We start from the raw sequence: 72,089 nt of genomic DNA, 5'->3' as shown, positions 1-72,089 counted from the left end.
ATGGGCATCGTAAATAGTTTAAGTCCAGCCAGGCTGGCATTTAGTACCAACAGTCTGAATTTATAAAACAGAATTTAACCCATGAATCGCTGACCTGCATATCTGTTACACAGTTGTGAACGTGCTGACAGCTGGTTGCCCAGGCTATGGATTAAAGGTAATACTGTTGTAAGTAGTGTTCATTTTCTCCTAAATACCGATCATTTCGCTTCATTAGACCTCAATGTATCACCAGTAGCCACCGGTATTGATTTGGTCTTTTTTTTTTTCTGGACATCCACACAGCACCACAGTTTTATCAACTAGAGATCGACCGATAGTGTATTTTTCCAATACTGATAGCTAGTTTGGACCACACTGGCCGATACCGATTTTTAAACCAATCGTTTTTAAAATGAATACTGAACAAAATGGATACTGAATGAGAGCAGTGGTCTGCGGTCGCGCTGTGGGTTCCCGGGTTTGTGTCCATTCTCGGACCATTCCATGTATTTCAACTGTAGAAAAGGTTGTTCCGAGCCGAAACTGACTTCTTTCATATTTGTCGACCAATATACAGAAAACTACATCAGTATATCATCATAAACACAAACGTTTTTGTCTTACATGAATGTAAACAGATGAGAAAGAAAACACACACGTACAGTATTTTTGTTTAAAGAGACAACAGCCTAATAAACGCGCTGTCTGTCATTAATGTTAATCAAAGAACAAAAGAAACAAAAGAAAATCATTCACTGATCTCGACTGAATATATTTAATAACTTTAATTGATTAATCTTTATTTTATTTATAAAAAGAAAACTATGCAGTGTTTTTAAACTTTTAATTACAGTTTCTGTACCTGAAATTTTGTTTAGTTGTATTTATGGTATTGCTAATTGATTTGTTTGTTCATATCTTACTACTGACTGGTTACTTGTCTTTAACACTTTAATATTTTTATTAATTAATTGTTTTTGCTATGTTTTTTTTTTTTTAAGCACAGGCAAAATTCCTCTTTGCAGTGTTTTGTAAGCTGCTGATTTTTGCTCATGTTATTCAGCTGTAACAGAATGCTTTGTAAAAAGACAGAAACATGTTTGACATCTAAATGTTTGACTTAATTTTTTTATATTGGATTTTTTTTATCTTATTGGAATTGAAACTAGGAATCAATAAGCAGAATCGGAATTGGAATCGATAAAATTCAAACGATACCCAACCCTACACACCGAACGCATCACATTTTATTTGCTGCTATTTTAGAACAGTGCATGATTATCTTATCATGTGCAGCGTCTTTGAGAAGTCACAGTTATCACACACACCGGATGTGTCACATTCAATTCAAGCAGCGGTCTAAAACTCTTTATTTAATCACCAAACGGACATAAGTTTGCTTCAGGAATGAACTATGTGGCATATGTGTTTAAAGTTCAGTGTTAAAAAAAAAAGAGCAAACGGAAAGAAAATGCGCAATCTGTATTACAGCTTTCTATATGAAGCATACGGACTGTATTAGAGCCACAGAAAGACCAACGTTTTGCTGTAAAATGCACAATACATAATTTATAGCCTAGGGTGAAGTCATTATGTAAATTTACAATGATTTGAGATTAATATAATGTTATTTAATAGAGAAACTATGTGAACGGCTGCATTTAAACTCGCGTTTGAAGTTTCCCACTCTGTGCAGCGAACAGTGTCACATGGCAAAACAAACGCAACACGGAAAATTATCTCCATGGATTTTGCAGATAACCGATAGTTCTACAAATCAACTATCGGTGCCGATTAACCAGCAAAACCAATGAATCGGTCGACCTCTGTTATAACAATGTGCATGATACAATACTCATCAAATAATAAAGAACTCTTTTCATGTCCCTTGACTCAGATTAAAAAGTAATCACGGCCAACAAAATAACTTGTGCTTGGTGTTAACTGTTAGCCACTCATAGCACTCGTAGTTGCAATCTTTGAAATGGTGCATAAAAATGTTGCTGGCCTTCAGTTTAGGTGTAGGTCTTCCTTTCTCAGTTGTAGGTCTTCATTTCTCAGTTATTCTCTTTTTTTCTGCAAAATAGCACCTTAAAAAAGCATTTTAGTAGATTGGCAACCAGATCTGTAGGCTGTATTTTCCAGAGATGGGACCAAGTCACACATGTGCAAGTCTCAAGTAAGTCTCAAGTCTTAACCTTCAAGTCTCAAGTAAGTCCCAAGTATTTTTTTCTTGGGCAAGTCAAGTCAAGTCAAGTCACAAGCTATGTCAAGTCAAGTCCAAGTCAAGTCACCTTAATATTGTTATTTTACCTGCAGAATCTGATCTTAATAAAGTTAAAAGACAAGATGTAAGTAACTGTCAGTAAATTAAAATAATTTGGATTTGCATTGTAAATACTCATGTTCAGTAAAATACATCATGGAATCAAACTAAATTGTAACTTCCTAAAATTTATTTATTTTTCACTTCTGCCAACAGTGTTTGAAATGTTTTACATTTTCAACATTGAGTCCATAAAACAAATAACAGCTAAACATCCAACAGACTCCTCTCTGAACACCTCTCTCTCTCTCTCTCTCTCTCTCTCTCTCTCAAACACAGTTTACATACAACATTAAACTGTTACTTTTCTCCTCTCTCTTTCTCTCTCTCAGAGTATAGAATATAAATATGACGTATTTTCAGTTGTTTCATACTTTTTTTGTTATGTACAGTACAGAACAAAAGTTTGGACACACCTTCTCATTCAAAGAGTTTTCTTTATTTTCATGACTATGCAAATTGTAGATTCACACTGAAGGCATCAAAACTATGAATTAACACGTGTGGAATTATATATGGAATTATATACATAACAAAAAAGTGTGAAACAACCAAAAATATGTCATATTGTAGGTTCTTCAAAGTATCCACCTTTTGCTTTGATTACTGCTTTGCACACTCATGGCATTCTCTTGATGAGCTTCAAGAGGTCGTCAGCTGAAATGGTCTTCAACAGTCTTGAAGGAGTTCTCCGAGAGATGCTTAGCACTTGTTGGCCCTTTTGCCTTCTGTCTGCGGTCCAGCTCACCCCTAAACCATCTCGATTGGGTTCAGGTCCGGTGACTGTGGAGGACAGGTCATCTGGAGCAGCACCCTTTCACTCTCCTTCCTGGTCAAATAGCCCTTGATGCCTTCAGTGTGACTCTACAATTTACATAGTCATGAAAATAAAGAAAACTCTTTGAATGAGAAGGTGTGTCCAAACTTTTGGTCTGTACTGTATATAACAAAAAAGTATGAAACAACTTAAAATACGTCATATTTATTTTCTGTACTGTATATATATATATATATATATATATATATATATATGCCTATATATATATATATATATGCCTATATATATATATATATATATATGCCTATATATATATATATATATATATATATATATATATGCCTATATATATATATATATATATATATATATATATATATGCCTATATATATATATATATATGCCTATATATATATATGCCTATATATATATATATATATATGCCTATATATATATATATATATATATATATAGCCTATATATATGCACTTCTCATGATTGGGTAATCGCGGCAGCTACATTAGTTTTTCTGATTAATTGTTTTGCTCTATGAGAAAGACAAGGTAACAAAATATTCGGGGCTTATGCCCCCTTAGCCCTGGAATGCGTTTTTTTGATTGCCTGCTAGCGGATCATTAGGGGCCGTTCACATCACGTCTTTTGCGCGCGCAAGTTCGTTATTTCCAATGTAGGCGTGCGGTATGCGCGCTCATAATGGAAGCAACGCGCGCGCGTCGCACCGCATCGAGTTAAAAACATCTAAACTTTTCAGAATGCCGCAAGCGCACCGCAGGTCATGTGACAATAACTAACCAATCAGCCTCATCCTTTCCCGTATCAACGTTGAAAGCTCAGCTAAGATGAAGGAACAGCTGTTCATAGCTGTATATGGATTGCCATTTTGAAACGAATTTAGTAGCAGAGCTACTGCGAGCGATTTTTAGTGCTGCAAATCCATTTATCCTTTGCTGAAATTTCCGCGTCTTCAATGAGAGAGAGCGTGTCATGGATGCTTAGCAACGACAGACGCCCCAGGAGCGCTTTTGCCCGAGCGCTTTGGAAACAAGGAGAAAGCGGCGCGACTAGCGTTTTCCACGCGTTTTTTGAAGTTTTCTATTGAAGACAAAAGCGATGACCCTCGGTACCTCTCAGGCTGACATGTTGATGTGATGTGATATCTGATCTAAGTGGGCGTGGTGTGCGTAAGGTAGAGAGGACATGACTGATGATAGTGTCCTGATCCAGTCACGACGTTATTCTCAGCCTGCGCTCCAGCTGAGTAATCAACTTTATTTAAAAAAATAATTTATATATTTTATATTCAAACTGAAAACATGATGTGATTAACACTCAAGTCATTCAAGTCATCGTGTCTCAAGTCAAGTCAAGTCCCGAGTCTTTAACTTCCAAGTCCGAGTCAAGTCTCAAGTCCTAAAAATAGCGACTCGAGTCGACTCGAGTCCAAGTCACCAAGTCACAAGTCCCCATGTCTGGTATTTTCTTTTCATTTAATTTCACTTTCGTACTTTGGAAATCCCTGACTAAAAGGGCAGTCTAACGCTGGGGGTAGCACTGGGCACGTCTCTAGACCCAGAGGGTGTGCTGTCATTGAATGTCAAAATTTTGATTGGCTGATGATTCTGTCACTAATGCTTGTAACAAATCAGATGTGACTTCTTTCATCAAAAGGGTAGCACAATCTGTAGTGCTGGCCATAGACTTTTTGTAATGTAGGATATTCCAGGTCAACCTCAACTAAACTAATCACAAGCAATTTGTGAACATTACACAAATGTAAATGATAACTAAATAGTCTTTAAAAGCTTTTTTCACACAATTTTGTTTTTTATAGGGCCAGCAGAGCCCTGCTCACCCTGACGGCCCACCGCTGCTGTCAGACAACATCTCCAAGATGCTATAAACTGCAGGACCAGTAAGTACAATCTTGAACATACACAACTGTATCATAAGTTTGGGAAGGTATGGTTTTTTTGTGTTTTTGAAAGTCTTTTATGGCAACCACGGTTTAATATATGAAATGAAAACAGTTCACTACAATTTAAAATAATAGTTTTCTATTTGAATATATTTAGAGAAGTCATTTATTCCTGTGATGGTAAAGCTGTATTCAGCATCATTACTCCAGTCTTCAGTGTCACATGATCTTCAGAAATCATTCTTATATTCTGATTTGCTTCTGAAGAAACATTTCTGACTATTATCAGTGTTGAAAACCACTGTGTTCGTTCATTTTTTCAGGATTCTTTGATGAATAAAGTTTTAAAACAGTACAGTGTTTGAAACAGAAATGTCTGTTTTAACTTTTGATAATTGATAAGACGGTGATAATAATTGAAAATGTTTATTGAGCAGCAAATCAGAATGATTTCTGAAGGATCATGTGACACTGAAGACTGGAGTAATAAAAATTAGCTTAGATCACAGAAATAAATTACATTTCACAATATATTCACGTAGAAAACTGTTGTTAAATTGTAATATTTCACAATATTACAGTTTTTTTACTTGCTTTTGATCAGATAAAGGCAGCCTTGTTGAGCAGAAGAGACTTTTCTCAAAGACGTAAAAAGAAAATCGTACTGACCCCAAACTTTTAACGGTAGTATAAATTACAAATATAATGTTCCACCTACTGAAATGTATATTCCATTCTAAAGAGATGCCTGTTCCACAAATATTACATTTACAGGGATCACATGAAACACTTCATCAGTAAACTGATTTTTGAGAGCATTAGTGGCAGTGTGTCGATTTTTTTTTTTATTGATTGGTGAATTGGAAGTGGATGTGCGTTTATTAAACCTACTTGTGATTAAATCAGATATATATATATAGCAAAATAAGCTCAAATTGAGGCAGCAGTATCTATGGTCCATGGCCTGTAGTGAGGTCACTAAATTCTAACACCAAGAATTTATCAAAGTCCACTAAAGGAAGCAAAACCTATTGGTATTTTACTTTGAAATAGCCTTCCTAATAATATTTGGGGCTCGGACACACTTTTTTTTTGTTGTTTAAATTAAATTAAAATACATAGTTTAGTATTCACACAACACATCTAATAACCATGCACTCCAGTTATATGTGATTAAATAAATAATATTTTGTCTGAAATAATATGAACAGCAGCAGCTATTCTAAACTTTCTCCTTTTTATTTCCTGTTTCTATCTCAGGATGGCCATCCCAAGGTTTCTAGAGATTACAGCGGCTCCAGACTGAATCCAAACTCACTTTTGAAGACTTCAGATGACACCAACGCTCACAAAGACTACAGACGACAACTGTACATGAACACACAAAACATTAGACACACACAAAACAAATATTATCCTTATTTTGCCTATAAGGGTAAATTTGATGATTTTCAAACTGCTTTATTGTAACGTCTCTTATATCTGAAAATGAACAATATTTACTCTCTGAGTTATGTGGACCTACATGTCCCCTTTTATTTGTAAGCATCACTTTAAAAATGTTGAAAGATAATGTTAATGTTAACTGAATACTAAACTAGAGACTTGTTTAGTAAGATTTTATCAGAAAATATTTTTGAACTTTTATCATGCAATTTAAAACATTTTAATTGCTTAACTAGTATTGTTTGCCTGGTTTTATTTTGTGTTTATGTAACTCTTTTTAAAAAGTTCTTGGCATAAAGTTCGCATGCGATGCTGACAGCACTGAACACATGACTTTTTATTATGAACTAGATGGTCTTCCCAGTGTGTCTCAGTAATCTCTGGCTTTTTAAACTGTAACCTTGAAACATGCATTTCCTGTAAACCTACTTTGAAATAAGTATTGTCAAAAGGTGCTATACTCATACAACATTTAACCATGCAAGTACTGTAGTAATGGTTATTTTTGTTTTTACTATGGGTTTACTGCAAAAGCTGTAGTAAAATCATGGTGATTGTAGTAAAACTATGGTCGATTTTGTTTTTTCTATGGTTTTACTGCAAAAGCTTTTTGATCAAAGCATCTGGTAAATGTTATTGTATTTGTACATGTAATATGAAATAAATGAAAATATTAATAAAGTTGCATCTGTTCTTGAGAGTGGTGTGTATTGTTCTATTATAAACCAGCGGCGGTAGCCGCGGGTGGTCCGTAACGATGAGCAAAACGCCAGTGAACCGCGTCCACGCAGAGCGGCCGGGATGTATCGTCTCAGGACCGGCCGGAGAGCATTTCCGATCAGAGGCCGACGTCGCCGAGACATCTTGCCTATTAGCAAACGCTCCCTGAGCGATATCGTCCCGATGGAATTTTGTAGGTCGGCTCGACATCGGCACAACGTATGTGTGCTGTCTGGGTCGTGTTTTATTCTCCATGTTTCTGGTTCCTCGTGTTTTATTTCTGGTTCCTCGAGTTTTATTCTCCAGGTTTCTGGTTCCTCGTGTTTAATTGTGCTGGTGTCTGGTTCACTCGTGTTCTCTTCTCTCTCTTCTTTCACAAACTGCATCTTCACAGCAGCAGATCTCAGTTCAGATGATAAACTCCTCCAGATATTCTTGCTTGCTTCAAAACACAGTGACGATTGTTAGGATGAGAATATTACAGGTGTTTACTGAACTGATTCAAAAACTAACATTTTCTCTTAGAAACGTGTCTAACCGTTTGTGTTAAGGCAGTACACCGACATAACAACAACAGAGAGCGCGGTGAAACTGAACTTCTTCCTCTAAGCTTTAATGATGTTTGTCAAACAAACGAATGTGTTTAGCGCCTCCCGCTGGACTGGAGCGAAGCGACCAGGGGTGCGCTTCCCAAAACTATAGCTAAAAATTGCTAACCTGTTAGGAACTTTGTTGGTTGGCAATGGGAAATTGCATTGCAACCAACAACGTTGCTAACTTAGTTAGCAACTATGGTTTTGGGAAACGCACCCCAGACTAGTGATGTGTCGTTCTGAACGTTCGTGTGTCGTTCATTTGATAAAGCTAGCACTTCAATTAATTATATTGTTATTTTTTTTTATTTTGTTTGTGAAGTTTTTTTTATTCACAAGCAAAAATTCTTTAAATCGCAGCCTACTTTTCCAAAATTTTTAATTGAAATTCATGCATGTCTGAAACCTCTAAGGTTAATTAAAAACAAGAAAAGTGACAGATTCCTGAAATATTATGACAATATTTTTGGTATTACCACTGATGCATAATGTTTCCTCTATGTATCCCTTTTTTATTATTATTATTTTTTTATATATTTATATTTCATTAGATTTGGTTTATATATGTGAAGCTTTACATATACTTGATAACATTTGATTCCTGTAGATGTTCTATTTGTTCTGTTCTTTATATGTCCTTGTTGTCTAAAGCATATTCAATAAAAAAACAAAAAATATATATATATGTTTGGCCAGGTCTGGCATAGGCTACAATTTCGTTTGGTTTTAAATTAGCCTGTAGCCTACTCAATTTAAACGTGAATGTGTGCTAGGTATCCTAACTAAAAACATGACAATATAGGTTCCATCATCCCTTTATCTTATGTGAAAGACGATCATGACTTTCAACCATCAATGCAACCCACAGACATTTAACAGGATGCAGTTGTACTTTGAAAAGCCAATTCAAGTGCGTGATATCTGACGCTTTCAGGGACAGTAATGTACAGAAAATTAGCATTTGTTTTAATAACCTGTAGTATAGCCTACTTTATCAGCCTTTGGCTTTCAAACCTACTTTCCATTTCAACATCCACCCTTTGCATGTGTCAGAGATGCACCTGACCTTAAAGCAACTCCAGTGCAAACCTTTCTGCGTATTATAAGGCGCTCTGAGCAACAACAACGTGGTGTAATTGGCTTTTATTTCAATAATAATTATATATATATATTATATAATAAGGGTAAGTTTGCCTATTTAAAAACTTTCATCATAGAGCCCTGCACACTGACAACTAATTATGCTAATTTTCAGCATTGTAGCACACACTGTATATCAATGTGCTTATCAACATTCCTGGAGTTGCATTGCTGAGCCAACTGCAACAATGTGTTTGTTGTATTATTTCATTGATTATTGCTCACCTTCTAAAGTGGGCAATGTGTGTTGAAAATTACTTGCTTAGATAAATTACTTGCTACTTGATAAATTAGTAGCATTGTAGCTTACTGGGAGCACTGGCCATTAGCTACAGCTTCTCAAGTTCAGTATCACCGATTTTGGTTGTGTATTTCCTATCACACATCACTTGCTAATTGTATTTGAGTGATGGCAATTTCATGCATATACTGAGCAATATAATTCTAATTTAGAAACTGATCAAAGTGATGGTAGCCTTGGTGCAATACAGGCACGGATAGAGGAGCTGGCTGTCCTCGTCAAAGTACGCAGCCTAAACCTTTACAAGCAAACAGGTATTTCAGAATAACATATACCTATATTTAGGTTCTTATTAATTCTACTCAATTCTAAAGTTTCAGTTCCTAACCATACACACTGTGACCCTTTAGAAAATGTCCATTGTACCTATGCAGCTAATGGAGCCTTGTCCCGACAGTTTATGTATAGCAATATGCATGAAATCTGAATCAACTATAAGAAATTAATACTCTGTGACTTTTTTGTCAGATAGCAACAAGAGGCGACATAAGATACGAAGAGTCATTTAAATGACAAAAAACGCCTGGCAGCAGCTGTTGCCGAGTACAATCATCTGGCTGAACCTGGACACGTGGCCTTGCCAAAGTGAAAGTAAGTTTATTTTATTCTCTTTTTTTTAAAATAGAAAAACATTTACGTTCGGTCTCATTATGCAATATTGGTTTCCATCTCAAGTAAACCTCAGACCTATGTTGCAGAAATGTCAAAATCCAATCTTTATATTGTCTATCTAATATCAATCACATTGCACAGGGCTCCTTTGAAAAGTAGATGTAATATCTCAATGGGACTCTCCTGGAAAAATGAATGATGAATAAAACATGTTCTATACATAAAAACTCCCCTTTCACCTTTAGCAGACCTTCACACCAAAAGGAAGGTATTTGATAAGTTTATGGCTGTGCAACGCCTGAAGGAGGAAGAAGTAATCCTCTGTAAGGAAATGCTGCAACACTGGACATCACTAAAGACACAATACTTGACACTGGGAGCCCTTTCTTCAAACTGTAAGCACATCTATGTCTGTGTCACTGTTTATTTAGATAGAACTGTCTGCAATATTTTACTACACTTTCACCTTAAATACAGTTTTGCTGGAGTGAGTATGTGTCACGGAGTGACTGTGACGGGGCGGAACCAAAAATGAGGAAGATTAGTTCCGCCATATACCATATATCGCAAACACCGCCGCTTCCGGGAATTCCGGTGAACCCAAATCGGCGTGTTATTGGGAACAGGTGTCTTGTTAAGCGTGGCGATCACGGATTTGGCAATTCAGTGAAGAGGAGACACATAAATAGGGCATCAGAAACACAGGAAATGGTTGGTGATTCCGAGAGAATGGTGTACTGTGGAGCTTGGGCAAAGAGAGATACACACACAGGGCTGAGTATACGAATATCTTTATTGGAGCATTGTGTTCAGATGCATTGTGTGAGGTGAAGTTAACACACATTGAAGATCTGCTAGGATTGCAGGAAGGAGGAAAGTGGAAAGATCCAGTGTTAATGAAAGGGTGAGTACACTGAAATATTAGTCGTGTCAACGGTTACTTTGCAAGTGTGGAATATCCATATACCTCTTGTGAGTTGTGACCAATGTGAGCGGCCCCACCGTAATAGGATTAGTGGGTGTGCCGGGACCAGCGAAAAAAAGGAGTCTGGTGCCTTGTCGTGGCTGTGACATTTCCTCTGCCATCTGCTGCATCGGTGCCCCCAACGTCCAGGAACTAATCCCCGGTCCTATGTGGTTTTGACCCTAATTCACTGTGAGCTTTTGGAGTGCAGTGGGTGAGTCCTTTTCTTTGTTGTGTGTACACTTGAAGTCTGCAGTGTCGTGCTGTGTCATGTCGTCAGTAATCACCCTCTAGGCTGGGAGAGAAAACCCTGTGGGGAAGAACGTGCACCGGTGTTGTGAGACAACCGTCTTTTATATACATGCCCGCTCGTGGCTTTGGACCCCTACTCCACCGAGTGGTGACGTGTCAACAATAGCAAGTAAGGAACAGTGTGCATATTGTGGGGGACGATGACTGCGACGTGTTGGCTGCTATATGAACATCCAGCACTGTAGCCCTTGTGTATGAATACCTGTTTGTGGAGTGCTTTCCGAGGTTCGCCCCTGTCTAGATCTCTGGTCCGTTGTCTGGAAGAGAGGAGAGGGAAGCGTTCGAGTCATTCCTGAGGTACATACCCGGTGGCACAAACCTACCTGAAGTCACCCAGCGTGGTGGCACCAGCTGAGGCCGTGGAAGGCCCAACGTGCAGCAACTTCAATCTGTACTTCTATCCACTCTTGGTCAAATTCAAGAGGTGGTGAGTCTTTCTCCATATATTCACTGAAGCTAAGTAAATTTGTGAAGGAACTCTGTCTGTCTGTTACCAGTCCTACAGGTCTGAGCTTGAGGCTCTGAGCCATCATGGGAGTGTTTCCACGGTTGGAGGTGACCGGTTTGAGTGTTGGTCTGGGAAGTCTGCCCCAGTGAAGAAGACCACAGTTGTCGTGACATATACACATTCTCTAGACTCCCGAGCTGAAAAGGGCTTAAGCCTGACGTCCACCTCTTCGAGGGTCTGGGAGTTGTATCCATTCAGTATTGTCATCGAATACCCACCTGCATGCCCAGAGCAAAGCTCCAGTTGCCCCTGTATGCCCATCTGTACGCCTCAAGCTAAGAGCCAGCGTATTGCCCTTGTATACTTACCTGTATGCCCAAAGTCAAACTCCAGTTGCCCTTTGTATACTCTACTGTACGCCCACATTTAAGAGCCAGCATATTGTCCTTGTATACTTGCGTGTACGTCCAAAGTAAAGACCCAGTTGTCCTTCTGCATACATACTTGTACGCCCGAGTGAAATACCAGTGCATCGCCCTTGCATACTCGCCTACAAACTCCATCCGTAGGGTTTACCTGGACGAAAATCCCCGTGACAGAGTAAGAAGCGACTCGGACCTATACTCTCTGGCCTCGAGAGTGGATATTAGATTCCCTTCCCTTCACACCTTTTAGATAATTTAAATAAAGTTTGTTTTACTCATACTCCCTTTCTCTCGTGTGTCTGGTCATTGGGATGTTCTTGGGACCTCCTCGAGGTGGAAACTAGGGAGGGGAGAGACTCACGACATCTGTGGTCCACTCCGACCTGTGACATATGTTTGGTGAAGATCCCCATTTCCTTGATTGCAGTAATTAACTAGTCACTCTGGAATGCATGTGCACACTAACAAATGTAATTGACTTCATTGATTTATTGTTATGTTTTTGCAGCCTCTCTTGTTGACTTCTCTGAGGATGCACAAAAAGGACTGCAGTGTCTGGTTCATCAGAGGCTCAGCAAACTGAAAGCAAAAATGCTTTTAGTCAACATCCATTACAAATCTATCCTGAATGATAACTCTCACCTGGAGATGGAGTTGGAAGAAGACATATAACTTGATGCTATAGCCTCTGATTTCAGCTGTTCTGATGAGGACTCTGACTGAATGTCATCTGCCATCAAACATGCTTCAATTACTGTGTGCTAAATTCAGAAAAAACAGGTGTTAATTATAGGGCCTAAAAACTCTGCTTGTAATAACCTGGAACACTGTCTAAGACTTGATGGTTGCTGTCAATTCTTCGTTATCATTTAGGAACCTAGGTCTGCTACTTGATGGCAATCTTTCCTTAGAAAGCCACGTTTCTAGCCTTTGTAAATCTGCATTTTTCCATCTCAAAAATATATCTTAGTTACGGCCTATGCTCTCAATGTCAAATGCAGAAATGTTAATCCATGCATTTATGACTTCATGGTTAGACTATTGTAATGCTTTATTGGGTGGTTGTTCTGCACGCTTAGTAAACAAACTACAGCTAGTCCAAAATTCTTACTAGAACCAGGAAGTATGACCATATTAGCCCGGTCCTGTCCACACTGCACTGGCTCCCTATCAAACACCATATAGATTTTAAAATATTGCTTATTACTTATAAAGCCCTGAATGGTTTAGCACCTCAGTATTTGAATGAGCTCCTTTTACATTATACTCCTATGTCCGCTACGTTCACAAAACTCAGGCAATTTGATAATACCTAGAATATCAAAATCAACTGCGGGCGGCAGATCCTTTTCCTATTTGGCGCCTAAACTCTGGAATAACCTACCTAACATTGTTCGGGAGGCAGACACACTCTTGCAGTTTAAATCTAGATTAAAGACCCATCTCTTTAACCTGGCATACACATAACATACTAATATGCTTTTAATATCCAAATCCGTTAAAGGATTTTTAGGCTGCATTAATTGGGGTGTTATGGGAAGTGTTCCGGTTTACCTATTTACTTGCTACATCATTAGAAGAATGGCATCTACGCTAATATTTGTCTGTTTCTCTCTTGTTTCCGAGGTCACCGTGGCCACCAGAACCAGTCTGTAACCAGTTCAGAGGGTCACTGCAGTCGCCCGGATCCAGTACGTATCCAGACCAGATGGTGGATCAGCACCTAGAAAGGACCTCTACTGCCCAGAAAGACAGCGGAGTCCAGGACAACTAGAGCCCCAGATACAGATCCCCTGTAAAGACCTTGTCTCAGAGGACCACCAGGACAAGACCACAGGAAACGGATGATTCTTCTGCACAATCTGACTTTGCTGCAGCCTGAAGTTGAACTACTGGTTTCATCTGGTCAGAGGAGAACTGGCCCCCCAACTGAGCCTGGTTTCTCTCAAGGTTCTTTTTCTCCATTCTGTCACCGATGGAGTTTCGGTTATTTGCCGCTGTCGCCTCTGGCTTGCTTAGTTGGGGACACTTCATCTACAGTGATATCGTTGACTTGATTGTAAATAAATGCACAGACACTATTTAAACTGAACAGAGATGACAACTGAATTCAATGATGAACTGCCTTTAACTATCATTTTGCATTATTGAGACACTGTTTTCCAAATGAATGTTGTTCAGTGCTTTGACGCAATGTATTTTGTTTAACGCACTATATAAATAAAGGTGATTGATTGTTTGATCATAATATGGATGTGCTCTGTTTGACAGAAACTTGGCTAAAACCTGGTGATTACATTATTTTAAATGAGTCCACCCCCCAAGATAAAAGGCAAAGGGGGAGGAGTTGCTTCAATTTATAACAACGTTTTCAGGATTTCTCAGAGGGCAGGCTTCAAGTATAACTCGTTTGAAGTAATGGTGCTACATATAACATTATCCAGAGAAACAAATGTTAATGATAAATCCCCTGTTATGTTTGTACTGGCTACTGTATACAGGCCACCAGGGCACCATACAGACTTTATTAAAGAGTTTGGTGATTTTACATCCGAGTTAGTTCTGGCTGCAGATAAAGTTTTAATAGTTGGTGATTTTAATATCCATGTCGATAATGAAAAAGATGCATTGGGATCAGCATTTATAGACATTCTGAACTCTATTGGTGTTAGACAACATGTTTCAGGACCTACTCCTTGTCGAAATCATACTCTAGATTTAATACTGTCACATGGAATTGATGTTGATAGTGTTGAAATTATTCAGCCAAGTGATGATATCTCAGATCATTATTTAGTTCTGTGCAAACTTCATATAGCCAAAATTGTAAATTCTACTTCTTGTTACAAGTATCGAAGAACCATCACTTCTACCACAAAGGCTGCTTTTTAAGTTATCTTCCTGATGTATCCAAATTCCTTAGCATATCCAAAACCTCAGAACAACTTGATGATGTAACAGAAACTATGGACTCCCTCTTTTCTAGCACTTTAAATACAGTTGCTCCTTTACGCTTAAGGAAGGTTAAGGAAAACAGTTTGACACCATGGTATAATGAGCATACTCGCACCCTAAAGAGAGCAGCCCGAAAAATGGAGCGCAGCTGGAGGAAAACAAAACTTGAGGTATTTCGTATTGCTTGGGGGGAAAGTAGCATATCCTACAGAAAAGCATTAAAAACTGCTAGATCTGATTACTTTTCTTCTCTTTTAGAAGAAAACAAACATAACCCCAGGTATTTATTCAATACAGTGGCTAAATTAACAAAAAATAAAGCCTCAACAAGTGTTGACATTTCCCAACACCACAAAAGTAATGACTTTATGAACTACTTTACTTCTAAAATCGATACTATTAGAGATAAAATTGCAACCATTCAGCCGTCAGCTACAGTATCACATCAGACAGTGCACTATAGACCCCCCTATAGGAACAGTTCCACTCATTCTCTACTATAGGAGAGGAAGAATTGTATAAACTTGTTAAATCATCTAAACCAACAACATGTATGTTAGACCCTATACCATCTAAGCTCCTAAAAGAGGTGCTTCCAGAAGTCATAGTTCCTCTTCTGACTATTATTAATTCCTCATTGTCATTAGGATATGTCCCCAAAACCTTCAAACTGGCTGTTATTAAGCCTCTCATAAAAAAAAATAAAAAAAACACAACTTGACCCCAAAGAACTTGTTAATTATAGACCAATCTCGAATCTCCCTTTTCTGTCCAAGATACTAGAAAAGGTGGTATCCTCACAATTATATTCCTTCTTAGAGAAAAATGGTATATGGGAGGATTTCCAGTCAGGATTAGACCGTATCATAGTACTGAGACTGCTCTCCTTAGAGTTACAAATGATCTGCTCTTATCATCTGATCGTGGGTGTATCTCTCTATTAGTTTTATTGGATCTTAGTGCTGCGTTTGACACAATTGACCACAGCATTCTTTTGCATAGACTTGAACACTTTGTTGGCATCAGTGGAAGTTCATTAGCATGGTTTAAATCGTACTTATATGACCGCCATCAGTTCGTAGTAGTGAATGAAGATGTATCATATCGATCACAAGTGCAGTATGGAGTACCTCAAGGCTCAGTACTAGGGCCGCTACTCTTCACGCTTTATATGTTACCCTTGGGAGATATCATCAGGAAACATGGTGTTAGCTTTCACTGTTATGCTGATGATACTTAGCTCTATATTTCCTCGCAGCCCGGTGAAACACACAAATTTGAAAAACTAATGGAATGCATTGTCGATATAAAAAATTGGATGACGAGTAATTTCTTACTGCTAAATTCAGAAAAAACAGGTGTTAATTATAGGGCCTAAAAACTCTGCTTGTAATAACCTAGAACACTGTCTAAGACTTGATGGTTGCTCTGTCAATTCTTCGTCATCAGTTAGGAACCTAGGTGTGCTACTTGATCGCAATCTTTCCTTAGAAAGCCACGTTTCTAGCATTTGTAAAACTGCATTTTTCCATCTCAAAAATATTTCTAAATTATGGCCTATGCTCTCAATGTCATACACATAACATACTAATAAGCTTTTAATATCCAAATCCGTTAAAGGATTTTTAGGCTGCATTAATTAGGTAAACCGGAACCGGAAACACTTCACATAACACCCTATGTACTTGCTACATCATTAGAAGAATGGCATCTATGCTTATATTTGTCTGTTTCTCTCTTGTTCCGAGGTCACCGTGGCCACCAGATCCAGTCTGTATCCAGTTCAGAGGGTCACTGCAGTCGCCCGGATCCAGTACGTATCCAGACCAGATGGTGGATCAGCACCTAGAAAGGACCTCTACTGCCCAGAAAGACAGCGGAGACCAGGACAACTAGAGCCCCAGATACAGATCCCCTGTAAAGACCTTGTCTCAGAGGACCACCAGGACAAGACCACAGGAAACAGATGATTCTTCTGCACAATCTGACTTTGCTGAAGCCTGGAATTGAACTACTGGTTTCGTCTGGTCAGAGGAGAACTGGCCCCCCAACTGAGCCTGGTTTCTCCCAAGGTTTTTTTCTCCATTCTGTCACCGAAGGAGTTTCGGTTCCTTGCCGCTGTCGCCTCTGGCTTGCTTAGTTGGGGTCACTTCATCTACAGCGATAACATTGACTTGATTGCAAATAAATGCACAGACACTATTTAACTGAACAGAAATGACATCACTGAATTCAATGATGAACTGCCTTAACTATCATTTTGCATTATTGAGACACTGTTTTCCAAATGAATGTTGTTCAGTGCTTTGACGCAATGTATTTTGTTTAAAGCACTATATAAATAAAGGTGATTGATTGATGATCTGAAACAATGCTTAGTGAGGTGGTACATGTCAAAGTAACATCCACATGAATGGCAGGAACCAAGTTTTAGCAGGAAAACATTGAGCAAAGCATCACACAAGCTTGCCTTATGCCCATAGTGCATCCTGGTGCCATTTGTTATTAAGGTAAACGATGCACATGCACCTGGCCATCCACAGAATGTATTGCCCATTGTTGCCATTTTTGGCAGTGGACAGGTCAGCCTGGGCTGTGACCATCACCTGTGGATGTGATTTGACATGAATTGGAACATTCCCACTTCCTATTATTTTGTTCTCATGGACCTATACTGTGTTCTATTGTATATTGGTGAATCAAAATTACGGCTGATACTTTTTGATGTGTAGGCCTACCAGGAAAGCTACTTAAACAATAAGTAGCTTTCCTGGTAGTACTGGCTACGGCTAATTTAACCATAGACGGTTAAAATAGCCGCCTGCACCTAAAACCCGAGGGTCACATCAGGCCCGCTATGTCTATGATGTAATAAATTCAATAAACCTAATACTGCAAACTATCCTCAAGAAGGAAGAGGCCACAAAAACTGTCATGGAAGTGGGTATACAGTATTGTTCAAAATAATAGCAGTACAATGTGACTAACCAGAATAATCAAGGTTTTTCGTATATTTTTTTATTGCTACGTGGCAAACAAGTTACCAGTAGGTTCAGTAGATTCTCAGAAAACAAATGAGACCCAGCATTCATGATATGCACGCTCTTAAGGCTGTGCAATTGGGCAATTAGTTGAATTAGTTGAAAGGGGTGTGTTCAAAAAAATAGCAGTGTGGCATTCAATCACTGAGGTCATCAATTTTGTGAAGAAACAGGTGTGAATCAGGTGGCCCTTATTTAAGGATGAAGCCAACACTTGTTGAACATGCATTTGAAAGCTGAGGAAAATGGGTCGTTCAAGACATTGTTCAGAAGAACAGCGTACTTTGATTAAAAAGTTGATTAGAGAGGGGAAAACCTATAAAGAGGTGCAAAAAAGGTAAATGATCTCCAATGCCTTAAAATGGAGAGCAAAACCAGAGAGACGTGGAAGAAAACGGAAGACAACCATCAAAATGGATAGAAGAATAACCAGAATGGCAAAGGCTCAGCCAATGATCACCTCCAGGATGATCAAAGACAGTCTGGAGTTACCTGTAAGTACTGTGACAGTTAGAAGACGTCTGTGTGAAGCTAATCTATTTTCAAGAATCCCCCGCAAAGTCCCTCTGTTAAAAAAAGGCATGTGCAGAAGAGGTTACAATTTGCCAAAGAACACATCAACTGGCCTAAAGAGAAATGGAGGAACATTTTGTGGACTGATGAGAGTAAAATTGTTCTTTTTGGGTCCAAGGGCCACAGGCAGTTTGTGAGACGACCCCAAACTCTGAATTCAAGCCACAGTACACAGTGAAGACAGTGAAGCATGGAGGTGCAAGCATCATGATATGGGCATGTTTCTCCTACTATGGTGTTGGGCCTATTTATCGCATACCAGGGATCATGGATCAGTTTGCATATGTTAAAATACTTGAAGAGGTCATGTTGCCCTATGCTGAAGAGGACATGCCCTTGAAATGGTTGTTTCAACAAGACAATGACCCAAAACACACTAGTAAACGGGCAAAGTCTTGGTTCCAAACCAACAAAATTAATGTTATGGAGTGGCCAGCCCAATCTCCAGACCTTAATCCAATTGAGAACTTGTGGGGTGATATCAAAAATGCTGTTTCTGAAGCAAAACCAAGAAATGTGAATGAATTGTGGAATGTTGTTAAAGAATCATGGAGTGGAATAACAGCTGAGAGGTGCCACAAGTTGGTTGACTCCATGCCACACAGATGTCAAGCAGTTTTAAAAAACTGTGGTCATACAACTAAATATTAGTTTAGTGATTCACAGGATTGCTAAATCCCAGAAAAAAAAAATGTTTGTACAAAATAGTTTTGGGTTTGTACAGTCAAAGGTAGACACTGCTATTTTTTTTAACACACCCCTTTCAACGAATTGCCCAATTGCACAGCCTTAAAAGCGTGCATATCATGAATGCTGGGTCTTGTTTGTTTTCTGACAATCTACTGAACCTACTGGTAACTTGTTTGCCACGTAGCAATAAAAAATATACTAAAAACCTTGATTATTCTGTTTAGTCACATTGTACTGCTATTATTTTGAACAATACTGTAGTAAACTAGAAATGACAAGGAATTACAAGTACATGAAAATGCAACCTATGATGTAAAATATAATCCAGAGTAAAAACATAATGCAGAGATAGTGACAATGGTTTTGCCTGGGTACATATGGTGGTTACAATGGCAAAAAAAGCAGTTTGGATTGATTGATTGAATTGATTGAATATCTTTCATATCCCCAAGGGGCAATTTGGTTCACAACAAGGAGACAACACATACACATTCGCACAAAACACATAAAACCATAAGATAAAAGATAAAAACATAAATACACATGTACCTATCGTTTGTTGAGAAACCCAACAGCTAGTGCGACAAATGATCTCAAATATCTGTTGGACCTGGCACGTATGCTACTCTATGCTAGTTGCTAGGATAATCATGTTGGTTACTATGGTGGTTGCTAGGTTGACATGGTTTAATTGATGTTGATAGACAGAGTCTTATGAATGTTGATAGAAGAATACTCTTCTGTATTGTCAATGTGGTGAGTAATTAATAGTTTCTGTGTGCTTCAGCAGGTTGTATGGTGTCGTCAGACTCATCCTTCTTTGTTTTGGCTCTGTTTGTCTTTTTTTATTGATTGAATTTTCATTGTATTTGTGTATGATGACTTAGTGGTTACAGATAGTTGTGTATATATTTATTTTCTTCGAGGTTTTGAAGGCAACATTAGGTGTATGTGTGCAGGTCTATTGAGGCCTGCCCAAATGCCCAACTCCCCAGCCTAGTCGATACCAACTATTGAGACCTGGGTTCTCAGAGTATATTGACTGGCAGGCGTGTAGATGTAGATGTTTTTGTGTAGATGTTTATCATTTACTCAGTTTCTGTGTAAAAATCCTATATGTTGTAATGTATTTGTAATATACACTTTAGGTGGGCTATTTAAAAAGTGTTAGTACTATTTACAGTTCAATTATATTTTTAAAACATACACGCTGAGTGTGACGTCATATTGTGTGCTTACAAAGAAAATTGTCCACAGCTAAACCTTTCTTATATTTATGAAAGAACTTGAAAAATACCTCTTCTCAATAAAGTTGTCTGAAAACAAAAAAGCCTTAAAAACATTATCTGTTTGTAACTCCATTCCTTTTTTCAGTGTCATGTAATTCTCATAATTTGTTAATGTTTAATTTATATTATTTCTCCCATTGTTTTTTTTTATTATTCTGATGTTATCTGTTATTATCTGTGTATTGTTTTAAGCATAATATATATATATATATATATATATATATATATATATATATATATATATATATATATATATATATATATATTAATATTGTCCACAGCTTCTATACTCCTGAGACTCACTGTCAGTGTTGTGTAAGTACAGGCTATAGGCAGGTTTTTTTTTTTTGTTCATTTCTATTTCCTGTCTCTGTGCAGGCTCTTTATTGTATGATGGAGAACAGCGAAATAACCCCTTAATTTTAAGGCTTAATTTATGTCCCGTAGATCGGTCCGTTGCATTACGAATGAAAGCGGTATCAATAATGTCAAATATGTGATGTGCGGTCAAGTTCGGGTGTGTGTATACTGTTTTAAAAAGTATTCTCACCGATACACTTGTGATTCATGGAGTTTTAATGAGTTTATAGACATTCTTATTCACAATTGCACAATTTGCCCATTTCACCTTGACTTCCTCTTTTTCCTGAAAATACATGAAACAAGGAAAATATCACTTTAAACATATTTGCAAGAGCACAACATGCAGAACATGCAAGTGGACAGGAGTGCATTCAAAAGTGGTCACTTTAGTCTAACACATAGGGTAAAAAACACAAACATAGATAATGTTTGTGGAGTTGTCAGTTAATTCATTCAGATGAGTTCATTCATCTCTTTCGGAATTTCTTTCCAATTAATACTTACACCAGACAAGGAAAGAAGAATACCCTTACAATTAGTCCTTGAAAAAGTACTCAGGTCAGATGTGGAACAATATTGAGATTGTGAATGTTACTGTAATATCATCTGACACATTCCATTTGCTCAACACCACTGTTGGTCGGCTTTAACCAAACCTTTCATTAATTAACTTCAGCCTGTGCATCTTGCTTCACTCTGGCCACAGTTCACATGCACTGTCATCAAAATATGCTTGCACCCTACATGTTTTATGAATAGTATGTTACTTTAGTCTCTGAACTTAAATGAGAAATCCGGAACATTTTCGCACAGATCGAGGTCAGAAATGTTAAGAAAAAAAATAGAAACAATATGTTTTGCCTATCTCGAGTTGCTACACCCAGCGCTACATCGAGAGCACTACACTCTGTGAACATGTACATGGGGGCTCATGGACATGCCCCCAGAGTGTAGCGCTGTGCTTGGTTGGATTAGCTGCTGGCTGTAGTAACTTGAGCTAGGTAAAACCAATTTTCCCTTGTTCCCAAGTTTCCCTTTTTTTCATACGGACAGTACTCGGTGACCACGAGAAATAGAGATCTATGTGAAAACTTGACAGATTTGTCCTTTAAAGCAACCCATAACAATTGTTTGACCTTAACATAACATTTTCAAAATCATTTTAATGGCAACCTCATAACATGACAAACGGCACTTTTGGCATTTTCAGAGCAGCCAAAATCAAAACAGAACTGAAGCAAGATGTTTACCACATTTAATTAGTTTTAGCTGAAATCTAACCTTTCATTTTACGCTTAGAGCTGCGTTTTGCAGCTGGAGGGAGAGAGAGAGGAGGACCCAGGTGTTGGAGGGAGAGAGGTGTAATGATGAGACAGAGACGTTCGGATCCATGTGCAGAACTTTAATGAAGAATGGTCAGACAGGCAATGATCAGTAACGGCGTCAGGTATGTAGGGATAATCAGAGTCGAAACCAGAAACAAGCAGATGTCTCATGGGCACTCCATCTAATGATCGTGACATAGACGACCACCATAGTTGAACAGACATGACAGAGGCCCACCAGGGTGGAGCAGAGGACCCCCACAGTGGAGTTGATGGCACAGGAAAGCAAGTCTGGTCAGGTGGGACTGAAACAGTGAACATAAACAGGTTAATAGCGGCCTCCATGGCCGTGATGAGATGGTAGCTGGCCTCCGTGGCCATGACAGGACAGACAGAGAGTTGGTGTATGGTCTCCGTAGCCCTGACCGGAATGAATGACAGCTCATTGACGGCCTCCCTGGCCGTGACAGGATAGGACGAGAGCTATGAGATGTGACGAGGCTCTGGTAGATCTGTGGTGATTTGACTGGGTTCATGAAGATCAACTGTGACTTGACTTGGTTCACGGAGGTTAATGGTGACTTGCCTTTGCTCATGAAGATCATTGATGACTTGACTTTGCTCATGAAAATCGTTGGTGACTTGATTTGGTTCCTGAGGATCAACTGTGACTTGACTTAGTTCACGGAGGTTAATGGTGACTTGACTTTGCTCATGAAGATCATTGGTGACCTGACTTTGCTCATGAAGATCATTGGTGACCTGACTTTGCCCATGAAGATCATTGGTGACTTGACTTGGTTCCTGAGGATCAACTGTGACTTGACTTAGTTCACGGAGGTTAAGGGTGACTTGACTTTGCTCATGAAGATCGTTGGTGACTTGACTTGGTTCCTGAGGATCAACTGTGACTTGTCTTGGCTCATGAAGTTTAACTGTTGTTTTACTTGACTCTTGGGTGTTAGAGGTGACTTGACCCATCTCTGGATGGTCAACGGTGACCTGACTAGACTCCGGGAAATCGACGGGGACCTGATCAACGGTGACCTGACTTGACTCTGGAAAGTCGACGGGGACCTGATCAACGGTGACCTGACTAGGTTCAGTGAAATCAACGGGGACCTGATCAACGGTGACCTGACTAGGTTCTTGGAAATCAACGGGGACCTGATCAACGGTGACCTGGCTAGGTTCTGGGAAATCAACGGGGACCTGATCAACGGTGACCTGACTTGACTCTGGAAAGTCGACGGTGACTTGCCCTGACTCTGGAGGGTCATCGGTGACTAGCCCTGACTCTGGAGCGTCATCGGTGACTAGCCCTGACTCTGGAGGGTCATCGGTGACTAGCCCTGACTCTGGAGGGTCAACAAACACTTGACTCGACTCTGGAGGGTCATCGGTGACTAGCCCTGACTCTGGAGGGTCAACGAACACCTGACTCGACTCTGGAGGGTCCACTGGGAACTGAATTTGAGTTTGATTCCACCACCTCCTCTTCAGATGCTGGATGATCCCCCACCTCCTGCTCTGCTTGGTTTTCCTCCTCTTGCTCTACTCGGTTTTCTTCCTCTTGCAATGGATTTGGGTCCACCTCCTCAGGGACATCCTTTTCTTGAGCGACTAGTTCTGCTAAATTTTTATATTAAATGTTAATGACAATGTTGTAGAATCAGTGTAACCTATGGACTCGAGTCGCTTATTGCTTTTCTAAAACTGTTACTATAAATACCTGGCAAAGATTCATAAAGTAAGGCACAGCAACTAGAAATATAACGAGTTGTTCCTAGATAATCATTTTTCTGCCAATAAATATATTTCCTCTATCTGAATGGTTGCCAAGCAATGTCGTGACGCAGCTACTTTAACATTTGTATCAAGTTATAGTAGCCCAGTAATTTAGAACAAAATGCAGTCAAGGTGTATGTTTATGCTGCATTTTACAATGGCATTGAGTGCAATTCAGTCAATCACAATCAAGGACTGGAACTATCAGTTTTAGAAGTTGTACATATATAACATGACCGATACAGGTGCATCTCAGAAAATTAGAACAAAACAGTCCATTGTCCTAACCCAGATTGGATGATTAAATACTCAAAAAACCATTGCCAGTGTGTTTATCTAGTTAGCTGATTAGAGCTCTTCTCAGGTCGACATTTGACAATTTACAGCTCATGGAAATTAAAAACTCCACCATCTCAAAATATTCCAATAAAATACAATATACACTGTATAAAATCATCAAGATTAAAACAATCAAGAGCAAAAAAAAAAAAAAAAAAAGCTTGGAAGATTCTACTGTACGTGTAATAAATGTAGAATATAAAGTTTCAAGTTTTGAAGTACATAGACTTACATTGATCTATAATGTTCCTTATAAATGTGTAAACATTGTCACTTTTGGGAGATACAGTAGGTTAGTTTGTTTTGCCACCTCAATGAGCTATACTAACATAAAGGTGGGTCTGACTGAGAAGGGTATGTATAATCTTATCTTACTTTAAAGATTTTAGGGTCACGCTGTACTTGGATAGTTTGCCCACACACTATCTATAGATGCTCAGATCACCTCACTATCTGTGGACAGTGTCTATATTTATGTTGAACATAAGTATGCATTACTGTGTTCATGTTGAAAATTTCAGGAAATCTTACTTCGTAGTAGGTGCTCATAAAGACTTTGCATCTTTTTAATAATTTTGGAAATCTCAGGATTCCCTGGGTTTCCAAGGCAATGTAATAGGTCAGCTGCCATTCCCCCTGTCCTGTTCTTATGTCCCAGGAATAAAATTGGATAATTCTCCAATACACTGAGTTTGTTAACCTGCAATAGCAATGAAATCGGGACACATATTTGGATTATAAACAATTATGCAGTTAGTGCCACTGTAGTAATACAATGACTAGACAATGAGATTATACAGACAATGTACTTATATAATGTTACGAATTACAGATCAATGTGATTGGTAAGGCTAGATCAATGAGTTTAAAGTTAATGGTGATTGTTTGTTTATCCTGGACCAATTAATTACAAGTGTATGTTCACTAAAATGGTACAATTGGAAACATTTTCAAATAGAGTGTACCCAGACCCTATCCACAAAGGGACACACCAAGTTTCCTGGCACAAGGGAGTGTTGTGTTTATTATTTTGTATTTATGTTTTGATTTGCTTGCTTCCTGGTTAATGAAGAGTTAGTATTGAACATTTTAAGTATGCTCCTTGATTTTCTACAAGGCTCCAGATTTGGGGAGGCAAATGTTGACATTAAATTTCATCATGTTCACTCTCTGGTTTTAGATGACAACCACAGGTGGAAAAACAGAAGGGCGAACCTGAGGAACCAAATGGAAACACATTGTTTTTTCCTAATACAACAATTTCTGACATCTTACCAGTGTGATACTCTCTACTTACTAAATCATGACATTCCTGCACATAAATTCCTTAACAATGTATAAGGAACAAGGCCTACTTTGTGATTATGTGATTGGAAGTTCATATAACAGTCTTATATTATAGGCATAGGCCTATGTGGTTTAACTGGATATGTAGGGCTAGACAGTAGAAAGAGAGTAAATCCAAAGTATAGAAGTTGGATACATTTTTCATGAAACCACATCATCTGCAAATGTTGCAAGTTAAACATTACTGTTATTATATACACAAACATGAGGTCATATATTGTATAGGCCCTACTAGTTGCTGTGCTTGTCTTGTTGGCTATAGTTTCATGGCTATAGTTTCTGTTTTGAGGGTAAGCTGCTTAATAAGCCTAATTCTGATGTTGGGGTAGTTCAGAAGTGGTAACAAAGATTAATCAGAAAGCCACTGTCCATGGTTCTGATCATAGACTAGTAGAGCTATGTTGTTGAGTTATTGTAATGTAGCATAATCATATTATATTTAAAAGCTTGGATTCTTGGGAATAGATACAAGACAATCTTCATCATATACAATATGCATACTGCTTTGCGTTATCAAAAATACCCTCCAGCCCTTGCGTATATGGAATCCCAAGGAATATGTGGATGCAAAGTATTGGTTCTTAAAATATCCACAAGAATCCATACAAATAGATTATCCAATATAAGTTGTGACTTTGTGTAGTCCATCTTATACAAACCCATTGAAACAGCCATGCCATGGCAAACATAGGCTCCCGATTTCTGTTTAATTATTAATGATTTAGTGTTGTGAATCTAGGCTATATGAGAACCTCTGAAATGCAATTCTAATACTGTACATGAACTGTTTTACCCATCATTTGAGAGGATTATACTTCTTACAGAAGGTTTCTTGAGCAGTGAGCCTTTTATTGCCAGTAAGCACTTTGGGAAACCTAAGTTCCTACTTGGAGTCTTGATAAGGACCTTGAGCAAAGTGCATGGGCATACTTTTACAAATAATTGTGTAAATTACTATTTTTTTATATATTTTTTATAAACAGCTTCACAAGACCTGTTGTCAGGCTGCAATTGTGTTTTTGAGACACTTCAAGTGATCTACATTGCAAAATATGGCTAGTTCAGAGATATCTAACATGTAGAAAGAAAAGGCAATAGAAACTACTTGGCCTTAGCTTTCCAAAAAGGTCAAGCTTTTATGTCATACTAACAATAGTCTATGTGGGAATGACTTACAGACAACTGAGCAGCCCTCAGTATTCTGCTCACATTTCTGTTTTTTTCTCACAGATTCAGTCCAGTTGGCGGGAACCTTTCTTTGGGGCTTTAGTGGGAAAAGACAGGCTTTACACGTGTTTTGCGGTAGGCGATTTGAGACCTGGCAGTTGGGGCACTTCAGAGTCTGTGGTTTTGTCATGTCTGCAAATGAAAATGACACATATATTATTGTAATAATTGTACAATAACTATATATATATATATATATATATATATGTATATATATATATATATATATATATATATATATATATATATATATATATATATATATATATATATATACAGTACTTACAGACATTATGCATATTGTATATGAAGAAGATTGTCATGTATCTATTCCCAAGAGTCCAAGCTTTTAAATGGTATATAATACGATTATGCTACATTACAACAACTCAACCACTCACAACATTATAACAGGTACCAGTATATATATATATATATATATATATATATATATATATATATATATATATATATATAGTACAGACCAAAGGTTTGGACACACCTTCTCATTCAAAGAGTTTTCTTTATTTTCATGACTATGAAAATTGTAGAGTCACACTGAAGGCATCAAAACTATCAATTAACACATGTGGAATTATATATGGGATTGTATACATAACAAAAAAAGTATGAAACAACTGAAAATGTCATATTCTAGGTTCTTCAAAGTAGCCACCATTTGCTTTGATTACTGATTTGCACACTCTTGACATTCTCTTGATGAGATTTAAGAGGTAGTCACCTGAAATGGTTTTCACTTCACAGGTGTGCCCTGTCAGGTTTAATAAGTGTGATTTCTCGCCTTATAAATGGGGTTGGGACCATCAGTTGTGTTGTGCAGAAGTCAGGTGGACACACAGCTGATAGTCCTACTGAATAGACTGTTAGAATTTGTATTATGGCAAGAAAAAAGCAGCTAAGTACAAGAAAACGAAATGAAGGTCAGTCAGTCCGAAAAATTGGGAAAACTTTGAAAGTGTCCCCAAGTGCAGTCACAAAAACCATCAAGCGCTACAAAGAAACTGGCTCACATGCGGACCGCCCCAGGAAAGGAAGACCAAGAGTCACCTCTGCTGCCGAGGATAAGTTCATCCGAGTCACCAGCCTCAGAAATCGCAGGTTAACAGCAGCTCAGATTAGAGACCAGGGCCCGGTTCCCCAAAACGTTCTTATCGCTAAGTAGTTCTTAACTTATTCTTTAACCTCTCCCTTAATCTTATGGCACGATTCCCGACACGTTCGTACGCTAAGTATATCTTCTGTAATTCACACTTTCATAAGGTTGGTCTGGACCATTCGTAAGCTCTCTCTTAGTTTTGTTTGAGCTCAAGACGCTACTGTACAGCAGTCTTTAGAAATCAGCTCAGTGCAGTACAAGTCAAATTTATGGTATGACAACAATGATTTTATGTTATGGACATTTTAACAATGGATACAATGGACAATGGATACAGGCCTATTTATGAAGTTGACTTTATTTGGTATCAGAACTAATATGGTGGTAATTAGCCTAGGCTATTTCGTAATGTAAAAGCGTTTAAATTGGCAATCACTTTTGATAATTAAAATCTGGCAAACAATTAGGCTCTAAATGGCAGCCAACTATGGCAGCAATCCAACGTGTCCTTTTATTGAATCAAAGATTGCGCCGGCCACGGAGCCGTTTAGTCCATGTAAAATAAAATGTATTCTGCAAAACTTCAGCCCTTTTGACATTTCGCCTGACGTGGCTATATTTAAAAAGTTTCGCCTCCCAAGACAACAAATTTTGGAGCTACTGGACCTTCTCAGACCTGCGCTTGCCAGGCTAATGCGGCGGAATTTCGCTTTATGCCCTGAAGTCCAGCTGCTTGCAACACCTTTTGCTAAAGGTAGCTTCATCGAGGTTGTGGGAGAGGGCTACGGACTAAGCAGGACCTCTGTGTGGAGGTGCGTCCACACTGTCACCAACGCCATTCTGCGCCATGCCGGGGATTACATCCGGCTGCTGGCAACACGCCAGGAGATCCAGGAGGTGCACCAGGGCTGTCATGCCATTGCTGGCATTCCCAGAGTCTTGGGCCTGGTGGATGGCACACTCAGCCCTATCGCCAATCCATCAGTGCTTGATACGGCGTACATATCGCAAAAGGGATACGCGGCCATAAACGTCCAGGTTATAGTGGACCATAGGGCTGTGATCTCCGACCTGTTGGCAAGGTGGCCAGGCAGCACCCATGACAGTTTTGTCTGGGCCAATTCTGCCTTGGGTGAACAAGCAGAGAGAGAGGGGTTTGGTCAGAGCCTGTTCTTCGGGGATAGTGGATACCCTCTGAGAACATACTTATTCACACCACTGTCCAACCCACAGACTCGGGCTGAAAGAGCCTACAATGCTGCACACGTTCGCACACTCAATATTTTTGAGTGTGCATTTTTCATCTGGAAGCTGCGCTTTCGGTGCCTGCACAAGTCGGCAGGAGGACTGCGACTGAAGCCTCACAGCTCTTGCGCAGTTACGGTGGCAACGGCAATACTCCATAACATGGCTGTGCGTGGAGGCGTACCTATTCCGGAGGAGGAGGAAGAAGTGGAAGCGGTTGAGGAGGAAGATGAAGAGGGAGAAGTTGAGGTCCTTTATCCTCCACAGATGGCTGCCCTGCACGCTGCCGGGGGTTGAAGCAAGGCAGCTTTTGATTGCAAATGTTTTTGGTTGACTTGTATTTACTTTTTGGATTAACTTGCTGAGCTATCATTAGCCATCATCCATGATTGAATGGATTTTTCTTTTGATTCGTATTATAATGGAATTTTTAGTTTTCAGAAAAAATGGGAGTTTCAAACCTTGCATCCATTAAATGTTCTGTGTGTGATTTGAATTATTTACTCTTATCACGTTAGAATTTCTGAGTCAAAAGTTGACATATGCCATATCTTCATTCATTTATTGGGCATTGAACGCAGGTCACATGGTTGTCAGAGGATTCCCTTTCGCTGCTTTGCCTCATGCATAGCTACACGTCGTCAAACACAGATAATGTACATTACAAACTAATGTCTTTACCAGCCTCTTCAAACGAGTCTTTATATCTGAATTTACACTTAGATTGACACTGTTTAATTTTACTTGTGGATAAATAATGTATCTCATAGATAAAGCAAGATTTGATGCATAGGTTTCCAATGGCAATAAAGAATCAGTTGTTGACTCATTAAGGATGACAGAATGACATAACATCTTGTTGATGATCAATTATTTTTAATGAAAATGCACATACAAACAGGGACACGGTCACTGGTGTGACTGTTGCTCAGCATCTTTTAAAGACAAACTCTGTGAGGAAAGGATAGGAACATCAAAATCTATAAACCAAGAACAACTGGCTCACCTTCAGCTGGCAGCAAGATTGGCACGGAGATTGAGGGCCTGTTGAATTGGGCCTCTGCTAGGGCATGCTGCTGCTTGGCCAGTTCCAGCTTGGCTCTCTTCAGCTCCAGAGACTGGCGAGTGAGCACATTTGCTTCGGTAAACTGGCGCCGAATGTCCTGCAACATGACCAACTTCTCCTTTTCAAGGTTCACCAACTCTTCGCTACACCGACATGGTGAGATTATGGAGCAACGTCGTGGTGTAGTGTAGCGAAGTCCTGGCGAAGACATGTGTATGGGAGGTGGTGGCGTAGTGCACCCTTCCGGCCTGGTGCTGCCAGGTGAGGAGAGTGCTGCTAGTGGCTTGGTGTCTGGGGAGCATGGCACATTGGGGGGGTGGCGATGATCTGGAACATGAGGCCTGTTCAGCGTCATCTCTTCTAACTTCAATCCCCCCAGGGATTCCATGTGAGGCTGTGTCTCCCATGATCGCCAGTGCCTTCTCCTCATGTGCTGTTAATGGTTGCAAGGAACTCGCTCGGTCTCTACGGACAGCATAACCTCTCACCTTCACCTGGCTTGAAAAATCATGCCAATTTTTCCTGACGTCCTGCCAGGACCTTTGGTGTGCCTGATCCGCAAGCAGCCATCTTCCTTGCTATGTCACTCAATAGCTCTTTTTTGTTGCGGTTGCACAAGTTACTCAGAAAGCTGGAAAACAGTGTCACCTTGTGCAAGCTCACCTCATCCAGCAAAACATCAAGCTCCTCTGACGAGAAGCTTGGTGCCCCTTTTTTTTACGTTGCTTCCCCACCATATTCTGTATCTAACTCTCTCTCTCTGTTCATTGTAGATAGGTTGCTTTTTATTGAAAAAAAATAACCAATGGCAATCAATACCGCATTAAACAGAAGTAACTGCAGCTGCTTGCCAATCAATTCTGATTGTAAAGTACCTTGCCATTAATATAAAAGTGTATTACATAATCTTTATAAGTCGTTAAACCCATATCAAGAAGCGGCACAAGTGGCACAACGGGATAAGGAGGGTGAATGATTAGCGAGTGATACCCGGTTCGTCTACCCATCACAACATATCGTGTGAACATATTACTGACCATTTGATAATTTAGTTTATAGTCCATATTTTACTGATAACTTAAACTATATTAAAATAAATGTACTGTAATAATTTCAGGAATGTTTCATTTTCATAGAGCGTGTTGTCTTTCTTAACGCTGTATTGCACCTTCGCGTGAAGTGGAAAATCGATTCCTGAGCAATCAATGCCAACTAATTCAGCACCCTTTGTCTAAAAACAAGACAAAACTTTACTAATAAAAAGTGCAACAAAACAAGAGAAGCTGTGCTTCCAAAAAACAGTACAAAGAAAAATAGACACAAGGGTCCAAAGACTAAAACTTAAACTTTGACAGACTTAGCTTGCAACAGGTAACATAGGCTCAAGACTGAACAATAAGGCATGGCACAAACACACTTAAATAGGGCAAGACACAGGTGTGAGGCATCAGGCATAATGAGTGGTAGTGTTCAGCAGGAGTCTGGTGAGGGTCGCCACCTGCCGACCAGGAGGAAAATAGCAGTCCTGTTAAGGATTCCTTACAGGAGTCCCCCCTCTAAGAACGGCTCCTGACATTCACTTGGTGGAGTCTTTGGGTGCGACGAAAATCCGTGATGAGCGTAGGGTCCAGAATGTCTCGAGCAGGCACCCATGAGCGCTCCTCTGGGCCGTAACCCTCCCAGTCGACCAGATACTGTACTTTCACTCTGACCTGATGAGAATCCACCAACCTATGCACAGTCTAAGCTGGTTGTCCATCGACAATCCGGGCAGCTGGGGCAGTCTTGTGAGCTGGGGACAGAGAAGAACCAACAACAGGCTTTAGCCGAGAGACATGAAACGTTGGGTGAATCCTTATGGACCTTGGCAGCTGTAAAAAGGATCTTAAAAGGACCAATATAACGTGGAGCCAGTTTGCGAGATTCCACCCGCAGAGGCAGATCTCTGGTTGCAAGCCACACCATCTGACCCAGACGAAGCACTGGTCCCAACCTCCGATGCCGGTTCGCCTGCCTCCGCTCTTGTTGAGTTGCCTTCAGTAAAGCTGTCCAAGCCTTTTTCCAAGCCTGTTGACAAAGGCGAACTAGTTGAGCAGCAGCAGGGACACATACCTCTGGCTCCTGTCCAGGGAACAAAATGGGAGGGAAACCGTACTGGCACTCAAAAGGGGACATGCCTAAAGAAGAATGGTAGAGAGTATTATGTGCAAACTCTGCCCAGATTAATCGAGAGCTCCAAGTGGTCTGATTGTCTGCTGCCAAACATCTCTAAGTTTTCTCGATCTCCTGATTCACCCTCTCTGTTTGCCCATTAGACTGGGGTGAAAACCAGATGACAGACTGATGTCAGATCCAATGAGACGACCAAAAGCCTTCCAGAACCGGGAGGTGAACTGGGAACCTCTATCAGAGACAATATCCTGGGGGAATCCATGAATCCTGAACACATGCTGCATTAGGAGCTCTGCAGTCTGGCTAGCTGTGGGAAGTTTGGGTAACGGCAGGAGGTGACAGGCTTTAGAAAATCTATCCACCCCCACAAGAATGACAGTATTACCTTGGGATTCAGGCAGACCTGTGACATAGTCCAGAGATATATGCGACCAAGGATGTTTAGGGATAGGTAGAGGATGCAGTAGTCCTTGAGGGTGGGTTCTGAGCTCCTTGTTCTGGGCACACACAGTGCAAGCGGCGACAAAATCACGGACATCCCTTTGCAACTTTGGCCACCAAAATCTCCTCTGGATGAGCTTGCAAGTTCTAGAGGACCCAGGGTTACCAGAGGGGAGGGATGCATTTGCCCACTGCAACACATCAGAACGTAAGCGTGCTTGGCGGGAATTCAGTCTCTTGGCCTCCCGAATGTAGGTTAGGTTTCTGTGGTCTGTCCAGATGAGGAACGGGTGCTTGGCCCCTTCCAACCAATGCCTCCACTCCTCCAATGCCACCTTTACTGCCAACAGCTCTCGGTTTCCAATATCATAATTCTTCTCTGCCGCAGTTAGTCGTCGAGACAGATAAGCGCATGGTTGAAGTCTGTTGTCGACCCTGGCTCTCTGGGACAAGACTGCCCCTACCCCTACATCAGAAGCGTCAACCTCCACCACAAAGGGCAACTCTGGGTCTGGAAGGGTTAAGATAGGGGCAGATGTAAAGAGTTTCTTGAGCTTGTTAAAAGCTTGATTGGCCTTCTCAGTCCACATGAATGATCGGGCAGACTTCTTGGTGAGTGTGGAGAGAGATTCTGCAACAGAGCTGAAGTTTCTAATAAATCTTGTATAAAAGTTTGCAAACCCAAGAAAACGTTGTACCTGCTTCACGGAATTAGGTTGAGGCCATTCCTGCACTGCTCGCACCTTGCCAGGGTCCATCTGGATGTTGTCCTTGGAAATGATGAAGCCAAGAAATGGGGTTGAAGACACATGAAATTCACTCTTTTCAAACTTGACGATGAGGCTGTGTTTAAGTAACTGGGAAAGGACCTGTCGAACATGTTGAATGTGTTCTTGGTAGTTGCGTGAGAAAATAAGGATATCGTCAAGGTAGACAAAAACAAACTTGTTCAGCATCTCCCGCAAGACATCATTAATCAGCGCCTGGAAGACATTGGGGCATTGATCAGGCCAAAGGGCATTACTTTGTACTCATAGTGGCCCGTCGGGGTGTTGAAAGCGGTCTTCCACTCATCCCCTTCTCGAATCCTGACCAGATGGTAGGCATTTCGGAGATCTAATTTGGTGAATATGGTGGCACCTTGTAGGATCTCAAGTGCAGAGGTCATCAGGGGCAGGGGGTAGCGATTCTTAATGGTGATGCGGTTGAGACCCCTGTAGTCGATGCAAGGCCTGAGGTCACCATCCTTCTTCTCAACAAAGAAAAACCCTGCTCCATCAGGTGAGGTTGAAGTACAAATAAAACCATTATCCAAGGCTTCCTTGAGGTACTTCTCCATAGCGGTCCTCTCAGGGGCAGAGAGAGAGTAAAGCCTACCCCGCGGTGGGCATGCTCCAGGAACCAAGTCTATAGCACAGTCATATGGTCTGTGAGGGGGAAGGGAGGTGGCTCGGGACTTGCTGAAGACTTCCTTGAGGTCAGCATACTCTGGAGGAACTCTGGACAGATCAGGGAGACACACAGGAGGCATAATACTCTGGGTTTTCGAAATGGGAAGCTGCAGTGCATCCGTGGCCTGGGGAACTTGAGGCGACTCAGGGTGAAATGCTGGGCACTTCGCAAGGGCAGATTTAAACTGAGATACAGGTAGCTCTTGAGTATCAGACCTGTCTGTTTTGAGATTGGCAGGGCACCTGGATAGTGTCGACATTGGCTCTGGGTATACCTCCAGTTTCTCAGTAGAACGGCAAAAAGAAAGAGCAGAAACACAACAATTAGTTCCCCAACCTTTAACTACGCCTCTAGACCAGTCAATATTTGGGTTGTGACAAGTTAGCCATGGAAATCCAAGAACTAAAGGGAGTTCTGGTAACTGGATAAGAAAAAACTGTATTAGCTCCTTGTGACCCCCAACTTCAGACTGAATAAACGAAGTGCAGTGACTAACCTGTCCCGACCCCAGAGGTCTGCCGTCGAGAGCTGTGATGGTTAGAGGTTTCTGGAGGAGCATGGAAGGAATGCCCAAACGTCTGGCTACATCAAGATCTAAAAAGTTCCCAGCAGCCCCATAGTCAATGAATGCACCAAGCTGGTGATTCTGGTTGTTATGGAAGATGGTGGCTTGGATAGTAACTCCAGAGGTTGTAGGATGAGGGAAGATATTTACTCTCGTTCCAGTTCCCCCTTTCCTGGACGAGAACTGGCTTTTCCCGACAATTCAGGACAGTTGGAGCGGAAATGGCCAGACCTTCCACAGTACAGACAGCGTCGCTCCCTCATCCGTCGATCCCTTTCAGTCTGGGTTAATCTTGTTCGACCCAGCTGCATGGGTTCCTCCAGATCACTGGGTTTCCCGAGTGGTTCAAAAGTATTGGAAAATTCCTGAGGACGATACACACTGGTTTCCCGACGTCGTTCCTGTTGTCGTTCTCGGAGACCATGATCTATTCGGATAGCCACCTCAATTAAAGATTCCAAATCCGGAGAGGGGTCTCTAAAAGCCAACTCATCCTTAAGTTCCGGAGACGAGGCCTGGTGGAATGTGGCCCTTAAAGCTCGCTGGTCCCAGCCACTCTCTGAAGCTAGGGTACGAAACTCAATGGCAAACTCTGCCACACTTCGAGTGCCTTGAAAGAGTCGAAGCAAACAGTAATCCACATCACCTGTGCTGGCTGGATGGTGGAAGACTTTCTTCATTTCAGCAATTAAGCTGCTACTGTTTGCAGTGAGTGGTCCCTGTTGGTCCCACAAAGCAGAGGCCCAGTCTAAAGCCTTGCCAGTAAGAAGGGTTATGATGTAAGCAACTTTGCTACTCTCTGTGGGGAAGCTGCCAGGTTGTAACTGAAATACTAGGGTGCATTGAGTGACGAACCCACGACACTTCTCGGGACTATCATCAAATCGTTCTGGTGCTGGTAATTTTGGTTCTGACAGGGCGGCTACCACTGCTTGAGAAGGATTACCATGTGACAGCTGAGGCTCTTGTGAAGAAGAAGCTGGAGCTTGAAGATTTAAACATTGAAGAATCTCAGTAAGGATCTGCTCATGTTGCTGAATGGCAGCAGCTTGGCCTGATATGGCAGACAGAATGCGATCCACATTAGATGGTGGTGGACTCTCCTCCGCTGGATTCATGTTTTCTGGTTCAGTCTTGCTGTAATGGGGCTGTTCTAGGTGGGGATTGAACCCGGGTCTGTTTGGTCCAAAGTCACTGAATTAATGGATTGAGCTAACTCCCCACTAAATGAATCCAAGAGCAGGGATGATCAAATGGCCAGGAGTCGTGGGTCTTCAACAAGACAAAACTTTACTAATAAAAAGTGCAACAAAACAAGAGAAGTTGTGCTTCCAAAAAACAGTACAAAGAAAAATAGACACAAGGGTCCAAAGACTTAAACTTAAACTTTGACAGACTTAGCTTGCAACAGGTAACATAGGCTCAAGACTGAACAATAAGGCATGGCACAAACACACTTAAATAGGGCAAGACACAGGTGTGAGGCATCAGGCATAATGAGTGGTAGTGTTCAGCAGGAGTCTGGTGAGGGTCACCACCTGCCGACCAGGAGGAAAATAGCAGTCCTGTTAAGGATTCCTTAAACCTTCAGTGTGAATCTACAATTTTCATAGTCATGAAAATAAACAAAACTCTTTGAATGAGAAGGTGTGTCCAAATTTTTGGTCTGTACTGTACATATATAACCCTAATTACAAAGTCAAAATGCTCTCTGATGTGGCTCTTAAAAGACAAGCAAAAGAGTCAAAAGAAGAAGAATGGGGACAAAGTAGGAGTGAGATATGTCTGTACAAATGAAAATATTTTCAGTTTTTTTCAGTGATTATTGATGAATTCGTATGTTATGATGAAACTGGCAAATCAGAGATGCAGGTTGGTACTGTTTTCATGGTAAAGATTTTCTAATTTATAAAGGCTATGATGAATGTGTATTAATATCTGATAATGCAAGATGCGAAGAATGCAGAGCAATGTATTTGATGAGACCTTGCAGCCCACAAACAAATAAGCCACAATAAAAGATGCATGTTCATTCTTGAAGTATAACATTTTTATTATTATCGTTGTTGTCAATACAAATTAGAACCTCAGGAAGGTTTCGTTTTCTTAAAACGCAGCATAGAATGCCTTCTCCAACATGTTGCAAGTAAATGAAACAGTTTGCCAACTTGCTACTGTAAATGTAAGCTTGCAAAACTTCCTCCACCTCCGAATTCTTCTAATTGGGCAAATGCTGTAGACATTGATGAGCAGCACTTAGGGCTGTTCTTTTCCACAATCTTTGGAATCGCTTCCAATTCCAATTCCTGGTCCCGGATTTGATGGGTAATGTGTCCCCTCACTGTTGTTTTCGATTCTTTTCCAATTCTATATTTTTTTTTTTTTGATTGAAGGAACCAAATTTCAGCATGATGACTGCAGGATAGGTCGTATAATGTATCCTTCCTATAATATGAAGCTTTGTTTGTAAAAAATACAATAAAATAAAGAAATAAATAAAAATGACATGAACATTTTAATTTTGTCAGCTTTGACCATGAAATTTAATGACTGATAGTACTGAGCCCTACTTAGTACTGACCAACTACTTTGCCAAGGGACCAAACTTTATTTGGCATTTGGACTCGTACGATAAATTGAAACCATATGGCCTTTGTATTAATGGCTGCGTTGATGGCTTTTCGCATAAGATTATTTGGCTTAATGCATAGACAACCAGTAGCGATCCAAAACTAATCGGTGGTTACTATATTGAAGCAGTGGAGCATTTAGGAGGATGCCCTAGAGTTGTTAGGGGGGATCTTGGAACTGAAAATGGTCATGTAAGCGACTTTCAACGTTTTCTTAACATCAGTCACGAAGATGAAATCCTTGACAGCTATTTGGAAGGTCCAAGTACTGCCAACCAAAGGATCGAGTACTGGTGGAGGTTTCTGCGCAAAGAGTGCATGGAATTCTGGATTTCCCTGTTTGCTGACCTCAGAGACAATGGATTCTTCAACGGAGGATTCTTGGACAAAAGTTTGCTCCAGTTCTGCTGAATGGGACTCATCTAAGTGAGTTTATCTGAAATTATGTTTTGATGCTTCCCTGTGTGTGTGTGTGTGTGTGCTTGTTTTTATTAATTTGTGGGGACCGCAACCTGACAGCACACTCACGGTGTGGGGTCCCAAAAACGGTGTGGGGCCATTTTGCTGGACCCCACAAAGATTATGATTGGAATGAATAGAAAACGCTTTGCTGATATGTCTAGTGCAGAAATCTGAGTTTGGCCCACAAGTGATGAACAAAAAAAAAAGTGTGTTTAAGTGTGCTAATATTTTGCTCAGTACTGCCCCCTAACTCGCTTAATGGTATTGCACTCTCACACACTTATACACACTATAAGCCAATGAAAGGCATGATTGTTTGTCACGTGGGTCATTACCACGACAACGGGCTACGCACGACATACAGTACATCTTTTGAAGAGACGTGAAGTGTCGTGATGACGACGTTGGATGTCGTATTTATGACGTTGGACATCGTTAACGGTCGGAAGTTTCCACGAGGGAAAAGTGTCTACGCTGGAATAATCTATTATCATTCGGAATACTGAATATAAGGTAATATACCGAATGTTTGTAACACATATGCTATGAATAATGAAGAAAGCAACAACCTAGATTACGTAAAAAAAAGACTTTTGCAGTAACTTCCATATTTTATTATAGAAAGTAGTTGAGCCCGCCGTTATGGCCCTGCTAGCTCAGCTAGTGTTATCATCTTTGTAGCCGCTAGCTAACATTTCAACCACCCAAAAGTCTAGTTCCTGGGTAAAGTTTCTGCAGTCAAAACTGGCCATTGTTAGCGTTAGTGGCCGCTAGCAAGCAGACAGCTCTTCTCTGTCACGGTGCAGTGACGCACTACAGCGCGGGCGCCTCATCTCACTCGCTCCGCTTAAATATTGTTACGCTGTGTTCACACCAAACGCGAATAGAGCGTCAAATTCGCGTCTATCGCGTCTGCCGCTTGACCATTTTGAGATCATTCGCTTCATTCGCGCGTGAAATTAACTTCACAACAGACGCGAATTCGCGTCATGGGGGGGGCTTCTGCCAGCTGAGTTCATGCAACATTTTCAACCGCCATTTTTATTCGAATAATTTTCAAAATATTACTGTTATCGTGTCATGAAATGTAGTTTTAAAAGTATTTCAGGCGAGAATGTAGTTGTTTTAAACTCAAATATGCGGTTTATTTATAATGACAGAGTCTATTTAAAAAATGTGTTTCGCCGATCTCGGAGATGAGCTCCATGCGATCAGCGGGAGCTCCGTCATCATGTATCCGCCGAGAGCAGCCTCACCTCGGCTAGACCTTCTGACATTTGCCGCTGACTCTGATGTCTCTTTAGTGGTTCAAGATAAAATATAATTCGTTTGGGGTAAAACGAAACGTTTCTTATCTTTGGCCTTTATTCAATTTATCTATAAATATGTATTTTATATATATATATATATATATATATATATATATATATATATATATATATATATATAGGTCCTTCTTATTCCTGTCTCTATAGAAATATGAACTTTTGTCATAAAGCTCCGGTTGACTGCTCACTGTCACTGACAACATCAGCGCCAGACGCTCTATTCGTGTTTGGTGTGAACACAGCATTAGCCTTGGCATTCATTAGTGTTTTTATCTTATTAGCCGCTATTTAGCATTATAACTGTAGCTTACTTTCTGCCTGCTAGTGTTATTAGCTCACTATTCGCTACCTAGCTAGGGTCTAACAGTATTAAATATGGAGTTATTGAAAAAATAATTGTTCATAAAATCGACTTTGATCAGGCATTGACATTAAATTTATTGTCTACTCGTCCTTCAGACAAGCAATACTCTCCCTGTGTCATGTCCAAACCACAATATGGTTAAACAGTAGCTCCTTAAAAAAAATGCTTGTAATTTTTTTTTGATGGCACAAAGGTTGTTGGCCAGGGAATTAATGCATCTAGAAAAAAAATTGCCAACTCAATTTCATGTCACAGCCCATTAAAAAAAAGGAAACAAACAAAAAAACACACACATCCTTGTTTTTGTTACTTTGTGAGACCCCATGACTGGGACATCACTTGTGGGATCCACCTTTTCTAGAAGAGGTATGCTTAAAAAAAATCACGCAATATCAGAACACACTCATAAACACAAATCTCACTTGGTAATCTCAAATTTGAGAACTTTTTTCACATTTACAAAATGGCACTTGACAAAATCTGCAAATCACTAAAATTATTGTGCCAATATGTTCATACATTTTTTTTCTAATGTATAAAATCATCATACCCTGTCAAAATCATTAACTTTTGTCACAATATAGACCCTAGAAATTAAATTAAATTAAACCTAAATTTTGCCAGCTGTATTTACACATTAAAATCTGCACATCAAAATAAAATAGCATTTACAAGAATTAATAACAATTATTTCAATTTAATTAGTAAAAATACCTGGTTTGGATAAGTGATCAACCCCTTAAGAGTCACCAATATAAAAATATATAATTTTTTTTTTTTTTTTTTTTTCTTCAGGACAAGTGGACAAGCATTAATGTCAATCCCTGATGATTTAGATTATTGCAGAAGTCTTTAAATAGTTGTATAGAAAAAAAAAATGTTTTAAGGAAAGAAATTGGGTGATTTGAGGATGGTCATTCTGTGAGTCACATCAGATTAAATGGTTCAACTGCACAAAAATCATATTAACAAGTTGTTTGTCAACAGGTTTGAAGTAATTGCTTTGGCACTGCAGATGCATAAGGTAAGTACAGTTCAAGTAGTAGCCAAATTGAATAATACAGTATACTGTCTTTTTGTATTCTTTTGAGTAACTTAACTTCGCTGAAAAAGTATTTTTATTCTAGTAAAATGGGCGACTAGCAGTTAGAAACTTGTATGTATACAAAATGGAGTTGCATAAAGTTCCTGGAATATCTAATTTGTAGGGCTGGGATAAACTATTATTTTTTAAACGATTAATGTAGCGATTATTTTTTTTGATGCATCGATTAATCTAACGATTGTTTTTTCCCAATTTATACGTTGTCTTACATATCTGAATGAAAAAAACATGAATTCCTTAACATTGCAATATGTTTATTGCTCTTAAAATTCCAAAATAAAACATTAGTGAAAAGTGAAACCATTAGTGCACTTTATTTTGCACAGTAAAGTGCAAAGTAATGCTTTTCTTAGTCAGAGGTAGCATTCAATAAAACCTTGAAGCCTTGAAAACACAAAGGCCTAGGTTACTGAAAAAAGTGCATCTTGTAATTCTTTCAGATGAAAATAACAACAAAGAATTCCCATACTTTAGAGCAGCGGTTCTCGATTCCAGTCCTCGCGCCCCACTGCTCTGCATATTTTGCACGTTTCTCTTTAACACACCTGATTCAGATAATCAGCTCGTTAGAAATTAACTCCGTGCATGAACTGTGTCCCAATTGTTCATTGCTCCCTACTCCCTGAGCAGGGGAAATCTGTTGAAGTTTACCTCACATCGAAACATTCATTCACTGATTTGTGCTGTGCAGTGTCTTTAAACATGGACAAGTGTGACATCATATACCTCTGTAAATCAATACAATTTAAATTCACATCTTACACACGTCTGAAATTCTGAGGAGCGAGTCAAGTTGCTTCTACTCTCCGACGAATCGACGTGCATATTTTGCGTCGACGTTTTTTTTGCGTTGACGTCAGCGTTGTCCCAGCCCTACTAATTTGGTTTGACAGAGTTAATGTTGGACATGTTCCTAATATAATAAAATGTTCAGAATTTTTTTTTTTTTTTTTTTGGTGTATCACATGTAATTAACAATTCGTTATAGCTTAAATAGTGCATTTAAATTATTCAGCACAGGTGGAAGTCACTATGAAGAGGTTGCGACTGAAACCGGAAGCTGTAGCACTGCAACATGTGCATAGTGCCACTGACAACACATGTTTTTTGGAGGCACGACACATAAATCCAATAAAAGGCAAGTTTAACATGAAATGTTTTACAAAATATTTGATTCGGCACAATTCTGGATTATTTATGTATATTTTTGCACAATGAATTTAGATTGCCTTTACTGTCAACAGTGGTTACACAGTACACTTGCAAACTTGCCACATCAGATGTGATATCTTTATGCATTTTATGTTGATAGGTCGTGGTGTGTTTGCCCTGTCCCCATTTCGAAAAGGGGATTTTGTCGTGGAATACAGAGGAGAATTGATAGACTCTGCTGAATCTGAAGCTAGGAGGAAGAAGTATCATCCATCACAGGCAGTTTTTATGTTTGACTTCTACTGGCATGGCAAAAAATGGTGGTAAGAATCTAGTCTGCATTCAAACGGGTTACTTTTTCAATAGCATACATGCATCCTTCAATAACAAGTTAACTTTTTCAAAACTCTGGGGAAAAAAGTTGAACTGGTTATCAACCATATTATGTACAATTATGAACAATTGAACAATTATGTATGAACAGTAGGGATGCACGATCATGATTTTTCATGGCTAATTCCGATACCAATTTTTTTACAAGCAAACTGGCCGATTTGATACCGATTTCCGTTTTTTTTTATTTATTTTTTTATCTTTAAGCAACAAACAAAGAAGGAAAATATGCATAAACAAGATGTTTATTTGGTATTTAATTGGCCAAACTGGCTTTTGGCTATTGAAAACAATAACCATAACCATCTGAAATTAATGGCACAGTAACTAGCCTACTTTCAATACAAACATAGATGATACAGACATCAGCATTTAGCTTTTGTTTTTGAATTGGGTTGAAACTACATAGAACTGGCCTTAAATTAAAAGATTAGCTGTTACATGTGAAATTAGAGGCAATTACTGCACAGTTCTTCAATCCAAACAACACAATCAACACACATTCAATAAGAAGTTTCTTAATCAGCATTCAGTATTTGTTTTAGTTTTTAAATTTGGTTTAAAAAAAGTCTTTACCAGTGAGATTAAATAAAAATACAATATAAATATAAATACATAATTCCAAAATAGGGGTGTAACGGTATACAAAAATCACGGTTCGGTATGTACCTCGGTTTTAAAGTCACGGTTCGGTTCATTTTCGGTACAGTAAGGGAAAGAAATGCAAACATTAAACTTCAGGTTGTTTATTACTGTAAACTTTTTTTAACAATTTGTTTACACTTTTAAAAAAAATACTTTTTAATAAAATAAATAATAAAATATAATTTATAATAATAAAAAAAAAGAATAAGAAATAAAATACTGCTGCAAAGTTCTCCACTAAATAATATACTCTGTCTCAAACAAATATCATATAATAAAATATAATGAAAAATATAAATAACTATGATTACAGTGCAGCATTACCAATCCAAGCTTGTAGGCCTGCTCATATTTAAAAAAATATATAACTTTTCCAAAGTGTAAAGTGCAGCATCAACAGTTTCAGTTTTTAGATCTGCTCAGATTTCGTTATTGCGTTGGACCGAATTAAGAGCAAAGGTCTGTTTAAATGCCGACGGGAGCTGAGTTTGAATTAGTCGTTTTTTTCCTAGTTGTAGTGATGTTCACACTCGCGTGATGCCTTTTGAGAACCTTAGGCCTGTGACACACTGGCATATTGCACCTGTCAAACATAGTCTATTTTGCCGTCAATACTGTTGACGGTGTCCTTTATCAGTAGGCTTTATATTTATGCTCAACATGAAGTATAGATATTGTTGTTGTGAAGTCAAGATCCTGGTCTGTCGGCGGTCTCCCTCTATGTCACTTACAGTAGCAGCAGCGCACCAGCGCCACGTCAGGCACAATTCTGGTGTTTAAAAACACATAAAAAAAACGAAGCAACTGACACGCAGCAGAAACGCCACGCTCACGCCACACAGCCAGTGTGTCACCAGCCTTAGAATCAACTGCAGGCCGGGATTTGCGTTGAACGCGGAGACTTCCGCCACTTAATATGTTCGTTTGGAAACACGAAAATGTACCTATGTTCCGCACACCAAATATTGCATTTGGTCATTCGGTACACACATGCACCGTACTGAAAGCAATGTACCAAAACGGTCCGGTATGAATACACGTACCGTTACACCCCTATTCCAAAATGTTAAAATCAAATAATGTTGGTGTGAATAAAACAAAGATGCAACGTGTTTCATTCATCCAATTAAAAAAAAAATTAGGGTAATGATTTATTTACTTGAGCCAATGAATTTTTTTTAAAAACTTATTGTCTCAAGTAAAAAAATATAGATGTGAATCATTACCATTAAAATGTTTTAATTGGATGAATGAAACACTTTTTTTTAGTGTGTGTGCCAAAGCAGGTGATTTTTAAATCAAATTAAGTGTATGTAATTTTAAGGTAAAATAAAAATAATCATCCTAATGCATAACTGATGTTTACTTCTGGCGTTTCAAACGTGTATGCAAGTTCTACTTTACAAAAAAAAACAAAAAATAACATTTCAGTCTTGTCAAAGTTTCGTTTGTTTTGTTTCTCATCCAACATGTGAGAAGTTGAGCTGAACATCTCTTCATTGTCTACACGTGTGCAGGGCGCGGACCGGTACAGTATACTCGCGCAGCCTTAGTGAGTGTGGGGAAAGAGGCTATTATTTGTGCACCAGTACACCAGCTGCTGTTCACTTCCTGCTATCTGTGCCTCAGACGTGTAATGACATAGCGAACGATTACAATGTAGTCTGTGCACGCGGGTGCACTTTCGAAAAAATCGGCCGAAAAAGACCAAAAAGCGGCTGATTGCCGATCACGTATTTTAAACAAAAACCATCCGGTTCCTATTTATGGACGATTTTATTTTTTATAATGGTGGGTGTTTACGGAGTTGGCTAGAGCTGTGCTGATTGGGTAGAACGGAAGTGCGCTCACTCTATTGGTTTGTAAGACTGTCACTCAAGGGATTAAAAAAAACGAAATAACCGACATGGGAAAATTACGTGTTTGACGTTCTGAATTTAGGTTTCAATTACTTTTCGATTAAACATCCAGCCCTAGTCTGTGTTCCTAAATCTCTTTAAGTCATAATTTGACTGTCACTCTTATCAAGCAACTCTCTTACCAAGGGAGATCAGAGCTGAGCTGGTAGGATTGCTACATCAGCTGGAGACATGGACTCTGTTCCATCCAATGGGCTAAGATAGAACTTTGTGAAATAATAATGATTAAATGTGGGAAAATCAAAAGTTCCTTCTCCGAGATAACACAACCATTGTTTTTTGATTCAACCACACATAAAAATCATGTGACCTTGATCTCAAGCATATATTGAGCTATAGAAAAGCATTCATATTCTTTTAGGTCCTGTATATTATTTGTATTTATCATATGTTTTTGGATTCCTTTAGCATTGATGCTGCTGTGGAAAATGGATCGTTGGGGAGGCTAGTCAATGATGACCATGTTAATCCTAACTGCCGGGTGAAAAAAATTGTTGCAGATGGAAAGCCACATCTAGTCCTGTTTGCTTTTCAAAACATAGAGAGAGGAGATGAACTCACATATGATTATGGCGGAATTGATTGGCCTTGGAGGGTAAGGTATACTATATTACAACGTGTGGGTTAAAAAAAAGTCTTAAAATTTTGTTGTCATCTTTTCCATTGTAATATTACAATGGCTACTAACTTTCCTAGCAGAGTTGACAACAGTTGGTTGCTTAAACAATGATTAAAGAATTGACTGTGATCAATGTTTTAGGTTGATAAACACAACAACAAGGAACTGGTGGAAAGTTCCAACACAAGGGTACAACACACCAATGAGGTTTCCCCTTCAATTCTGAAGGTGAGTCTTCTTGTTTGGTGAACATGCCAATACACTTTCACCATTCAAGTGGGAAGCAGCGATCGTAGTTTTAGGTTAATGTTAGTTAGTTAGTTAGTTAGTTTCTTTTGGTAATGAGAGATTTCTTCCATCACTTGGTCATATGGTAGTGTATAGGCACATGTTTATACACACATACACTAGTCTAACCTTGTGGGGTCCAAATATCAATTCTAGAAATTCCGAATTCCTGAAACATTCCTTTCAATTGGGAGTTTCTTTTAGTAATAAGTAAAAAAAAAGAATAAAAGAATAAAAAAAAAGATTTCTTCCATCACTTGGTCATATGGTAGTGTATAGGCACATGTTTATACACACATACACTGGTCTAACCTTGTGGGGTCCAAATATCAATACGGCTGAGAAGCCTTCTAGAATGTTCAATTTTCTATTTAAAATCAATGCATTGAATTTTGTTAGTTTGATGATCAAACATCTGATTTTGCCCAATTATTGGTCGTGTGTTTTAATTAGTACAAACATTGTTTCCCCTTCAATTCTGAAGGTGAGTCTTCTTGTTTGGTGAACATGCCAATACACTTTCACCATTCAAGTGGGAAGCAGCGATCGTGTTTTAGGTTAATGTTAGTTAGTTAGTTAGTTAGTTTCTTTTGGTAATGACAGATTTCTTCCATCACTTGGTCATATGGTAGTGTATAGGCACATGTTTATACACACATAAACTGGTCTAACCTTGTGGGGTCCAAATATCAATTCTAGAAATTCTGAATTCCTTTTCATTTTGTCATTGAAACAAGAAACATTCCTTTCAATTTGAGTTTCTTTTGATAATAAGTAAAAAAAAAAGAATAAATAAAAAAAAAGATTTCTTCCATCACTTGGTCATATGGTAGTGTATAGGCACATGTTTATACACACATACACTGGTCTAACCTTGTGGGGTCCAAATATAAATATGGCTGAGAAGCCTTCTAGAATGTTCAGTTTTCTATTCTAAATCAATGCATTGAATTTTGTTAGTTTGATGATCAAACATCTGATTTTGCCCAATTATTGGTCGTGTGTTTTAATTAGTACAAACATTGTAGTTCAAGAGTTTACTGCTTTAAGGTTTGAATTCACAATTATTAAATGTAATTTATGTTACAGGTTGATGGTGGGCATTCTACCAATGTGGCCTTTGAACACAACAACAAGGAACTGGTGGAAAGTTCCAACACAAGGGTACAACACACCAATGAGGTTTCCCCTTCAATTCTGAAGGTGAGTCTTCTTGTTTGGTGAACATGCCAATACACTTTCACCATTCAAGTGGGAAGCAGCGATCGTGTTTTAGGTTAATGTTAGTTAGTTAGTTTCTTTTGGTAATGACAGATTTCTTCCATCACTTGGTCATATGGTAGTGTATAGGCACATGTTTATACACACATACACTAGTCTAACCTTGTGGGGTCCAAATATCAATTCTAGAAATTCTGAATTCCTTTTCATTTTGTCATTGAAACAAGAAACATTCCTTTCAATTTGAGTTTCTTTTGGTAATAAGTAAAAAAAAAGAATAAATAAAAAAAAGATTTCTTCCATCACTTGGTCATATGGTAGTGTATAGGCACATGTTTATACACACATACACTGGTCTAACCTTGTGGGGTCCAAATATCAATATGGCTGAGAAGCCTTCTAGAATGTTCAATTTTCTATTCAAAATCAATGCATTGAATTTAGTTCTTTTGATTATGAAATATCGGATTTTGCACATGAATTGGTTGTGTGTTTTAATGGGTACAAACGTTGTTGTTCAAGAGTTTACTGCTTTAAGGTTTGAATTCACAATTATTAAATGTAATTTATGTTACAGGTTGATGGTGGGCATTCTACCAATGTGGCCTTTGAACACAACAACAAGGAACTGGTGGAAAGTTCCAACACAAGGGTACAACACACCAATGAGGTTTCCCCTTCAATTCTGAAGGTGAGTCTTCTTGTTTGGTGAACATGCCAATACACTTTCACCATTCAAGTGGGAAGCAGCGATCGTGTTTTAGGTTAATGTTAGTTTCTTTTGGTAATGACAGATTTCTTCCATCACTTGGTCATATGGTAGTGTATAGGCACATGTTTATACACACATACACTAGTCTAACCTTGTGGGGTCCAAATATCAATTCTAGAAATTCTGAATTCCTTTTCATTTTGTCATTGAAACAAGAAACATTCCTTTCAATTTGAGTTTCTTTTGGTAATAAGTAAAAAAAAAGAATAAATAAAAAAAAGATTTCTTCCATCACTTGGTCATATGGTAGTGTATAGGCACATGTTTATACACACATACACTGGTCTAACCTTGTGGGGTCCAAATATCAATATGGCTGAGAAGCCTTCTAGAATGTTCAATTTTCTATTCAAAATCAATGCATTGAATTTAGTTCTTTTGATTATGAAATATCGGATTTTGCACATGAATTGGTTGTGTGTTTTAATGGGTACAAACGTTGTTGTTCAAGAGTTTACTGCTTTAAGGTTTGAATTCACAATTATTAAATGTAATTTATGTTACAGGTTGATGGTGGGCATTCTACCAATGTGGCCTTTGAACACAACAACAAGGAACTGGTGGAAAGTTCCAACACAAGGGTACAACACACCAATGAGGTTTCCCCTTCAATTCTGAAGGTGAGTCTTCTTGTTTGGTGAACATGCCAATACACTTTCACCATTCAAGTGGGAAGCAGCGATCGTGTTTTAGGTTAATGTTAGTTTCTTTTGGTAATGACAGATTTTTTCCATCACTTGGTCATATGGTAGTGTATAGGCACATGTCTATACACACACACACTGGTCTAACCTTGTGGGGTCCAAATATCAATTCTAGAAATTCCGAATTCCTGGAACATTCCTTGCAATTGGAGTTTCTTTTAGTAATAAGTAAAAATAAAAGAATAAAAAAAAAGATTTTTTCCATCACTTGGTCATATGGTAGTGTATAGGCACATGTTTATACACACATACACTGGTCTAACCTTGTGGGGTCCAAATATCAATTCTAGAAATTCTGAATTCCTGAAACATTCCTTTCAATTGGGAGTTTCTTTTAGTAATAAGTAAAAAAAAAAGAATAAAAGAATAAAAAAAAAGATTTCTTCCATCACTTGGTCATATGGTAGTGTATAGGCACATGTTTATACACACATACACTGGTCTAACCTTGTGGGGTCCAAATATCAATATGGCTGAGAAGCCTTCTAGAATGTTCAATTTTCTATTCTAAATCAATGCATTGAATTTTGTTAGTTTGATGATCAAACATCTGATTTTGCCCAATTATTGGTCGTGTGTTTTAATTAGTACAAACATTGTAGTTCAAGAGTTTACTGCTTTAGGGTTTGAATTCACAATTATTAAATGTAATTTATGTTACAGGTTGATGGTGGGCATTCTACCAATGTGGCCTTTGAACACAACAACAAGGAACTGGTGGAAAGTTCCAACACAAGGGTACAACACACCAATGAGGTTTCCCCTTCAATTCTGAAGGTGAGTCTTCTTGTTTGGTGAACATGCCAATACACTTTCACCATTCAAGTGGGAAGCAGCGATCGTAGTTTTAGGTTAATGTTAGTTAGTTAGTTAGTTTCTTTTGGTAATGACAGATTTCTTCCATCACTTGGTCATATGGTAGTGTATAGGCACATGTTTATACACACATACACTAGTCTAACCTTGTGGGGTCCAAATATCAATTCTAGAAATTCTGAATTCCTTTTCATTTTGTCATTGAAACAAGAAACATTCCTTTCAATTTGAGTTTCTTTTGGTAATAAGTAAAAAAAAAGAATAAATAAAAAAAAGATTTCTTCCATCACTTGGTCATATGGTAGTGTATAGGCACATGTTTATACACACATACACTGGTCTAACCTTGTGGGGTCCAAATATCAATATGGCTGAGAAGCCTTCTAGAATGTTCAATTTTCTATTCAAAATCAATGCATTGAATTTAGTTCTTTTGATTATGAAATATCGGATTTTGCACATGAATTGGTTGTGTGTTTTAATGGGTACAAACGTTGTTGTTCAAGAGTTTACTGCTTTAAGGTTTGAATTCACAATTATTAAATGTAATTTATGTTACAGGTTGATGGTGGGCATTCTACCAATGTGGCCTTTGAACACAACAACAAGGAACTGGTGGAAAGTTCCAACACAAGGGTACAACACACCAATGAGGTTTCCCCTTCAATTCTGAAGGTGAGTCTTCTTGTTTGGTGAACATGCCAATACACTTTCACCATTCAAGTGGGAAGCAGCGATCGTAGTTTTAGGTTAATGTTAGTTAGTTAGTTAGTTTCTTTTGGTAATGACAGATTTCTTCCATCACTTGGTCATATGGTAGTGTATAGGCACATGTCTATACACACACACACTGGTCTAACCTTGTGGGGTCCAAATATCAATTCTAGAAATTCCGAATTCCTGAAACATTCCTTTCAATTGGGAGTTTCTTTTAGTAATAAGTAAAAAAAAGAATAAAAGAATAAAAAAAAAGATTTCTTCCATCACTTGGTCATATGGTAGTGTATAGGCACATGTTTATACACACATACACTGGTCTAACCTTGTGGGGTCCAAATATCAATATGGCTGAGAAGCCTTCTAGAATGTTCAATTTTCTATTCAAAATCAATGCATTGAATTTTGTTAGTTTGATGATCAAACATCTGATTTTGCCCAATTATTGGTCGTGTGTTTTAATTAGTACAAACATTGTTTCCCCTTCAATTCTGAAGGTGAGTCTTCTTGTTTGGTGAACATGCCAATACACTTTCACCATTCAAGTGGGAAGCAGCGATCGTGTTTTAGGTTAATGTTAGTTAGTTAGTTAGTTAGTTTCTTTTGGTAATGACAGATTTCTTCCATCACTTGGTCATATGGTAGTGTATAGGCACATGTTTATACACACATAAACTGGTCTAACCTTGTGGGGTCCAAATATCAATTCTAGAAATTCTGAATTCCTTTTCATTTTGTCATTGAAACAAGAAACATTCCTTTCAATTTGAGTTTCTTTTGATAATAAGTAAAAAAAAAAGAATAAATAAAAAAAAAGATTTCTTCCATCACTTGGTCATATGGTAGTGTATAGGCACATGTTTATACACACATACACTGGTCTAACCTTGTGGGGTCCAAATATCAATATGGCTGAGAAGCCTTCTAGAATGTTCAGTTTTCTATTCTAAATCAATGCATTGAATTTTGTTAGTTTGATGATCAAACATCTGATTTTGCCCATTTATTGGTCGTGTGTTTTAATTAGTACAAACATTGTAGTTCAAGAGTTTACTGCTTTAAGGTTTGAATTCACAATTATTAAATGTAATTTATGTTACAGGTTGATGGTGGGCATTCTACCAATGTGGCCTTTGAACACAACAACAAGGAACTGGTGGAAAGTTCCAACACAAGGGTACAACACACCAATGAGGTTTCCCCTTCAATTCTGAAGGTGAGTCTTCTTGTTTGGTGAACATGCCAATACACTTTCACCATTCAAGTGGGAAGCAGCGATCGTGTTTTAGGTTAATGTTAGTTAGTTAGTTTCTTTTGGTAATGACAGATTTCTTCCATCACTTGGTCATATGGTAGTGTATAGGCACATGTTTATACACACATACACTAGTCTAACCTTGTGGGGTCCAAATATCAATTCTAGAAATTCTGAATTCCTTTTCATTTTGTCATTGAAACAAGAAACATTCCTTTCAATTTGAGTTTCTTTTGGTAATAAGTAAAAAAAAAAGAATAAATAAAAAAAAGATTTCTTCCATCACTTGGTCATATGGTAGTGTATAGGCACATGTTTATACACACATACACTGGTCTAACCTTGTGGGGTCCAAATATCAATATGGCTGAGAAGCCTTCTAGAATGTTCAGTTTTCTATTCTAAATCAATGCATTGAATTTTGTTAGTTTGATGATCAAACATCTGATTTTGCCCAATTATTGGTCGTGTGTTTTAATTAGTACAAACATTGTAGTTCAAGAGTTTACTGCTTTAGGGTTTGAATTCACAATTATTAAATGTAATTTATGTTACAGGTTGATGGTGGGCATTCTACCAATGTGGCCTTTGAACACAACAACAAGGAACTGGTGGAAAGTTCCAACACAAGGGTACAACACACCAATGAGGTTTCCCCTTCAATTCTGAAGGTGAGTCTTCTTGTTTGGTGAACATGCCAATACACTTTCACCATTCAAGTGGGAAGCAGCGATCGTGTTTTAGGTTAATGTTAGTTAGTTAGTTAGTTAGTTAGTTTCTTTTGGTAATGACAGATTTCTTCCATCACTTGGTCATATGGTAGTGTATAGGCACATGTTTATACACACATACACTAGTCTAACCTTGTGGGGTCCAAATATCAATTCTAGAAATTCTGAATTCCTTTTCATTTTGTCATTGAAACAAGAAACATTCCTTTCAATTTGAGTTTCTTTTGGTAATAAGTAAAAAAAAAAGAATAAATAAAAAAAAGATTTCTTCCATCACTTGGTCATATGGTAGTGTATAGGCACATGTTTATACACACATACACTGGTCTAACCTTGTGGGGTCCAAATATCAATATGGCTGAGAAGCCTTCTAGAATGTTCAATTTTCTATTCAAAATCAATGCATTGAATTTAGTTCTTTTGATTATGAAATATCGGATTTTGCACATGAATTGGTTGTGTGTTTTAATGGGTACAAACGTTGTTGTTCAAGAGTTTACTGCTTTAAGGTTTGAATTCACAATTATTAAATGTAATTTATGTTACAGGTTGATGGTGGGCATTCTACCAATGTGGCCTTTGAACACAACAACAAGGAACTGGTGGAAAGTTCCAACACAAGGGTACAACACACCAATGAGGTTTCCCCTTCAATTCTGAAGGTGAGTCTTCTTGTTTGGTGAACATGCCAATACACTTTCACCATTCAAGTGGGAAGCAGCGATCGTAGTTTTAGGTTAATGTTAGTTAGTTAGTTAGTTTCTTTTGGTAATGACAGATTTCTTCCATCACTTGGTCATATGGTAGTGTATAGGCACATGTCTATACACACACACACTGGTCTAACCTTGTGGGGTCCAAATATCAATTCTAGAAATTCCGAATTCCTGAAACATTCCTTTCAATTGGGAGTTTCTTTTAGTAATAAGTAAAAAAAAAGAATAAAAGAATAAAAAAAAAGATTTCTTCCATCACTTGGTCATATGGTAGTGTATAGGCACATGTTTATACACACATACACTGGTCTAACCTTGTGGGGTCCAAATATCAATATGGCTGAGAAGCCTTCTAGAATGTTCAATTTTCTATTCAAAATCAATGCATTGAATTTTGTTAGTTTGATGATCAAACATCTGATTTTGCCCAATTATTGGTCGTGTGTTTTAATTAGTACAAACATTGTTTCCCCTTCAATTCTGAAGGTGAGTCTTCTTGTTTGGTGAACATGCCAATACACTTTCACCATTCAAGTGGGAAGCAGCGATCGTGTTTTAGGTTAATGTTAGTTAGTTAGTTAGTTAGTTTCTTTTGGTAATGACAGATTTCTTCCATCACTTGGTCATATGGTAGTGTATAGGCACATGTTTATACACACATAAACTGGTCTAACCTTGTGGGGTCCAAATATCAATTCTAGAAATTCTGAATTCCTTTTCATTTTGTCATTGAAACAAGAAACATTCCTTTCAATTTGAGTTTCTTTTGATAATAAGTAAAAAAAAAAGAATAAATAAAAAAAAAGATTTCTTCCATCACTTGGTCATATGGTAGTGTATAGGCACATGTTTATACACACATACACTGGTCTAACCTTGTGGGGTCCAAATATCAATATGGCTGAGAAGCCTTCTAGAATGTTCAGTTTTCTATTCTAAATCAATGCATTGAATTTTGTTAGTTTGATGATCAAACATCTGATTTTGCCCATTTATTGGTCGTGTGTTTTAATTAGTACAAACATTGTAGTTCAAGAGTTTACTGCTTTAAGGTTTGAATTCACAATTATTAAATGTAATTTATGTTACAGGTTGATGGTGGGCATTCTACCAATGTGGCCTTTGAACACAACAACAAGGAACTGGTGGAAAGTTCCAACACAAGGGTACAACACACCAATGAGGTTTCCCCTTCAATTCTGAAGGTGAGTCTTCTTGTTTGGTGAACATGCCAATACACTTTCACCATTCAAGTGGGAAGCAGCGATCGTGTTTTAGGTTAATGTTAGTTAGTTAGTTTCTTTTGGTAATGACAGATTTCTTCCATCACTTGGTCATATGGTAGTGTATAGGCACATGTTTATACACACATACACTAGTCTAACCTTGTGGGGTCCAAATATCAATTCTAGAAATTCTGAATTCCTTTTCATTTTGTCATTGAAACAAGAAACATTCCTTTCAATTTGAGTTTCTTTTGGTAATAAGTAAAAAAAAAAGAATAAATAAAAAAAAGATTTCTTCCATCACTTGGTCATATGGTAGTGTATAGGCACATGTTTATACACACATACACTGGTCTAACCTTGTGGGGTCCAAATATCAATATGGCTGAGAAGCCTTCTAGAATGTTCAGTTTTCTATTCTAAATCAATGCATTGAATTTTGTTAGTTTGATGATCAAACATCTGATTTTGCCCAATTATTGGTCGTGTGTTTTAATTAGTACAAACATTGTAGTTCAAGAGTTTACTGCTTTAGGGTTTGAATTCACAATTATTAAATGTAATTTATGTTACAGGTTGATGGTGGGCATTCTACCAATGTGGCCTTTGAACACAACAACAAGGAACTGGTGGAAAGTTCCAACACAAGGGTACAACACACCAATGAGGTTTCCCCTTCAATTCTGAAGGTGAGTCTTCTTGTTTGGTGAACATGCCAATACACTTTCACCATTCAAGTGGGAAGCAGCGATCGTGTTTTAGGTTAATGTTAGTTAGTTAGTTAGTTAGTTAGTTTCTTTTGGTAATGACAGATTTCTTCCATCACTTGGTCATATGGTAGTGTATAGGCACATGTTTATACACACATACACTAGTCTAACCTTGTGGGGTCCAAATATCAATTCTAGAAATTCTGAATTCCTTTTCATTTTGTCATTGAAACAAGAAACATTCCTTTCAATTTGAGTTTCTTTTGGTAATAAGTAAAAAAAAAAGAATAAATAAAAAAAAGATTTCTTCCATCACTTGGTCATATGGTAGTGTATAGGCACATGTTTATACACACATACACTGGTCTAACCTTGTGGGGTCCAAATATCAATATGGCTGAGAAGCCTTCTAGAATGTTCAATTTTCTATTCAAAATCAATGCATTGAATTTAGTTCTTTTGATTATGAAATATCGGATTTTGCACATGAATTGGTTGTGTGTTTTAATGGGTACAAACGTTGTTGTTCAAGAGTTTACTGCTTTAAGGTTTGAATTCACAATTATTAAATGTAATTTATGTTACAGGTTGATGGTGGGCATTCTACCAATGTGGCCTTTGAACACAACAACAAGGAACTGGTGGAAAGTTCCAACACAAGGGTACAACACACCAATGAGGTTTCCCCTTCAATTCTGAAGGTGAGTCTTCTTGTTTGGTGAACATGCCAATACACTTTCACCATTCAAGTGGGAAGCAGCGATCGTAGTTTTAGGTTAATGTTAGTTAGTTAGTTTCTTTTGGTAATGACAGATTTCTTCCATCACTTGGTCATATGGTAGTGTATAGGCACATGTCTATACACACACACACTAGTCTAACCTTGTGGGGTCCAAATATCAATTCTAGAAATTCCGAATTCCTGAAACATTCCTTTCAATTGGGAGTTTCTTTTAGTAATAAGTAAAAAAAAAGAATAAAAGAATAAAAAAAAAGATTTCTTCCATCACTTGGTCATATGGTAGTGTATAGGCACATGTTTATACACACATACACTAGTCTAACCTTGTGGGGTCCAAATATCAATTCTAGAAATTCTGAATTCCTTTTCATTTTGTCATTGAAACAAGAAACATTCCTTTCAATTTGAGTTTCTTTTGGTAATAAGTAAAAAAAAAAGAATAAATAAAAAAAAGATTTCTTCCATCACTTGGTCATATGGTAGTGTATAGGCACATGTTTATACACACATACACTGGTCTAACCTTGTGGGGTCCAAATATAAATATGGCTGAGAAGCCTTCTAGAATGTTCAGTTTTCTATTCTAAATCAATGCATTGAATTTTGTTAGTTTGATGATCAAACATCTGATTTTGCCCAATTATTGGTCGTGTGTTTTAATTAGTACAAACATTGTAGTTCAAGAGTTTACTGCTTTAGGGTTTGAATTCACAATTATTAAATGTAATTTATGTTACAGGTTGATGGTGGGCATTCTACCAATGTGGCCTTTGAACACAACAACAAGGAACTGGTGGAAAGTTCCAACACAAGGGTACAACACACCAATGAGGTTTCCCCTTCAATTCTGAAGGTGAGTCTAAGGGCTCTACACTAACCTTTTCCAGTGATTTTATTTGAGCTACTAACTTTGTTAATTACTGCTGGTTGTTACTCACATTATAGGGTATTTTCTATTAAAGGGGGGATGAAACACTCAGTTTCTGTCAGTCTCATGTCAATCTTGAGACTCTTATAGAGTAGTATTGCATCCTTCATATCTCCAAAAAGTCTTTACTTTTATCATATTTATAAAAGAAAGATGCGCTGTTCCGAGTCTTTCTAAAAAAAAAAAAAAAAACAAGCGGATGGAGGCGTATCATTTGGGCGGAGCTAAAAAAAATGACTAGCACGCTGTGTTAAGTGCGTCTGAAAGCTGTTACATGCTTAAATGTGGGGAAAGAACTTTATCCAAAATAAACAATTGCTATCAATTAGGGTTGGGTATCAAAAATCGGTGTTAAAAACTACATTGTGAATGTCCCCTACGTTTAATATGAAATAATTCATTTAGTTCAACATATTTTCCCACTCTTTGTGTATTGCTGTTTGGAGTGGATTTACAATAAACAAACAGACACTCCATCAAACGTCCAGCTTAATCTTCTAAACTTTGTTCATGTTTAGCTTGGGAATCTAAGTCTTTTAACAGTGTAAAGAGCTCTGTATGCATGAAATAGCTTTTCATCCCCCCTTTAGGAAAGTTATGGTGGTTATTGTTTTTGTGATTTTTTTTTTTTTTTTACTATAATTATGTCAGTTTTTTCAATCATCACATCTTTATTTTTGAGCATTAGAATAATCAACTATGTATAGATTTATAACCATTTTACAAGTTCTCTTGACCATAAAACATTTGTTATTGCAATTCAGGTTACAAAGAAACCAATGAATTCCTTAGTTGAGTACACAGACTCTGATGAAGTCACCTCTGGACCAGATCTTTCTTCTCCACAACTTGATACTGTTTCAGATTTACCATCTAGCAGCATACAGGTTGGTTCTTTCTGATTTGCATTAACAGTTTCAATTATCTTTTGTTTTCATTACAGAACTTTTTGAGTAGATGTCATCCTGTGTATAATTTGTGTCTCCTTTATAGCACCTCAGTAGTAAAAGTACTGTGCAAGGAGAACATGTGTCACGGCTTAGGACTAAACGCATTCTGGTAAGGCAAGCAGCATTATTTCAGATAGTTGTTCTATTTATAGGCACCTATTGCATGTTTGGTTCCTATTTAGAATTATTCTCAATTAGTCAAGTCCAGTGTTTTTATGTAGTGAAACTGTGTGAACATGGCATTTTTACAAAACACCTGCCTCTTTGACAGCTTTGATCTGTCATGTTCATTTTAAACATGTACATGGTCTAGCTCTTCATTTCTATTTGTTAATTATTCATTATTTCACCAAACAGTTATTTTTATCAGCTACTGACACATTGTAGTGTTTTGTAAGAAAATAGCACAATTATTCCTCAGAATCTGTGAAATTCTAACATTTCATTTTTTTTAAGATGGAGGAGACTCTTAATTGGTCTGAAGAGCTTTTTGACAGTCCAGATGAAGAAAATATTCAAATGATTGTGCCACAATTTAAGCGGACAAGAAAAGGTTTTGACTCAAGTACAGATGAGGAGGAAGATAACGTTGTACATAAAACTGTGTCAAGACTTAGGAAGTCAAGAAGCATTTTGGTAAGCTTCCATAGTGCAAGGCATGATGTGTAAGAATATATGTTCCTTAATAAGTAGTGTTGTTTCTGAAAATCAACACTGTTATTATGAAAGTGTTTTATCATATGCATTACCCATGAAAAGTGCAACAAATTGCATCAATGAGTAGGTTAAGTAATTTTGCCAGTAAATCCTTAAATGGCAAGTAAACAGGCCTTTGTATTCTGTCAAATACTCAGGGCTTGAAACAAGTGGCTCTATCTTGGCACCGGCACAATGCAGAACTAATCCCGACGCAAGCTGTGTTTGCTAGTATAAGACCAATGCAGTTGTCAATTTCCCATCAAGCGCTCGCGTCGTTAAAATAGCAAATCACCCTGTGCTCATTTTTGTGCTGGTCTTAAGGGGAGGTGAGTTCAGGATAATTCTTGGTGTTTAGCTATCTTAATACATTGGAAAGTGTATCAGAAAGAATAACTCTCCTAGAGGCACTCTGACACTCTGGTTGGATTATTGCATGTTTTTGCCCAAACCACACCCAATTATTATGCAATGGAGTACAACCCTATTAGACCATGCGCCCAGGGCACAGACACTTTTTTTTTTACACCGTCAAACCAGCAAAAGTGAATTTGGACATGTCTAAATGTGTACTGTGTTAAGCTGTGCGCTAAGATAGTTAAAATAGGGCCCAATGTCTGTCAAAATAATTAAGCCATTGAGAAGCTTAACTTAGCTAGTTACTATGAGCACAATTGTAATGCATTCCTTTTGTTTGACCCGCGTGATTTTTATTACATTCAAGACAGATATATCAAAAGCAAACAAGTCTTACTATAAAATGTTAGCATTTTTATGTACAAAATTAAGAGATGTAAACTTGCAATAACTAAAAAAAAAAGTCATTGGAGATGAGAATGCGCAGGATAAAATAAGGTATTCTTACAGAATTCTATTTTGTCATTAGGGCTGGGCGATATATCTAATGATATGATAATGCGGATCTAGTCAGTAAATCTGGTTCTGTGATTAGTGCTAAATCACCATCACCTGCTTTTAAATGGAGCAGCTATAGATAGAGCCGTAGATCACTGACAAGTTACACAATATCGCATTTATTATCGAAGGCGATTCATCTGGGATAATGAACGCAATATTGTGTAACTTGTCAGTGATCTACGGCTCTATCTATTAAATGCTGCTCCATTTAAAAGCAGGTGATGGTGATTTAGCACTAATCACAGAACCAGATTTACTGACTAGATCCGCATTATCAAATCGTTAGATATATCGCCCAGCCCTATTTGTCATTTGTGTAGCAAAAATTAACCTAGTACTGTTGTATTGGAAAAACCTAGTCGTGTGTTGTGTAGATTATTTGTTATTATGTTTTTATAGGTTAATCGGAAGATTTCTGTTGGATCTGAAAAAATAAGTGAATCAAGCCAGGACAGTGGAGAAGAATATGTCCCATCCACAAGTGGGGATAGTACGGATAGTAACGTAAGCCAAGATCTATCATTAAAAAGTCGAGCTGATGCAACAGTACGTTGTTCACTTCCATGTAAGCGCAAATTCAAGACATCTCTTGCTAAATTCCAGGACAATGATAGAATTGTTGCTATAACACAAAGCCAACATCATGCTCCTGACAGCTCCACATCAGGTAAAACTACAGTTGGAGATGCATCAGTACTTGTTCCTGCTGTCGTCAGAAAGAGTAATGGATCTCGAATGTACAACAAGCGACAATACTGCCTATATTGTAGATCAGCGGTCCAAAAAATATCCAGACACTTGGAGCGTGCTCACTTAAAAGAGATTGAGGTTTCAAGAGCATTGAGTTTTCCAAAGGGATCCCATCAAAGGAAATTGCAGCTTGAATTTCTGAGAAACAAAGGAAACTTTGCACATAATGCTGAAGTTATAAAAACAGGGTCTGGAATTCTTGTTCCCTTCAAACAACCAAAAGAAAAATGTGAGGGTCAAGACTTTATTCACTGTGTCTACTGTCAAGGGTTGTTTATGAAAAGAGTGCTTTGGAGACACATGCAGAGCTGTAAATTCAAACCTAGCAGTGTTAAATCTAAACCTGGAAAAACTAGAGTCCAATCCCTCTGTGCGTTTGCTGAACCGGCACCCTCTGTGGTTAGTGAAAGTGTTTGGAAGCTGGTGAGCAATATGACACAAGATGATATCTCTTTTGAAGTAAAAAATGATCTCTGCATCATGGAGTTTGCAAAACATCTATATAACAGGCTTGGAGCCGATGTCAGCAAGCATGAATACATTCGTCAAAAGTTGAGGGAGCTTGGTTGGCTGCGTTTACATGGTAGAGAGGTCACACCACTGCAAACTATCAAAGATTATGTCACACCAGAAAACTTCATGCTAGCAGTTACTGCAGTAAGACACACAGCAGGTTTCAACGAGGAAACTGGCAAATACAAAACTGCAACACTTGCTCTAAAGCTTGGACATGGACTGAAAAATGTGTCCATGCTCCTTGAAACCAATGCAATGATGGAAGGTGATAATGATGGTGCAACAGCGGCTCGCTGCTTTCGTCAAGTGTATGATGCCAGGTGGAATGAGCTCATATCAGCCAAAGCCTTGCAGGGCCTCACAGAGTCCAAGTGGAATTCCCCACAGCTGTTACCTTTCACAGAAGATGTAAGAACTCTGCATTGCTACCTGGATGACGCGCAGCACCGGTTCTACAGTGACTTGACATCAGAGTGCTCATCTTGCAACTGGGCTAACTTGACAAAAGTGACTCTGGCTCAAGTTATTTTATTCAACAGGCGTAGAGAAGGGGAAGTATCAAAAATGCCTGTTTCAACATTCATCCTAAGAGACAAATCAGCTCCTCATGAAGATGTCAATGTAGCTCTCTCTGAGCTAGAGAAAAGTCTCTGCAAGCATTTTGTGAGACTTGAAATAAGAGGTAAAAGAGGGCGGAAGGTGCCTGTGCTCTTAACCCCTGCGATGGTGGATTCCCTTGATTTGCTTGTGGAGAAGAGAAAAGAATGTGGAGTGGCTGATAACAATCCATACATGTTTGCAAGGCCATATGCAGTGTCCCACTACAGAGGGTCAGATTGCATTCGTTACTTTGTGAAAGCTTGTGGAGCCAAGAACCCTCTCTCACTCACCTCTACAAAACTCAGGAAGCATGTTGCTACACTCTCAAAAGTACTCAATCTGAATGACACCGAGCTTGATCAACTGGCAGATTTTCTTGGCCATGACATCAGAGTCCATCGCCAGTTTTATCGTTTACCTGAGGGCACTCTCCAGCTTGCGAAGATCAGCAAGATTCTCATGGCCCTTGAGCAGGGGCGTTTATCAGAGTTTAAAGGAAAGACCCTAGATGATATCAACATCGCCCCAAATGGTACCAATGCCTTTTCATTAGACAAATATAAGAAAATTCAGATATTGTTTTTCCAGTACACTCCGAATAGCGCTGTGATGGCTTTTGTTACCTGCCTTTTTATTTTAGAGACAATCCTGTGTGACAAAGAAATCCAAGAGGCCTGGCTTGAGGAGAACGTGCCAGGTATGTATTTCATTACTTGCTGTACTTGTAGATGAATGTCTGCAGCTGTTTTTCCTGCCTGAGGTATTTGCTTCCAGAAAGATCAAATTACAGTTTTAGTATGATTTTTACTGCTCTTTTAACAGAATTTGGGTTACCAAAAAGGAATGTTCCCTTTCTTTACTAAGTCAAATCCTAACTCGTTCATGCTTCCACCTAGAATGGGGTGTAAGCTTTGAGGTAATATAAAGCAGCAGCTTCTGAATTCCTTTTCAACATCATAAATTAGGCTGTTTTTATCTATATCATGATGGTCAGAGAGTGTGAAGGAGCTTTGGTTGAGATTCACAGGCCTTACATGACCAAAAGCTGACAAATGTTTTACAGTGAGGGCTGCCAAGATTAGTTGCAGATTTGTTTTGTAAACAGAAAAGAATCTAACCTTTCAACCAACTAACTAGTCAAAATTTAAAAGTTTCAAGTTTCACTGTCAAATGACCTTTCCAACCATGGTGTATTCTTTGCATTGCCATGCACTAGTAATGTACTCATCATGGAACAGTCAGTTATGAAGTAAACAAAACTAATCGCTCCCCACATGACATAAGCTGTAGTAGATTAGATTCAACTTTGTCACTGCACATGTAAGGAACAAGACAACGAAATGCAGTTAGCATCTAACCAGAAGTGCAGTAAGCACACATAATAAGTACAGAATATACAAGGTCTACGATATGTTACAAATGTACAATAAATATACAGATAAGGTAGTATTAAGGACATAATGTACAGATTTTAAATACTATTAGCATGATATACAGATAGGTGTACTATGAACATACTATACAGATGGATTATGTAAAAGTGTATGTACACTATAGGCTGAAAATATGAACATATGAACATAATTTACACTATTGCAATGGACAGTAAAGTGCATAGAAAATATTACAGTGTGCAAATGGATTATTCAGTGTTTCTGGATGAACAGACAGTGCAAGTAATAAGTTACTAATGAGTAATAAGTACAATAAGTGAGGAGTCGGTGTGGGGGGTGTTGGTGGGTGTCAGAGGGCAGAGTTCAGCAAGGAGACAGTTGTAGGGAAAAGCTGTTCCTGAATCTTGTGGTCCTTGTCCAGAGGCTCCTGAAACACCTCCCGGAGGGTAGGAGGTTAAACAGTCCGTGGTCAGGGTGAGAGGAGTCCTTGAGAATGCTGCAAGCTCGATGTAGACAGCGTTTCCTCTGGATGTCCTTAAGAGCAGGAAGTGGTGTCCCTGTGATGCGCTGGGCAGTTTTCACCACCCTCTGCAGTGCCTTGCGGTCAGCCACTTAGCAGTTCCCATGCTAGACTGTGATGCAACTGGTCAGGATGCTCTCGATCGCACACCGGTAAAAGTTCACCAGGATGGCTGGTTGTTCTTCAGTGTCCTGAGGAAGAAGAGGCGATGGTGAGCCTTCTTGACCAGGCTGGAGGTGTTTGTGGTCCAGGAGAGGTCATCTGAGATGGTGGTTCCCAGGAACTTGAAGCTGTAGACATGTTCAACAACCATCCCGTTAATGTGGATGGGGTCATGCGTGCTTCCATGTGACCTGGTACCGAACCTCCTCACTGTAGGATCATTGTTGTCACTGATGAGGCCAATCACCATGGTGTCGTCTGCAAACTTAATGATGGAGTTGGATCCATGCACAGGCTTGCAGTCGTGGGTGTAGAGGGAGTAGAGGAATGGGCTCAGCACACAGCCCTGTGGTACACCGGTGTTGAGTGTGGTGGAGTGGGTGTGGCCTGACCTAACAAGCTGAGGTCTGCTGGTCTGAAAGTCCATAATACAGTTGCAGAGTGCATACTGCATCTTCTGTTCTTCTATTTCTGCGGTAGGCAAATTGGTGTGGGTCAAGTGAGGGTGTGAGGCAGTCTTTGAGGTGTGCTTGGGGTGGTAGTCATTTAAAGGAGGAGTGTTTCAGTACTGGCAAAATGAATGTGGACTGAAAACATGTTGGCACAGTTGCTTGGGTGAGGGACAGGTTGAAAATATCTGTGAAGACCTCTGCAAGCTGCTCTGCACATGCCCTAAGTACACGTCCAGGAATGCCATCGGGGCCAACAGCCTTGCATGCGTTGATCCAGCTCAATGCAATGTGGACATCTGTGGATGTGAGTTTTAGGGGTTGGTGGTCTGAAGAGGCTGAGATTTCTGGTGGCCGTCTCCTTGCTGTTGTTGTTGAAGTGAGCATAAACGTCATTTAGCTCGTTAAGGAAGGAGACGTATGTGACCGTTGGAGTAGAGTTGCTTGACTTGTTGTGATCTGTTTTTCTGTTGTAACACTGTCAATGGTGGAGTTGATGTAGTCCAGAACAGAGGAGGTATAGATATCAATGTCCGTTTGAGAGCCACAGGCAGCCTGAGAAGCGAACATACTCCAGTGCGTGTACTGAAATCTGTCCTGAAGTAAAGAGTCTGGTCCAGTTGGCCACACTTTGATGGTCCTCATTGATGGCTTCACACGGTTGATGAGGGGTGAATACTTAGAGGTGAGAAACAAAGAAAGGTGATCAGACTGTCTGAGGGTGGGTGGGGGGGTCGTGATGTAAGCTCCATCAATGATTGTGTAAACATGATCCAAAGTTTTGTCTCCTCTGGTGTGGCAGGAATCATGCTGAAGGAATTTGGGGACCACTGTCTTTAATTTGCAGCGATTAAAATCTCCTGCGACAATAAAAGCAGCCTACGTGTAAGCAGTCTGTTGTTTACTAATGCTAATGACTAAATACTAATGACTTACTAATTGGCAGTAGCATCCGGTGGAATATAGAATGCGGTTATAATGTTGGAAGTGAACTCCCGCAGCAGATAAAAACCATGAGAACCATTTAACCATGAGAAACTCTAGGTTAGCTGAGCAGTGTCTCCCAACAATGACAGTGTTCGTACACCAAGCTTTGTTGACATAAATGCACAATCCACCACCTCTTGTCTTGCCGGAGTCATCTGCCATTCTCTTTGCCTGGACCATGTAGCATCCGACTAGCTCGATAGCATTATTGGTTACATCGCTGTGTAGCCATGTTTCTGTGAAAACCATGACATTGCTGCAGGTGATGCAAAGTCATAACTCGTCCATTTTGTTTGCCAATGACCGCACATTAGCAAAGAAAATGCTGGGTAAAGAGAGCCGGAGCGGTGTTAGCTTTAGCTTAGCTCTTAGACCTCCGCGCTTCCCCCGCCTTTGTTTACGATCTCGACGCCGCTTGCGTGCACTTCCGCTGGCTGGGTAGAGTGCGTAGCCTCGGGTGTTCTAGCGATCTCAGGGATGAGTCAAAGATTGGTGATTAAAACTGTTGGAAAAGTCCTCACCGATATCCAAAAGCTCCTGTCGGGTGTAGGTTGTTAAAGCAAAGCTGTTCAGTACGAACAGACCTGAGATGAGCAGGGATAATACTGCAAATAGCATGGTGTGTGATCTGGGAAGTGACTGGTTGTACCTGACCAAGTTTATAACAGTCTATAACGCTGACCACTTAACCCAGGGGTGTCCAAACCCTTCAATGGAGGGGCTAATGTATGCAGTGACAACCAGTCACTTCCCAGATCACACACCATGTTAATTGTCAGGACACCCCTGACTTAACCAAACCCGATATTTCACTAATTAAATTGTAATTGTTTTCTAAATGTTATTTTTGCTTTGATGTCAAGGGTAATATGTTCATATACATAGCATTTTTTTTATATATGTATATGTTTGTTGACAAGCTACACAATATGTTCATAACCGCATGCTATTCATCTGTGATTATGAATGTGATTGTTTAGCTTGTCAGTGAAATACGGCTCAGTATATTTAGTGCCACTCCATTTGAAAGCAGGTGATGGACATTTACCACTAATCACAGAACTGGTTGTACTGACGAGAGGCGCATGACAATCGTATGCGATTAATCGTGCAACCCTTAAAAAAAAAAAATATATATATATATATATATATATATATATACAGTATTTTTCAAAATAATAGCAGTACAATGTGACTAACCAGAATAATCAAGGTTTTTAGTATATTTTTTATTGCTACGTGGCAAACAAGTTACCAGTAGGTTCAGTAGATTGTCAGAAAACAAACAAGACCCAGCATTCATGATATGCACGCTCTTAAGGCTGTGCAATTGGGCAATTAGTTGAAAGGAGTGTGTTCAAAAAAATAGCAGTGTCTACCTTTGACTGTACAAACTCAAAACTATTTTGTACAAACATTTTTTTTTTCTGGGATTTAGCAATCCTGTGAATCACTAAACTAATATTTAGTTGTATGACCACAGTTTTTTAAAACTGCTTGACATCTGTGTGGCATGGAGTCAACCAACTTGTGGCACCTCTCAGCTGTTATTCCACTCCATGATTCTTTAACAACATTCCACAATTCATTCACATTTCTTGGTTTTGCTTCAGAAACAGCATTTTTGATATCACCCCACAAGTTCTCAATTGGATTAAGGTCTGGAGATTGGGCTGGCCACTCCATAACATTAATTTTGTTGGTTTGGAACCAAGACTTTGCCCGTTTACTAGTGTGTTTTGGGTCATTGTCTTGTTGAAACAACCATTTCAAGGGCATGTCCTCTTCAGCATAGGGCAACATGACCTCTTCAAGTATTTTAACATATGCAAACTGATCCATGATCCCTTGTATGCGATAAATAGGCCCAACACCATAGTAGGAGAAACATGCCCATATCATGATGCTTGCACCTCCATGCTTCACTGTCTTCACTGTGTACTGTGGCTTGAATTCAGAGTTTGGGGGTCGTCTCACAAACTGCCTGTGGCCCTTGGACCCAAAAAGATCAATTTTACTCTCATCAGTCCACAAAATGTTCCTCCATTTCTCTTTAGGCCAGTTGATGTGTTCTTTGGCAAATTGTAACCTCTTCTGCACATGCCTTTTTTTTAACAGAGGGACTTTGCGGGGGATTCTTGAAAATAGATTAGCTTCACACAGACGTCTTCTAACTGTCACAGTACTTACAGGTAACTCCAGACTGTCTTTGATCATCCTGGAGGTGATCATTGGCTGAGCCTTTGCCATTCTGGTTATTCTTCTATCCATTTTGATGGTTGTCTTCAGTTTTCTTCCACGTCTCTCTGGTTTTGCTCTCCATTTTAAGGCATTGGAGATCATTTTAGCTGAACAGCCTATCATTTTTTGCACCTCTTTATAGGTTTTCCCCTCTCTAATCAACTTTTTAATCAAAGTACGCTGTTCTTCTGAACAATGTCTCGAACGACCCATTTTCCTCAGCTTTCAAATGCATGTTCAACAAGTGTTGGCTTCATCCTTAAATAGGGGCCACCTGATTCACACCTGTTTCTTCACAAAATTGATGACCTCAGTTATTGAATGCCACACTGCTATTTTTTTGAACACACCCCTTTCAACTAATTCAACTAATTGCCCAATTGCACAGCCTTAAGAGCGTGCATTTCATGAATGCTGGGTCTCATTTGTTTTCTGAGAATCTACTGAACCTACTGGTAACTTGTTTGCCACGTAGCAATAAAAAAATATACGAAAAACCTTGATTATTCTGGTTAGTCACATTGTACTGCTATTATTTTGAACAATACTGTATATATTAGGGCCGGGACTCGATTAAAAAAATTATTCTAATTAGAGGCTTTGTAATTAATCGAAATTAATCGCATATAAATATTTGACCTGAGAACAGTGAGAAGTATTTTTTTTTTCACATGGATTTATAGTATACCATTGAATAATGACTGAATACATAAGCTTAAGCAACAAAATATTGTTTATTTTTGTTCAACCAAGTCTAGCAGACCAGTGCAATTTTTTGCCATGAAGTGTAGCAATAGCATATTTAGAAACAATTTACAAATAGTACATTTCAGAAGTTCAGGAAGCTTATAGGTGCTGGAACCTTCTGTAAAGTGTTTTTTTAAGTAAAACACAATACTGTCAATTACATTCAGAACATTGGAAACACTGACTATTAGAAAAAATCTCTCTGTTGCTTCAGAGGCCATAACATACTAAGTCCAACTCTCAATAACCTTGACCAAAACAATAAAGAGTTCAACATAAACTGTTGCACCAACAAAATAATACATAGTTCAACATAAAGTGTAAAGTCCACGCTAGCTGCTATATGTTTTGCGTTGAGGTGATACTTGAGGCTCGATGTGCTGCGGTGATATCATAGACAGTAGTGATATGCGAAGCGAACGCTAGTTGGTGCTCCAGTATAATCGGTCCGCCGAAACAAATCCAGTGAGAAACGTTCCGCGGTGCAAAAATAATGCGGGATTTTTTTTTTCTGTAATTGATTAATCTTAGTTAACGCGTTATTTTTTGTGTAATTAATTAATCTCAATTAACGCGTTAAAGTCCCGGCCCTTATATATATATATATATATATATATATATATATATATATATATATATATATATATATATATATATATATATATATATGTATGTATGTATATATATATGTATGTATGTATATATGTGTGTGTATATGTATGTATTAATTTCCAGGGTTTAATGTGACACAAGATAAGGATTTCAACAGAGTATGGTGATTTTCTATAGGCACTGTATACTTATGAAGACTATACTAATCATAATAGGCTCACATGCAATATTTGTTCTTTTTTAATTAAACAGATTGCACAAGGGTGGCCTCACCACACAATGTGACATCTCAAAATGAAAGTCAGCATCCAAGGAACAAGGACTGTGTTGTGGACACAGCCGTGTCACCATGTACTTCAGGCAGTCAGATGCGAAATGACACAAAGAAAAACTTATCATCTCCAAAAAATGGTGACTTGTGTGAATGATCTGATTAACTGAAACATAGTGCTACTGTTCTTTAACAGTATTTGTAGTGAAGAACTCAGTTTAAATTAAAGGAACTGTTTTAGCAGGTGATTTATTTATGAGTTTGGTTATGGTCAAGAAAAAGAATTGGGAGAAGGTGGAGGTTGATGCAGTTGAAAAACACATGATGCACTTCATTGAATCGTGTCGTGTTCCAGGAAAGGCTGCCTGCGATTTGTGCCTCAAATCTGAGCCGGAAGCCCTAAAACGGAGGGACTGGCTGGCTATTAAATTTTACATAAAAAACCGGATATCTGCTCTGCAAAGGAAAATTTGAGCTATGTTCCTGAGCCGCAAGTATAAAGTACACCCAAAGTATAAAGTTGTAAATGGTTAAATGTAAAAATTGTCAGATTTTATGGAATTTTAAATGTAATCCCATAGTGAATGCTTTCAACATCTGGACAAAAAGGTGGTTTTGAAATCAGATGTTTTAGTTCTAAAGGTAAAGGTTCAGAGAGACGGGGTCAGTTTTATAGTTGGAGAGGGAATGAGGTTGAACATTAGCAGGTACAGTATCTTGGACACGAGATATGGAGAACAAGAGACTATTGACAGCGAGAAAAGACCGACATTATTATGAATTTTTTGCATTTTACCAAATATATTATCTTATGCAACACTTGTGCTCTTATTAATATTTGGGAGAGGATAAATTCTGATGTAGTTTCAAAATGCATGATGTACTTCATTGATTTCAGTTTTGTATGATGAAATGCTGTATCAGGTCATTGAGTCTTGTTTTAGGATATCTGGCCATTGACGAATGAAATCTATAGTAGTTATCAGTTGGTGTCGATTCTTCAGTCAACTAATTCTTCAGATTCCAGCTTGCTCTTTTATCGTCTATAGTTATAGACAAGTGTTTTCCTGTCCATTTATGTCGTCATTAGCTTATGAGCGACAGTGTTACATTGTAATGAGTTACTGATTGGTTGTTTAGTCTGTGAGAGATCCGTGAGCACTTGGGAGTAAGAAGGTGTCACAAGGAAATCCCAATACAGATACAATTTTATAAGATGCTACTGAGCTGCAGGTATAATTCACCAAAAGCACCATGCTGAAAGTAACTACACTGAACAAAAATATAAACAACAATTTTGTTTTTGCCCCCATTTTTCATGAGCTGAACTCAAAAGATCTAAGAGATTTTCTATGTACACAAAAGGCCTATTTCTCTCAAATATTGTTCACAAATCTGTGTTAGTGAGCACTTCTCCTTTGCTGAGATAATCCATCCACCTCACAGGTGTGGCATATCAAGATGATTATTCAACAGCATGATTATTGCACAGGTGTGACTTAGACTGGACACAATAAAAGACCACTCTAAAATGTGCAGTTTTATCACACAGCACAATGTCGCAAGTATAGAGGGTGCGAAACTGACAGCTCCCATCCAGTGATTAAAAGCAACAACAGGTGGATTCAGCATCATGGCCAGCTTAGCAACCTAAGGAATCACAAACAATTCAGTTTTGTTTGTGATTCATTAGGTTGCTAAGCTGGCCATGATGCTGAATCCATCTGTAAACTTCTGTGACATGAAAGACATCTGTGGCATTGTGCTGTGTGATAAAACTGCACATTTTAGAGTGGTCTTTTATTGTGTCCAGTCTAAGTCACACCTGTGCAATAATCATGCTGTTGAATAATCATCTTGATATGCCACACCTGTGAGGTGGATGGATTATCTCAGCAAAGGAGAAGTGCTCACTAACACAGATTTGTGAACAATATTTGAGAGAAATAGGCCTTTTGTGTACATAGAAAATCTCTTAGATCTTTTGAGTTCAGCTCATGAAAAATTGGGACAAAACAAGTGTTGCGTTTATCATTTTGTTCAGTGTGTATGTTTAGCAGTGTTAATAAAGAGTCTTCAGTGCAGTCACATGTCTGTCTTTTATTTCTTACTTCAACGTGTTAGGTTTCTTCTCTTTTATATTAGTTGTATGTTACTCTTTCTGAGAGGACAGCCTTTGGACAGGGTCACAGTGATTGAAATCATCAAAACTTGTGATTAACACAGTTTCATTATTTCCACTTAATAGAACATTTTTTTTATTATTCCAAATACAATTTGTATAATGCTAATAACATTGCCATTTTGCCTATCAATACAACTTTAGTTTAACTCTACTATACTATATTGTCATAATGTAATTAAACATTTACATTTAATCATTTAGCAGACGCTTCTATACAAAAGCAACTTTTCAGTAACTGATACAATGGAGGTTTATTGGTGTTGGCTGGTAAAACACAAACCAATCAAAAGGGATTATGCCACAAACAGCAGGCAGAATGAAGACAGTGTCTAAAACAGTGGTCAACTGACTTGTTTTTTTTTTTCTGACTTGTTTTTTTTTTTTTACTCTGAAGTAAAGGATATAGATTTTTATTAAATTAAAAGACAATGTGCAAAGGGCCCCACAACTACTGAATCGTAAAGGCATGGCCTCATGAAGTATGTAAAACTGGAAGTGTGTGTAGATGGACCCACAAGGAAGGAAAACCAGTTTAGGACCCCACATGTGCCGTCCCAGTCAGGTCTTGTGCAAAAGTTCTCAAATTTGAGATTATCAAGTGAGATTTGTGTTTATGAGTGTGTTCTGATATTGCGTGATTTTTTTTAAGAAGCATACCTCTTCTAGAAAAGGTGGATCCCACAAGTGATGTCCCAGTCATGGGGTCTCACAAAGTAACAAAAACAAGGATGTGTGTGTGTGTGTGTGTGTGTGTGCATGTTTTTGTGACATATCAGGACACAACTCTGTATAATGACATGGCTATGACACAGGTATTACAAGGAGAGGGTGACTTATGAGGACATTACCCATGTCCCCATTTTTCAAAACGCTTATAAATCATACAGAATGAGGTTTTTTTGAGAAAGTAAAAATGCAAGTTTCATGTGAAGGTTAGGGTTAGGGGTAGGGTTGGTGAATGGCGATAGAATATACACTGTTAAAAATCGCTGTAAAAAAACGGCCAAATTTCGACAGTAACATACTGTTTTTCAGTAAAACAGTGCATTCTGGGTAATATTCATCGTTTTCGAGAAGGTAGCCTGCTGCTATATATCGTAAATTAACAACGTTCAAAGTTGACACTCAGCGGCTGTGTTTCAAATCACACCCTACACCCTCATTCACTATTCCACATGAGTTTACTAATATAGTCCACCTAACAGAGAGAATGAAAACTAATTAGTGAATTCAGACAATGATCAACAGCTGCTGTTAACGAGTAGAATCACTGAAGAAAAAAGAAACAAGACAAACACAAGAAATACAACTGACTTCAGCCACAGCTTTAGATGAAATCAACTGAAGATTTAAACAATCAACAAACAGCTTTATCAACTTCACTCATTACTAACCAGACTGACTTTATTTCTATCAGATCAGAGATCAGAGATGAAAAAATCTTATTGAGAATTACAGAGATTTAGATGATAATGTTACTGTTTCGTCTGACGTCACCATTGTGGAGATCAGTGTTTGCTTTAGTTGGGCTCCTGACCCTTGACTTTTGTACTTCAACTTTTGTTTCATTGTTATATTTGTATCTTTATGATACATCTGTTACAGCAATATTAATCTTCATGGTCAAGTGACTATGACGGTTTCTGTCAAGCATGATCTACTAGACTGAC

General features: G+C 38.6%; 1 protein-coding gene and 3 long non-coding RNA genes across 4 annotated transcripts; all 4 read left to right on the top strand.

The window, feature by feature from the left end:
- Positions 1-108: 108 nt before the first annotated feature.
- Positions 109-6,529, top strand: LOC113081100 (uncharacterized). Its single transcript, XR_003282098.1, has 3 exons — positions 109-168; positions 4,939-5,019; positions 6,283-6,529. It is a non-coding gene; the product is annotated as an uncharacterized LOC113081100 (long non-coding RNA).
- A 4,167-nt stretch (positions 6,530-10,696) lies between these two features.
- On the top strand, positions 10,697-11,772 carry LOC113081103 (uncharacterized). The gene is made up of 3 exons (XR_003282102.1): positions 10,697-10,738; positions 10,845-11,012; positions 11,093-11,772. It is a non-coding gene; the product is annotated as an uncharacterized LOC113081103 (long non-coding RNA).
- Positions 11,773-38,459: 26,687 nt separating this feature from the next.
- Positions 38,460-42,006, top strand: LOC113081097 (uncharacterized). Its single transcript, XR_003282095.1, has 3 exons — positions 38,460-38,583; positions 40,750-40,786; positions 41,883-42,006. It is a non-coding gene; the product is annotated as an uncharacterized LOC113081097 (long non-coding RNA).
- A 154-nt stretch (positions 42,007-42,160) lies between these two features.
- On the top strand, positions 42,161-68,430 carry LOC113081098 (uncharacterized). Its single transcript, XM_026253144.1, has 21 exons — positions 42,161-42,342; positions 45,385-45,571; positions 45,737-45,823; positions 46,973-47,086; positions 47,682-47,795; positions 48,383-48,496; positions 49,244-49,357; positions 49,958-50,071; positions 51,216-51,329; positions 51,926-52,039; positions 52,648-52,761; positions 53,907-54,020; positions 54,617-54,730; positions 55,339-55,452; positions 56,233-56,346; positions 57,186-57,308; positions 57,415-57,480; positions 57,828-58,007; positions 59,385-61,383; positions 61,492-61,548; positions 68,216-68,430. Exons 1-21 carry the CDS (start codon positions 42,161-42,163, stop codon positions 68,389-68,391), a joined length of 4,425 nt encoding a protein of 1,474 aa, XP_026108929.1. The 3' UTR covers positions 68,392-68,430.
- The last annotated feature ends 3,659 nt before the right edge of the window (positions 68,431-72,089 follow it).

This window comes from Carassius auratus, unplaced genomic scaffold (genome assembly GCF_003368295.1).
Source record: "Carassius auratus strain Wakin unplaced genomic scaffold, ASM336829v1 scaf_tig00033119, whole genome shotgun sequence".
In the NCBI taxonomy this organism is placed as follows: Eukaryota; Metazoa; Chordata; class Actinopteri; order Cypriniformes; family Cyprinidae; genus Carassius; species Carassius auratus.
This window is presented reverse-complemented; position numbering and strand designations above follow the sequence as displayed.

Excerpts from the sequence above, each read along its gene's own strand:
- LOC113081098 (XM_026253144.1), top strand. The coding sequence starts at position 42,161 with ATGCATTTTATGTTGATAGGTCGTGGTGTGTTTGCCCTGTCCCCATTT. Across the intron at positions 45,824-46,972 it reads TTTCCCCTTCAATTCTGAAG|GTTGATGGTGGGCATTCTAC; the intron begins GTGAGTCTTCTT and ends TTTATGTTACAG. Across the intron at positions 48,497-49,243 it reads TTTCCCCTTCAATTCTGAAG|GTTGATGGTGGGCATTCTAC; the intron begins GTGAGTCTTCTT and ends TTTATGTTACAG.